This window comes from Rhynchophorus ferrugineus, unplaced genomic scaffold, assembly GCF_030347505.1.
Source record: "Rhynchophorus ferrugineus isolate W39M unplaced genomic scaffold, kcgeb_rfMv2 rfM11, whole genome shotgun sequence".
NCBI classification, from domain to species: Eukaryota; Metazoa; Arthropoda; class Insecta; order Coleoptera; family Curculionidae; genus Rhynchophorus; species Rhynchophorus ferrugineus.
In genome coordinates, this window is record NW_027472590.1 from 12,668,712 (window position 1) to 12,735,596 (window position 66,885).

At 30.6% G+C, this 66,885-nt stretch overlaps 3 protein-coding genes across 3 annotated transcripts in view; 2 read left to right on the forward strand and 1 right to left on the reverse strand.

The window, feature by feature from the left end:
* The window catches only part of LOC143204473 (uncharacterized), a 6,512-nt gene extending 3,212 nt beyond the window's left edge, over positions 1 to 3,300 (forward strand). The window contains exon 3 of the mRNA XM_076417020.1: positions 3,163 to 3,300. Within this exon, the coding sequence (XP_076273135.1) occupies positions 3,163 to 3,300 (138 nt within the window). The remainder of the gene's footprint in view (positions 1 to 3,162) is intronic.
* Positions 3,301 to 4,917: 1,617 nt separating this feature from the next.
* On the reverse strand, positions 4,918 to 7,135 carry Ase (asense). Its single transcript, XM_076417354.1, has 2 exons — positions 5,242 to 7,135; positions 4,918 to 5,178 (listed from the first exon to the last, which is right to left on the reverse strand). Exon 1 carries the CDS (start codon positions 6,346 to 6,348, stop codon positions 5,275 to 5,277), a length of 1,074 nt encoding a protein of 357 aa, XP_076273469.1. The 5' UTR covers positions 6,349 to 7,135; the 3' UTR covers positions 4,918 to 5,178; positions 5,242 to 5,274.
* Positions 7,136 to 42,046: 34,911 nt separating this feature from the next.
* Cyp4g7 (cytochrome P450 monooxygenase CYP4G7) lies at positions 42,047 to 60,229 on the forward strand. Its single transcript, XM_076417522.1, has 12 exons — positions 42,047 to 42,149; positions 49,048 to 49,234; positions 49,294 to 49,403; positions 52,551 to 52,641; positions 52,698 to 52,880; positions 53,910 to 53,979; positions 54,068 to 54,194; positions 54,256 to 54,424; positions 54,477 to 54,589; positions 56,453 to 56,693; positions 56,753 to 56,938; positions 59,974 to 60,229. Exons 1-12 carry the CDS (start codon positions 42,141 to 42,143, stop codon positions 60,138 to 60,140), a joined length of 1,653 nt encoding a protein of 550 aa, XP_076273637.1. The 5' UTR covers positions 42,047 to 42,140; the 3' UTR covers positions 60,141 to 60,229.
* Positions 60,230 to 66,885: the final 6,656 nt, after the last annotated feature.

The window sequence follows — 66,885 nt, forward strand, 5'->3', positions numbered from 1 at the left end:
ATCTGGAAACATATTCTCTAAACAACTCATTGACATTGGTAATGGCAAATTTCCTATAGACATGTTGACTGGCTGCATTAACTTTCCTCAAAGTTTTTGTCAGTTAACTCGATCAAAAGATGAACTTATTCAGAAGGTGTTTCCAGATGTTTCTCAAAATTACAGAAACCATGATTGGTTGAGCGAACGAGCTATACTGGCTGCAAAAAACATAGATGTAAATGAATTAAATTTCAAAATTCAAGAACAAATTACAGGCGAATTGAGGATATATAAATCAGTTGATTCGGCTACTAATCAAGATGATGTAGTCAACTATCCACCGGAATTTTTAAACTCGCTGGATTTGCCAGGATTGCCACCTCACAATCTTCAATTAAAGGTTGGATCGGTGGTTATAATGTTGCGAAATATCAACCAACCGCGTCTTTGCAACGGTACACGGTTAGCGATAAAAAAATTACTAAACAATGTGATAGAAGCAACTATACTCAAAGGAAAGTATAAAGGAGAAGATGTTCTCATACCGCGCATCCCAATGATTCCGACTGATGTGCCATTTGAGTTTAAACGACTACAGTTTCCAGTGCGGCTTGCTTTTGCTATGACTATAAACAAGTCCCAGGGGCAAACATTAAGTGTTTGTGGTATTAATCTAGAAAACCCATGTTTCTCACATGGTCAATTGTATGTTGCCTGTTCCCGTGTTGGAAAACCATCAGATTTGTTTATCTATGCGCCAGGTAATCAAACAAAGAACATCGTATACCACAAAGCACTACAATGATAATAATAATAATAATTATGATTCACATGATTAACAATAAAGCGATTACTTACTTTTCAATCCTTATATATGTTTTATTTAATTATTTTTTATTCACAACGCCCTATCACCAGGGTGATGGTTCTGTTCAGGAGAATTTTTTAAAATACGTAGGCACAAAAACTGCCACATTACAAATCTTTTTGACAGGACGAAGTCTGTCGGGTCAGCTAGTACATACATAAAGTTCGATATTTGTGAAATATTTGTACATAAAGAAAGTTTTACACTTAGTATTGGGCATTAACGCTGCTCATCGAACACTCAAAATTGTATACTCGACATTCTAACATTTTCCTGTTTGATTTGGAAGCTGAATATGTCGCTGAAGCATACTAATATTTTTCTAAACGTATGATGATGCTGCACCGCTACTTTCCAATTTTCGGTTTTGGCTTTTCAACTTTTAGTTCAGTTTCAATTTAACAGACTATGAATCAGCTATTGCGAGATGCTTATATGCGATGCGATATATCCAAAAGTGGGGAAAACATTTGCCACAGAATTTAACTAAATATGTCATTTCAAACCATTTTAAGATCGCGGTTTCATTCTCCAAGTGAAAATAGAAGGATTTTCTGTGGCGTATTGTTACTGGCGAACAAGGTAAAAGTCATAGGTTATCCCAGGGAAGCTATCCACATTGGTAGTGAAACAAAATATTCTCCAAAATTAGCAAATCTCCATAACATTTGCTGTATATATAGTGGAATTTAATAATGTGTAGTGTAACAGTACTTTAGATATATATATATATATATATATATATATATATATATATATATATATATATATATATACCCATGTCAATTAAAAAAATTAAATAGAGTATAGTTGAAAAAAGGCCAGTAATAGTACCCTCTTGCGTGGACATAGTACACTTTGAAAAAGTTCTGAAGCACATATATTGCTATTGCAGCTCGCATGGAAAGCCATACACCGTGTTTTTCATATAGAGTCTTGTTATTAGCACTTGTTCAGATATGATGAGGCATAGCTTGGTTGGTTTAGAAATGCTGAAAAATTGCGAGAATAAATCGATAATTGGATCTCAGCCAAACCAACATCTTCCTTTAGATATTGCGTCGCCATACTATCAGATATATAGAAACATGTTGCAGAAAATGATGGAAAATACTTTTTTGCTATGAAAATAATTAGTATGAAATGAGTATGAAAATAATAATATAATAAGAATAAAATAATAAGAATTTAGAATACCGAGATAAAAATTGATAATAAACTTAAATAACAATATAGATACTAATGTAGAGGTTTCCTTATTCTTCGAAATTAGCTTTTACTTCAATAAAGATAACAGTGGTCGGTAGTATGAACATTCGAGAGCTAAAATAAGGAGGTTTGAGAATATCAACTACAATAATATTTTAGACCTTAAGCAAATCGTATAGACATGTCTCATTCCAAATGAAATTAGGATTGAATTATATTAAACTCAAAAAACCTACTTCCTTGTTTCAAATATCATACTTTAAATAAAGTTGACCAAATAAATCGACTAAATCTGAAATAGTGAATCCGCTAAATAATCAGAAATTAATAAATATTGCTATATATGCAGTACTATACATACAAAACGATTCATATAGCTCAGATTCCAGTTTTCAGAAGTCTTGGATAACAACAATACTTGAATTTTTAAAAAATATCCTTAGAAACTCAAACCAATTTCTATATCAAATGAACATAAAATATACTTATAAAATAACGAAATACCAATTATTATTCTAATTTCTTGGTTAATATTGATACCAAAATATTGTTCATTGTTAAAATATACCTGGAATGACGTTTACCATAATGTATACTAATATTATAATTTTACGTAGATATCAGATGAAGGGTCACTAATACCAACAGCATCATCAAACTTAGATGATTTTTAACAATAAAATAATTTCTTTATCAGCTTAAGACATCTCACTCGGAAATAGAAACAATACTCGCTTTCATGATTATTTTAGCTCCATCTGTCCAAGGATCATCTAAAAAGTTGTCAATACTCTTAAACTATATGAACCAAGAAACAATCTAAATTGCGAAACACTCTAGCTATCTTACTAGGTGATGAAGGTTGTTGTTAAAAAATAAAGGTTCACGTAAGGTAAAATGTATTTTATGGAAGTTCTCACTTTAACAGGATCAAAATTATTCCTTCTGTCTATAAATTAGAAGGAAATTTATCTGAAAGAATATTTTTGCTGCATATACTACTGCTTGGGTTGGATATACTTGTATACTCGTGATTAGTTCTAGTTGTAAAAATCCTTAGATAAGAGCGTAAAATCCGGAAAGAAACAGCCACTCTATTGAAGCCGGTAACCAAGCTAGGTAAGACCGGATGTATCTTGGTCGTTGTAAGCCGACCACTAGACAGAATTAATGCCGAGGAACTTAGACTTTCAAGCCACTTTAAGCAATACGCGAAACCCGGTGAAATGTTAGTTGATTAAAAGGTGACTAATATTCACAAATTAATTATTCGATTATATAATTCCACGTTTTAATTCATTACGAATTCAAAACAAAATGCATATTGAATAAAAACTGCATTCTGATGCTAATGCCAGTATAATAAACACGAATGTATAACATGAACTTTATTATTGTGATATTTGATTTTCATATTAGCTGCATTTAAAAATAATAACATTCTTTTAATGATATCGTGTGTTGTTAAATTATTAGACGAACAAATGCAGTATAAATATTTGTATTTATGGTATTTTGGTATATATTTAATTTAACACTTCTTTTATAACATTTGTTTCAAATTTAGATAATACTTGCGCCATAAGATTGACTATAGAGTATGTTAATAAGAACTTCAACAGAAAGAGTTCAGAAGAAGTCAAGTTAAGATGAAGTCAACAGAACTTTATGTGAGTCAACGTGACAGTTATCACTCCAAAATAAATTGTTATTATATAAACAAATTATGAAGACATTGTGGACTTACGATGTGTAACTATGGGGTTACATAAGAAAAACCAATATCAATGTAATTAAAACTTGCCAAAACAAAGCTTTGTGGCATATTAGGAATGAAGACGTCCACAAAGATCTAAAGGTACCAACGGTCAGTCAAGAAGTTAAACGGTTGGCGAAAATAATATCAAAGACATTGAGTTGAACATAAAAATATCGAAGTATTATGACTGTTGGACAACAGTGGAACGGAGGTTGGAGAGACAAAAACCCTCTGAACTGACATAATTAATTTAGGTGAGAAAACTGTGCAGTGTTTTACAACTATTCTTACCAGTGGGAGTACATTCATCAATTAAGTTGATTATGAGCTTAATAAAAGAATAGAAACCCTAAATGCATAAAAAATCATAAATAAAGTCAAATAAAGTACGTTAATTATAACCAGAACAAAATATTCTTTGAAGTGTTACAAAACATAAAAGGAAATTCTATTATAGGTTGTTAAAATCATTGATCAAGTGAAAATAAGCGAAGAAACAACTATAATAGATAAAAAATAAAATATGTTGATTCGGTTAAAAACCAAATATTTTCATTTACTTGTACGAAATGCCATACTGAACATGATAATTAAAATTAATGAAGATATGAAATTCACAAAGTACTTAAGAATGTAATAAAATATATTAAAATTCTTTGATGAAATACACGAAAGTTGTTATAGCAAATGAAGACAAAAATGAAGAAATAACTAGAATAAAAATACATGAAGACGTATCTAATTTTAACTCACTACAGACCTCATTCCACTGAACTTGCTAAAAGTGCTTAAAAGAACATTGAAAAAGGGAACTTTCAACTTTCGAAAAAGTCTACTTACTTTTTGAATGGCTTTAAATAATTTTATCTATATGATCTGAAATGGGAGAAGGCAGATAAAAGACGAATTAATTCGATTTAGATAATAAACGAGAAAATTTTATTTACCAAAAAGAGGTGAATAATTAGAATTTAAATATGATAATTATAGTTAATGAGGATATAAATTAAACAATACATATATAGAGAAGTAGGAAAATATATATATTTAGTTATAAAATTCCATATAAAAACTTAACAATGCGTTTACAAATTTACTTAATCTATCACTAGCCTAAGCTTACTTACATCTAAAATAAATACGATTAAAATCAATATCATAACAATAATTTAACAAAATATCCTACTGGCATTAAATGTATACGTTTACGCAATATTTCTATAATACAATTAAATTGACATTCAGTCTTACGTACATCCGTACTGTTAAGTGTATAAAATTCGTTATGTTACACAGTCAGAAGACTAGAACATATTGTCTCAGTGCCTGAGTATTCTTCTCTTTGAGATCATGGTTATATCTGCAAATAAAATTATGTCTTCATAGAAATAGGTTGTTATTAGAAGGGTTGCTTAATACTTACAAATAATACAGAGAATTAGGTATCTAATCTATGCTAGCTATTCGCCTGCGTTGTCTGAGTTTGTTCCCACCAATTCATCACGTCTGCAAACTCGCCATGATGCTGACCCTGGTTGGTCTCTCCTCTAAGAGAAATCATCGGTATTTCATTGACTTCCGTCTTAATCTGCACATTGAAATTTTCACCCAATTTAGTACTGGCGAACACGGGTATGAAACAGTTTTGTTGGACACTTTCGTTGAGTTTCATCGACTCGTTGTTGGGACTTAAGGAACCCTCACTGTACATTCCGGGACTTAAAGACCCCGCGGTGGTTTGTAGCGGGTTGATTTGGAGGTAGGACATGTCCTGGTTGGAGAAATTGGCGTCAATCAACGTTGGATCGGTCAATAAATGATGATCGATGGACATTGGGTCGAGATTTTCCGAATTCTCGTACATGTTGGGAACTATTTCGTACGTGTTGTTGGCGGTGTTGATCCGGACGTATTGTTGTGGAGGGGGCGGTGTGGCTATTGATGATAGATCGTCGTCGTCATCAGATAGAGACATCGCTAACGAGTATGTCAGATCGGACTGTGAATCATTTTGAGATGTTACTGATGTGGGGGTGGCACAATTTCTTGACGAATCTGTTAAACTAGGCATGGGTTCACCATCCATCGCGAGAATTTCCTCCAGGCTTCTTATATACTCCACAGCCATCCGTAGAGTTTCCACTTTGCTGAGTTTCTTGTTACCCCGTCCGTTGGAACTCTCGAAAGCTTGAGCGATGAAATTCGGAATGTGCTGTCGTAAGTTCGCGAATCCGTTGTTGACCTGCTTCACTCGGTTTCTCTCTCTAGCGTTCCTTCGTGCCACCGCGATCGGTTGAGGATTCGTCTTCAGTTCTTTGGGAACCGTCTTCTTCGTGTTCTTTTTACCGGGATTGGTGATTAATATGTCGTTTGTCGATCGGTCGTTGGGTTGAGGTAGGATAGGCGACGGTTTTCGGAGAACTATAATTTGTCTATCGCCGGGTTTCGTGTGGTTTGCCGTCGAGTTCTGTTGCAGAACGTTCAGTTTCTGCGGCGAGGTACTGTAATGAACAACACTGACCTGTGACATCGTTAAACGTCCGATATAAGCGTCGGTTCGTGGAATAACGAATTAAAACAAATTTAGATCATCATCCGCGGCACTTGGATATTAGTCACTCGCGCGTTCACGGTCACCGAATACCAATAAATTATCTCACTGAGGCCGGATGTTTTCAATTTCGGTCAGAGACGGCTTACGAATTGGCTGGTACGCGTGCTGTTTGAATTCAAGAAGTAGAATGGACTGAAAATTCGATCTAATTTTAACATTTGGCATGTGGCACGAGCCCGCGCGGTCTGACTCCACCCATTTTCGCTCCCAAGGGGTGTTTCGGAATCAACAGCTGTTCGTTCACGTTAAAAAGCATGAGGGACCCACGATACATACGGTAAATACAAACGGCCAAACCGTACAGGTAAACTCACAGACCTTCGGGGTTCATCCACGTCGAATGTAGTGGCCGATTAAAAGCTGACAGGGAAACCGGCAGCCATCGGTCGAACGTTTGAACGTATATCAGATTTCTACGTTGGCGCCTTTTATTCTATTTCAAATTTTTCCTAAAACAATTTACTTCGGTATGTATTACATACATTTTGTATAAATGAAGAGTTTAATAATTTTATAAGGTGTAAATAATATTCGTAATAGATGAATATAGAAAGAGGCATGTTGACACTAACAAGGAATATACACAATAGGCAAGACAGAGATTTACTTATTTTATTAAAAATCTTAGTGGTTCTTGAATTCTTGAATCTACCCAGTGGGAAATAATAACTATTTTTACAAAAAAAGGAACAGAGAATGTTAAACCGTCAAATAAAATTACAGAAATATATATATACAAATATATAGAGACAATATCTAACGAGAGCACTATATGAAGATTTACCTCGAACACAAAAAAACATATAGGCTCAATGAAAACAAGGAATTAGTAAGCAAAGTATGTCCATCGTAAAGAAAATGAAATACTGCTTGATGCATTATAATATAAGTATATTACAAATTACCAAAAACATCTGAAACTGCTGCAAATGAAAGATAAATGAAGAAAATATTCAACTATTCAAGAAAATAACACATGAGGAGTAAAATTAACTACTGACCTCACGTCCATCAACTTGCTAAAATTACTCAAGGGAATAGAAACTAGAAAATCTGATTGTACTCGTTTTTTTGGGTGTTATTGATATTTCCATAAATACATTATGATACTATTTATTGAACTAGAAGAAAGAGGACTGATATGACTTAGTATATTTATCATCATCATCATCTCCGCATTATATAATTTTATTATGATTTTATTTGAAAGAGTTATCTCGTATTTCAGATTTATAAAGTTGGTCTTGAGTTACCAAAAATTGGACTTGTTACAGACAAATAATACAAACTTAACTACATTATTTTCATCAAATAATAACTATTATACCGCCCCAATATCGAAATATTAAAGCTTCTCGGTAAATGATGGCTACATTTACTAATTAATATTTTTTTTTATCTTTATGAAGTGGTCATGCATAATCTGTTAATACATAATTACAGTATTGCTATTTTTTTATTTCATCTTATATCTTGGGTACCATAGCATTGACATAATTTTATTAACGTTGGTATATAATAATTTAAAAACATTTGACATATTAAAACTCTTATAACAATGATAATGTAAAGGGTTATTCCATATAATCTGGCAATTAAATGTAATAGAATATTAAATAAAATGAAACAAAATTGCTAAGACAATTAAAATTGTATTAGGAGCTAACCTGAAAAATATTATGAAGACAATTTCAGATGGAAAATGATATAATAAGATACTTTATTGTACAAAAAAAAACGTTTAAATCATTTTCTTAAACTTTTGACGAATTCGTGGAAAGAAAAATTATTTCCAGTATTTTACCAAGAAACCTTTGAGTAAAAAACGTCCAAATTTTAATTTTTAAATTTGCTGTAAAAAGGTAAAGGTAAGGTAAAGGGTATTACCCTTTTAAATTTATAAGAACACGTGCATTTTCAATACTTCATTAAGTAATTTTGAAAAATCTGTGGTTAGGTTTGCTCTAACGTATTAAATTTTCATTTAACTAAATTAGAATTTTATTAATACATAGACTAAATTAGAAAAATAAGAACATTAAATATCATAAAGCTAGTAAAAATGATCTATACAGAAAGAAATTACCTACATGGAAGTTATATCTGCTTGTTCTCGCCTTGCAAGATTTGACTTCTATTGTCTAACTGAATATTTGTATTAGGTGTCGTCGCATCATTCATACACATTAGAATAACTAATTATAACATAAAATTAATGAAATATAATAAAACACGTTTTTTAAAATTAACTATCATGCATATTGTATTTGAAAAAATACAGTTAATATATAAAACACCCTTTATACCGCTAAGTGATGTAGTAAGTATCTTTCGTTTTTTAGTTAATTTAAAGTTTAAAGTAATTATGTTTTATGAATCATTGTACTAATTCTTATTCCACCTTTTTATTTACTGTGCACCCTACTCCAACCGATGCTCTCGTGCTATTTGTAACTTCACTACAAATAAAAACACATATTAATTACTCTTTTTTAAGTGACAGATTGCCTTGTCCCATTTCGATTATCACTTGATCAAATGTATAGTCCTCCCCCTCTACTTTTCTCACCTATTCTTTTTATTTTCTCCCTCTTTCATCCGTATAACGGTTTTCTTATTGAGTTTACCAATTATAGTTATCCATAATAGTCATGTACAAGTGTCAAATGGCTATAGATGTAATTTGTTCCTAAACTTTTAACCAAAATTTGAGTTTTCTTTCATTCATCAGTCACAAATTACTAAATTCTATAAAGCAAGAGTGTCGGAGAAGACGAAGTCAAAATATATCTTAAAAAATTATAATACAAGCTAATTTAAAAACAATAGCTTTTTTTCCTACATATAACATTTCACAATGATACTGTGAAACTGTTAAGTGACTACGTGATATAGTTTGTAATTCATAGTCTTTCAAATTAAATAATTTTTATAATTTAAAAACAGTGGAATCATTTCGCATTCTTTTATGCCGGATCTAAATAATATTTGATCAAAAATGAATTTAAATATAATCCAATTTTATTAATTATACATCACTAATAACATAACGATTAACCATAGATAATGTCATAAATGTAATACCCTGGCATTTCGATAGTTGCTATAAACGCATTATTTATGACAAAAATGTCATCATCCGTGGTAATTTCAATGACGATATAAAATTTCGATGTGCTTCTTGCATGCTTATATAAGGAGCATAAAATTATAAGGAGTACAAAAAGTGACAATTTTTACCAATAACTACTGAATGGAAGATATTTCAGAACATATAAAATAAAACATATTTTTCATAATTATTTTTCGTAAAGTTATCATTTATTGTAAAGATTATTTGGTAGCGTAGTTGTAATGCGATTGAATCTCTTATTGCTGCGACTGTATCTTAATAGTGCTATCAAATAAACTGGGTAATACCAGATATTTTCTGGGATAATTTACAAGTTAATTACTGGCTTCACTTGACGCGATAAATTAAATGTTTTAGTGTTGGATAATATCATACGTTAAAATAACTGTATACAAAAAAGGTATGCATTTTGGAACTTTGTTTTTCTTACTTTTAACTTTAAGCAAAAGAAGCTATCCCAACATCAAGCGAGAAATTAGAATATGAGATAAATTACCCCATTGAAATTACGGAAGTGATAAAAGAATGACGTAACTCTAGCTTTTCGTATTTCTATAACTAGAAATGCTATAGACAGAACAATATTTAGTAGAATTAGTAATCAGATAAATCAAAATATTAATGAATATAAAAAGAGTTGTTTTAAAAACAACGATTACTCGCTATTGAAAGCAACTAGGATATTTAAAATACCAATTAAAAGACTAAGTACCTCCAATTAAAGATGATCGACATGAACGGGTTCGATGCAACGAGGAAAAAGCTGAATTATTCGCAAAACATTTTGTTAAGGTTTTCCAACCGAATGATATAGAATGTACAATAGATACAAATCCTGTTTATCAGCCCGATGTAACTGTATACGTGATTTTTTCAATGAGAAATGTCACAGAAATTGACAATAACCTCAATCCTAAAAAGGCCTCGGGAATTGATGATATTTCACCTGGGCCATTAAAAGAGCTGCCACGAAAAGCAATCAACATGTGGATATCTGTTAGAATCAGCTAATACCTTCGCGTATATCATTCGCCATTACTTAGTCGCAAGATACTGTCAGTTTGATGTAAAATTAAAGATATTGGTTTATCAGTTAGTCATAAAATCAATTTGGATCTAGGGGGTGCAAATATGGCCTTGTCATAAAATATCAAAGAAGTGAAGGAAATGGTAGCTGAAAAATGAAAATTACAAGAAAATGGCAAAAAAAACTGAAAACACCTGAAAATAAAAATAGTTTAAACAATATAACCAAAAGATTGAAAAGGGAAATACTGGAAATTAAATACAAAACCATAAATAAATATCTGAGAAATTTAACAGATAATAAAGAATCTGATTACTCACTCTGGAAAGCCACAGAATATCTAAAGCCCTCATGTCTACACAGTCAACCTATAAGAGACCTATGTGGGAATTGGGCGCGTGACGATCACCAAAAAGCAGAAGCATTTGATGAATATCTAGAAAAAACTTTTAAACCAAACGAAACTAATATTGAACATAATTTGCCGGACATAGAAGCTGAAAATTCGATGATTGAATTAGTCACGCCGAAAGACTAACCAAAGTTACTAAAACTGACATTAACCCCAGAATAATAACAGGAGAATTACTGCAAAAACTACCAAGAAATGGAATTATAAAACTCACCAACTTGATCAATACAGCATTTAGATTTAAACATATATCAGGCATTAGCCGATGAGTCCTCCTAGTTATATACCTAGATTTAAGTTATCATAAAGACAAATTTTAGGTTAGACGGAAACAACTAGTAACAATGTAATAATTAAATAATAAAAAATATATCAAAATCAACTAATAATCCAACGCAGCCAAAACAATGTTCTACTATTAATTACCAATGCTTACCGCTGCGTAACCAACGAAGATCTGCACGGTGATCCCGAAATCAAATGGATTTACGAACTGGTCCAAGATGTCGCCTTAGAACATGAAATAAGTTTGCTAAACAGCAACGTGGAGGCAATACAGCTACCAGACAACACGAAAGAAATCAGAAGTTTGAAGCGAACCAAACTACATGAACTTCTACAGTATATAAGTGTATTCTTAACTTTGGCTTAAGCAGTTTTGTTTTATTTTAATTTGGGAAATATACACTGATGTATTAATTCCGCACTTGCCTTGCTTGTCTATTAATGCAAGTACAAAAGAACAGTAGTACTAAATTAATTTGTAAATTAAAATTGTATTAACTATATCTAATGTACGATGTAATTAATAAAAGAATAAATGAAAATTTGACAAATATAAATAGAGCTATTTAAAATATATCCACAGAAATAAATCTTGTAAAGGTAGATAAGTCAAAGTTCTCGAACACTTTCTCCCATTATAGGTTCCCAACGGGACCATATGGGTTCAGGCGTATAGTATGTCGGCGGTTTCGCTAAGGAAGTACATTTCTTGATGACTGAATATCGCTGGAAGCCAAATGGCGACCGGGATGTCGAACGGAACGTACTGTAGACTGCGCTATAAAAGTAGATATTTTCGTAAGTGCCACATGTGATGCTTATTATCATTCCGCAACATGTGGTTTACCCCTCGAATAGTTTCGATAGCGGTCTGGCTTTTATTATTATTTATTTGTCCTTGATATACAGGTACGTTTCGTATATACTGGGCGGAATTAAAGTTCCGATACTTATTGTTAAAATATTCAAAAAATATTAGTCGTGCCAAATAATTTTGAGGATTTTCACTTAATTAATTATCAGAACAGAGCATCATTTGGTACGTGTAGGAGTTCATCACGTTAACTTTCTTGTTAATTTCTGTGCCTGGTTAATAGAAAGATAAATCGATACAAAAACATCACTTGTAGAAAAAGAAAAGATAAAAGCAAAATTATATTTATTATTGCTTTGTTTAATATTTAGATATATCTTCTCATTTGCAAAATAACATTGAACACTGCAAAGCGCCGTAAGAATGATGATTTGTCTTGGATCATCTGCACCATGTCATTTTGATGGTGTATGTGTAAATCTTGACGTTTAAAAAGGCAGTCGGCCATAACAGTGACAACAGCATAAAAAATTGGATACTTTCTCTGGTTTAGTAATAATAACATAGTTGTCGTTTTGTGATCTAATGGGAAAGGTTAATTATGATTTTTCAAAAATGTTCTCAAAATTGCTAGAAGTTCCTTCTCGTTCTCCGTTTGCTTGATGTGGTTGTATAGACAGCGTGTGTTAACTTGTTGGTCTTTGTTACCCATACAATATACTTACAAAAAATTTATATCCGCATCAGGCATCAAAGAACCAATTTTTTGGTACACTTGGCCCAGAATCTTGAATATTAATCCAAAGTTAGAACCATTCTCATTCTGAAGGACCTTAGTTTCTCTAAATAATTTGGAAGTAAGAGTTGAATTTACGGATTTTACATAAAACCTTTAATAAATATTTTAAGATTTTAAATAAAAAAGATTTTCATTTGCACTTAAATTCATGGGAAAATGTGCATTTTCTCCAGTTTATCAGTGACTGTTAATGTATATTATCATATTATTATTATTCAATGCCGACTTATGCATGGGACGAATAATCTACTTCGTTCTTAGACTTTTAAGTGTACATTATCCGTCAAGTCAAGTATATAACAAAATTATATACATTTTTCCTCGTGACCATTTTCTAAATGGATTACTCTAGGGTGTCTTTCATGGATTGCAAATGAAAAGATACGGCAAATTACATCGTTGCTACTTATATAGCGACTCATCTGGTGCTGTACTTAGTTAACGTATTTACATATGTACTTTATCGACTTCACAGAGTTACTATATTCCACATTGATGTGAGTCTCAAAAACTTTGGATAATATTGGCGAGTATGACACGATCCAACGATTGTCTACATCAACATTTTGTCCTCTTACCTTCACAACTACCGATCGCGCATTGTTCGTAACTGATCGCCGACCATACAATGGGTTTCCATCATTTCCCGTTATGGTTTCAGTAATCAGGTCTCTTGGGTATCGCTTGGAACACTTGCCTTCAAACATACAGGGTGAATTGTTGTTGAAAACTCCGCAAGGTCCATGTATCATGTGTTTGGTAACTACTGCATGAAATTTTGAGTCAACTGGGGGAAAATGGGCATGAAATTGTCCTGTATAATATGTGTAGCGCCAAATGATGTCATCTGTAAACAGCTGTTATATTTCTGAATGTTGGCCAAGAAGTTCTTAGAATCATTTCCAATCCCAGAAACTAAAGAACGTAAAGGATCTGGTGGTGTGACCAATTGTGGTAATTTTACTTTACCTCCAGAACAACATTTATTTCTTTATTTCTGATTCCCCATTTTATTTTAACGCCTTGCGATATTTACATTATTGTCATTTTCCCAATTATTACCGATTTGTCGGCACAATAATCTATTGCTGCACATAGCGGAAGGCAGCTCTTTCCAGGATCACAGAAGCCCTGTGTCTCTGCTGAATCGCTCGATCATTATGTCGTGCTCGCTATTGTTGTGTTTGATGTGCACGAACTCGTTCCATTCTAAGCCTATCTACATCATTGTCACTCTCTAAAGAATGCAATCCTGACATAACAATACGACTATTTTCTTGATCTGTCTCTCTCTGGTCATCAGCACTTGAGGTAGCTCTTCGCACATTTGATTGACTGCGACGATCTAAGTCAGGTCGTCTTTTCCTCGGCATCGTAAATTGTAATTAATCAAAGTGAAAAAAGTTTTCGCGCACTTAACAGAGATCAAGACCTAAACAACGAAAAATTGAAACAAAACGAAACTACTGAGTCATTTTTCATGAGTGTTCACTATCATACCAAAATTCCCTGGGTTTAATTTTTTAACCTTTAAAAAAGATGCAATCATTATTGATGCAAAAAAATGGTAATTCTCACCCATGCGTTTTAAGCTATAATTAATTCAAAATAGCAGTTACACGAGTGTCAATATGTATCTGTCTAAAGTTGTAAATTCGTTTTACAGTCAGACAATATCATCCTTGTCATTTTGTTCTATTTAAAAAGAGATATAAAGGAATGAGCCTGCAAAAGTTGTCCGTTTGCCAAACGTCTGAAAATTATAATCAAAATATTATAATTACTGGTTATAAAAGCTGTTTTAACCCTTTGTTTTAATAAATTTGAAATCGCCGCGGTTTTCATTGAAAAATGTTTTTTTTGCGCTTTGTTGCTACACTCTATATTAGTACGGACACGGTCACTAAAATATCTCAATAAATAAAAAACAATATAACCTTAAATTGGCCAAAGAGAAACCGTGTTTATGCGAAACAGCTGACAAATCAAGATCAGCTTGGTGTTTCCGAGATCAAATATACGAAATGTATAAAACAGTAAGTAGTTTTTTCAATCGAAACATAATTTAATGCAATTATTTCAGAGAAAATTGTTAGTCTGAAAAGTATCCATGAAAACCCAAAAGATATACAACTATTTGAGAGATTGAGAACATCCGTTCATACATTGTTGAATAATATAGGATTTAAGTGGTGTAAAGATAACCCACGAAGGGGTTTAATGGAACTTCCAGTGATTGCTTTTAAAAGAATACAATTTTTAAAAACATATAACAAACTCACTAACTGTTTTGCAGATATGGTAAATGAATTAAGGAGGATGAAGTGATTAAATGCAATTTTATAAAGAAAGATGTATACAGATAGTAACAGGATAAACCAAAGAGAAATATAGTAATATCATAATGACTTTACAATGATACATTACATCGAAAGAAACAAGAACTAAGCATAAAACGTAAATATGCTCTCTAATGAAAGTAAAATATATTACTCATATATACAAATGTTAATTATGTGGATTAGGCCTTCGGGGGATACCACTACATAAAGTACGCGCCTAGAACCCTACCTATACTAGTGTGGAAAAAAGTTTAATGTATATATAATAAAACGATTCTAACCTATAAATTATTGTGGCTCTATAATTTATTGCAGTTTTAAGTTCTTCGATAATATATGTATTAGATGCATTAAAATTTGAAAATCTATCATATTTAATAGAATATTTGTTCAATTAATTTATTTATATTAAAATTTTGTTATATATTAAGAGCCAAAATGTACTAAATCTCAGATTAGCTGCGGTCATAGCGACGTTTCCCATGTCATTGCTATTTTGAATTGACTATATGTGAAAACTCTCACGGAAATGCATGAACAGGTTCCACTTCTTCCAGCTTTCAGTTGTTCTGATCAATGCTGTATAGTGTAAATGAGTTTTAACTTCCTTTTCTATGAAACTCCTCATTCATCAAGTACTGACTATAGAATATTTTGATATTGCAGTTTATCCCAAAATATAAATAAGCTTGAATATTTATCTTAATTCTCTTAATTTTTTAAGAGCCTTCTGGTGATTTGGAACTTAATTAAATTTTAATTTCAAATACTAACAATTTTTGAACAATTTTTATAAAGATTATTAGTGATATGAAAACCACATTGAAATGTATTTTGGGAAAAATTTTATTTTATAGACAAATACCTCAAAAATACTTGAGCTTTAAAAATTGTTAAACCTTGAGCTGTGACGTTAATATGACTCGAATGAAACTGTTGTTATAAATATATATAATCCATTAGCATATTTGGTTTTGGCAGTTGATTAACAGTATAATCGAAAAGGAATAAATAAACAAAATTAAACAACCTTATGTGTGCATGTTGAATATCTTTAATAAATTCTCACTATTTGAGGAATGATATTTCCCCATCCTTTCTGACAAAAATAATTTTGAACTATAACAGTATAAAAATTTTTCTTTAAAGGTTCTTTAAAATTCATCCGTTATACTTTTCATTGTCAGTCTATAGCACATGCTCCAGGAAAATGGATGATTTGTAACTTACGCCAACATTACAAATGCGCCTCTCATAGCTTAAATGCTTATAAATGTCAGGCTGTGACAGTGTCCAAGCATCGAAGCCATAAAATAAAGGTATTAAATGTTAAATTAAATAGGTTTAATCACAGCCTTTTTCTCACTGTGCATTTTAGTCATCAGAGAGCTAAAGGTATAAAAGCTAACTGACATATAAATTTTGCTCCCACATTTTGATTGAGAATTTTATAGGAAATATGTTCTTATACCTCATTTTTAAATCATTAAAGGAAAACATTATTTGTTTCAAACTAAAAACATAATAAACGTGTTGTTTTCAAGAATGCGTCATTGTCTTTAAAGGTGAATAATGGTAAACTTAAGGAAATCATTATCTTATTGTTAAATAGTGGAAAGTTTGTTATTTGCATTTCAGACAGCTATTGACCATAGATCCTCATGCGGCAGATCACTGCTTAACCAAAATATAATTCCTAAATGTTATATAAGTAGTAAATACTTCATTATTTTTTATATACACCATTGACTTCAAACAGATAATATGGGCTTATTTGCAGAACTCTGTAAAGATAAATATGATCCTAAGTTCAATATTGAAATGAACAGAAATTGTACAGTCTACATTAAAGTCCGCAAAATAATTTAGTATTAAGTACAGATATCATGTTTACAAAGAAAGCAAAATTGGAGGTTCTTGAAACTAAAAATTACAAAATATGCTTTATTCACAAATTATTTTGAAACAGAACAGAACAGAACCCTTCATGCCTTAGCCAATCAGGCAGTGCTATACCAAAGAGAACAAACTATATTGTACACCTTATTTAACTAAAATTCTCAATCAAACCTTATTTTGCCAGTACTTATTATAATAGTTAATAATCAAGCAAATATTTAATTGTCTATATCCTGAAGAGAACATTCCAATAAGAAAAATAATAACTAAGTGTCGTGTGTTTTGGTGGATAGGAAAGTGGAATAATAAATGTTCAACTATTTTATATTCAGCAAGACATTAAAAGGTTAGCTGGAAGACACGAAGCCAGGCGCGTCTCAGCCAAGTATGGACAACCCTCCGTTCGTAGACTGAAGGAAACTAAACCTTGGGAACTCATGTAATAGTGCGTGATTGAAGGGCTATAAGGTCTGAGAACGAAGTTATAGATTCTTGTAGTTTTAATAATAAATGAAAAAAAGTTATACCCGAAGCTATAAAGGAAATCTTTAAAAATAAAACTTGAGGATGAGATGAGTCAGATTTTAGTCTCAAATGTAATATATCCTCTCCTTTCCATGCGCCATCTTATACAAGTGAAAGCTCCTATTGCTGGACCAATTTGGGTTATTATTTAAAATGTTCATACTGATCGCAAATGCCCGAACTCCTGCACTTACTTTAACTTGAAACATAATTAATATATAATTTAATTGGGTAAATGTTGCCCGATATTAGCTACAAACTTTCAATCTCATCAAACCATGATTCACAATAAACTATACTTCATAAGTCTCATCTTCATAAAGAGAGTAGTGATGCTTAGACGTCAATGTGACATTGAACGAGACGATGATTGAAGGGTGTCCTCATAGTTGGTAACATGTAGCCGAATTTTGTCGTGTCCCAAAATCACTTTATTCACAAAACTCATTCAAACAGCTTATTCACGGTCAAATAAAGATAAAGATTCTACTTAGGAGCTCATCATATCTGGAACTATGGCCGTTTTTGACAGTCCGAAACGCAAATAAATATTAAGTAAATTAATACAGACAGTCGTATTATTTATTAATCTATTCAGGTCGAAAATAGTTCGCAGGAGAAACAAGCAGAAAACACTATTAGCGATACTATAAACTTGTATATATTAAGATTGAACCGGCGCATTGAATTTAAATTAGGGTCAGATCATTTGTAACGACGATTTTCGTTTTGTTTAAGCTGGGACATTGCTTACGAAATGAAGCAGCATATACGTAATATTTTTAATTATTCCTAGCATTTTTCAATCAATGTTATACTGCTTCTAAAAACAGCGGTGATTTATTGTTCTATCATCTGTTTTCTTGGGAATTTTTCAAAATGTCGCAAAGGTGTTATCATTATCATCATCATCAATCCATATCTGTGTCTATTCAGTGTCTATTTTTCACTCAGTCAAACTACAGTTTTCTGCCAGTTAGTATTCTACTCAGAAGGTTGATATTTCCACACAAGTTTGTGAAGATTCTATTCACTTTACATTCGATACATATGTCAATTGTAACTGTGTCCAGATAACTGACAAACTGGCAGAACAAGTGGGATCTTAAAGGTCTATTTCGCTGCTCCCTATGATATCAAAAATATTTGCGAAACTGCTGTTTAAACGTATTAAACTATTTTTAGGAATACCAGATATTCAGTTTGGATATCGGACCAAGTGCACACAGTAACAGTCGTTGTAGAGAATGTGTTCGAAGAAAATACATACTCCCCTGCAATATTCCTGGACGTCTCACAAGCTTTTGACCGGGAATCACATTTGGGATTAATATACAACATGAGTAAACTGCTACCGTGGAACCACTGTCTACTGTTGGAATCATATCTTTTCGAAAGAAAATTCAAAATATTGCATGAAGGGTCATTCTCAACACAAACCGATTTCGGCTACCGAAGACTGCAGAAAAAGTAGAAGCAGCGATCAACAAGATCTACAAATAGCAAAATTCTACAATTACCAAAGGCAGAACAGATTAGACTCAAAGTCAAGCAACTGTACTGGTTAATTGGAAGATACTCTCAACTTGGCTTAAAATCGAAGACAGTGGTTCATCAGTCAATCATAAAGCCAATTTGGATCTATGGGGTACTAATATGGGTGGTTGGTTGGCTAATTGGCTAATTGGTTTCACCAAGGCATTAAGCAAACTAGTAATCAAATATATATATATGAAGTGATCCAAGATTTTGCCTTAAAGCATGAAATAAAATTGTTAAATCACAACAACGTGGAAGCGATACAGCTACTGGACAACATGCAGGATATCAGAAGATTGAAGCGAACGAAACTACACGAATTTGTTTAGTATATGATTGTATTCTTTACTGCAGTTTAAGTAGATTAGTTTTATTTTGATTTTGGAAATACATACAGATATATTAAACACATACTCACCTTGCTTGAGTACTAATGCAAGTATAACAGAACAGTGGTATTAAATTAAATTGTAAATTAAGACTGTACTAGGCATGTCTAGTGTAAAATGTAATTAATAAAAAAATATTGTGCACAGATTGTATTTAAGTACCTTGATATTAGCTCTAGGATGTCAAAAAGTAACAGTTTCCAAGTCCCAGAGCCACACAAAAATATTGGCAATATAAACGTTTTAAAGTTGCTGATTTTAGTCATGATTTACATCGATTAGCATATACATCGATAAGATTAGCTTTAAGTCTTCATGTCGTTCTAATTGTTACTCTGCAACTCACAATAGCTTTATCAAGGAAGGGAAGTTTACTGGTAAAGCCGAACAGGGGCTTCATAACCTGTATGAAGATTCTGCATCATTAACGCATTATTACAGCAAATATTACATCAATAAAATGAAAACGGGGATCATCTATACTGTACTGTTATAAGTAAATAGTAGAAAACTTTATTAAATATAATTAACGGCGCTTCAAATTGCTTCTTTCTCCGCTTATCAAGCTTACTTCAATCTACCTATTCAAAGTCAAGATAAAAAATTGGCTTCCCCTGTGTCATGTAACTTTTGCAGATATGTTCTAGTAAGTAAGTTTATATTCTTTTTATATTTTTTATCGCATGGAAACATGCATTCAACAAGTTTGCAGTGCCCAGAATTTGGAGGGAATCACCCACATATTTTTATGTTTGCCTTTTAAATCCACTTAAAGGTAAAATTTTTAAGAAAACTTGTCTAATCCTGATCTACCATCGACATCCGCTCCAATACTCCATACAGAAAAAAATGCTGTACCTTTACCTCTTATATTAGAAAATCAACTATTCTCTTAGACATCTCATCACACCTCGTCAACTCTGATGGTCTCATTGACTATAAGAGACCAAATAATCTTTCAAAAAAGTAAAGAAAAGATATTGGCATAGCGGTTAAAATAAGGGAATTTACCTGATTATGATTTTCGAATAATCAGTACACTGAAGGCATGATGGGGGATTATATTTTGGGGTCGATAAGAGAAACTTCTGTTGAACATGACAGGAAAACTAAAACTGTCAATTTTTAAACATTTGGACTCTATTTTAAGGCAAATAAATCATAGATGGGAGTTCGTTATATTCCAATAAATAATTCTTATGCAGTCCAATAAATAAAATGCAGAATTATTTCTTGTCCCTGTTCTTATTTCTAGGTATAAGAGCAACAGTAACTTTGCATTCCATGCGCAAAAATGCTGTACTAAATAATAACGTTAAAGTAAATGTAACACAAAATCGTGCAAGATTAATGAATATACTTAAAGAAGACGAGACCACTTTTTAGACTCCCAGAATATTGAAATTTAATATGGGCATTTAAAAGTTAAATTTTTTAAAGGCTAAATTCCTAATTACGCATTAATTAATTTGCCAAAAATTGAAATGTATGTCTATTCATTCACATTTCGAATGCGACTGCTATATGACCTACATTATTATCGCGATTTTTTATCATGGGTTTTTAAGGTCAATTCGCAATGCAAAGCACTCACGATGAACTGAACATACTATAGAGAACATGAAGTAGTTCAGTAACATTTCTCAAAATACAAATTGAATATTAACCAATATTACGTCCAAGCAAACAAGATAGTTAGTCTAACACATTATGAGGAGGCCATCATTGTCACTTTTAGAGCTTTCGATATCCTTTGTCATAGATCAGTTCCTATCCAGTTCATCCGGATCTCTTTCATCATTCAGTCCAGTTTTATAATTTTCAGTGATTCTTTTACTTGTTTTGTCTTCTCTTGTTTGTTATTTTTTCCCTGTCACTAGATGCCAAATTCTCTCTTATATTCTCTAATTTATTATCATATTTCATGCACTCTGCCTCTATTAAATAAGATATTAGATTTATTAACCTATTTAGACTCTTTTTATATATAATGGTAATTTTTTATTTGACTTCCTTATAAATTCTCCTTTTTTTTAATTATTACTATTCATTTACCTGTTTCAGTTAGTTGTAATACAATTGGTTTATTAATTTCTCCCCTGGTATCAACCACACGTTTAATTATTTAATTATCCCACTCTACTTAGCTCTACTTTGATTTGTTTTACAAATTCCATGATATATTTTCGATATTTTGTTTTCCCTATTATTCACTACAAATATTATCAACTTTCTTCTTCTTGTTTTTTTTGATATTCTTGCTTCCTTTCTACCTATTTTTCTCTATCATTTCGGTTTTTAATTTTTATTTAGTAGTTTATAGAGCACTGGTGAATTTTTATATTAAGGTGATTTAAAATTTCTCTTTCACAAATACGGCGAGAGAAAAATAACTAGGTAATACCGTACCAAATATAAAATTGGACTTAGTGATTCTGTTTGGTACACAGCTAAGAACGCAAAGGTATTTAAAAAGCTCATATAGTCAGAGATGATGTTGAAGAAGTGTTAAGAATAGCATAAAATTGTAATTGAAAGAACTTTATTAGGCAGAGCAACACTGAAGCATTGTTTGCAATAGTAGAAGTTGCTGGAATATTTATAATTTTTGTCAGAATGTATTCGGTTCATGTATATTTACAATTTGTTTACATAATCTGCAAAATAAAAATGAAATACGTACGTATGTTTGTTAAACATTACTTTGAGATAGGAAAAATATGTTTTATATGCCAATATTGACATTATAAACAGCTTATTGGAAAGGTTTCTCTAAGAAGTACAAATAAATAGGAATGAACTATGGAACTATGGAACAAATTGTCAGTACATGATTCCATCTATATCTGTGAACTACATACATCAATACAGTTACATAAAATTTCAAATTGTTGCAATAATATTACATTCTCCTATTATTAATTCAGATAATAATATTCAACAATTATATTATTTAATAACTTATTATTTTTTTTATTAACTCTAATTTATTTAAAAGTCATTATGTTTGAAACAAAATGCAGCGCTTTGGCAACGAAGGAAAAACATATACAACTAATGGGGCTATATTTTCTAACATAAAAAGTACAATAACCTGATTTTTTTTCATTTAATAATTTTATATATTTTCACATTACCATGTAACATTTTGTTTCCAATTATAATTTTATCACGTTGAAAACGTAACGCTAAATCAAATCAAAGAATCGAACAATTATAAAACCTCTGGTTTAATTCGTCTGAAAAATATTTTTATGTGATCATCATTAAACCGATTCAAATATTTTGTTTTTGGTCCTAATTGAATTTTATAGGCACTACGGCACATTTGTAATTAGTATACGGTTTTTTTTATTTGAACGCATTATTTAAAATCGTTTACCTTGTTAACCATTAAATAAAATAATTAAGCAAAGCTAATTTTACGATATTTTAAACGGTTACCAGGCAAAAAGTAAGTTACCGTATTGCCTAAGGTCTGGTCTACACTATCAAAGTAGCTGGGGTATTGTAAAATATTTGCATTTTTTGTAATGGAGATGTAGTAGACGTAGCTTTATTAGGACATTTACATATTATAATATTTTACATATTATTATAATTATTTATATTTTAATCTAAAATTGTTTTGATTCATTCATAAAATAGGGAAAAAAATTGAAATATCTGGAGAGGTCTTGTAGTTGATTAAATAAATGGAAGGAGAATGAATGGTGTTAATATGGATGGAAACTAATACCAAGAGAATATGGAATGATAATCAATAAAAGCAACACGACAGAAACAAGATTGGAAAGTGTAAAATTAACAAAAGCAAATACATTTAAATATCTAGGTATAGGGTTCGAAAGTTGTTGAAGAAGAAGATGGAATATTGTGCTATAAAAAGTAAATTCATTAATGAAAAATAAATATCAAGCAAAACTAGAATAGGAACAAAACAATATTTATTAACATTGGGTTTACAGACGTGGGTTTTATAAAAGAGAAATAGAAGAAAGATATAATCAGAGTCAGAGAGGACAAAGACCGACAGAATAGAATTAAAGAAATAAGAAAAGGCTTCAATATTGAGTCAGTGGAAGAGTACATAGAAAATATACTCTAGGACACAAGACAGGTAAAGAGAATATGGGAAGCAAGGACTGAGAGGAGAAATATCTGAGGGCTACCTATATGAATATGGGATGAATTCCTGGATGAAAAATTAGAGAAATACATCAGAATAGAGGAAGAATAGTTATATACATACAATTAATTTTGGTTTTTTTCTTGTTCTAGAATGATAAGCTAGAACCAAATGGTATTTTGCTGATGTCGCTTCGGGTTCGGGATAGCGAAGTGTTTTGCTGGCGATAGAGACTCTGAGTTACGACTGGGATTGTCGTAGTTGGTTATCTAGCGAAGATTTGTGGATGGGTAGTAATTTTATCAAGGTGTTGTCGTGTTCTAAGGTGCCTAGGGAGAATCTTACACTGAGCATGTTCGTGAAACTCTTCACGAACGGGAGGCCTGATTCGAGGTGAGTATTGACGTTCCTCATTAACCATGGGGCATCAAGTAACGCGTGAACTTTATTGGATTTGAATACCTGAAGTAATGCAAGTTGTCTCTCAGACACGTACCTGTACCACACCTGTGCTACGAAGAGGCGGACTGGACGGACTAGCACTTTATACAGAATCGCTTTCTGGAGGATTGGAAGATTACTTTTTCTGCAGAGGAGTAGGAAGAGTAGACTATACACGCTATTGCCTTTGCAGATAGCGTGCTGGATTTGGGCTGACCATTGGAACTCGCGGTCGCACTGAAAACCAAGGTATGATACCTTCTGGAGCCAGGGGATAGGGATTTTTTCGATTTGGAGGCGATAGGTGCGATACTCCTTCTTGCGATGGAACAGAATGGTCTGAGGTTCTTCATCTTCCATCTGCCTAAAATGCTCTGTGAGAATGTTTATAGAGTGGAAAATCAGCCATCTAAAAGTTGAACAGGGCAGGAGCTAGTGGAGCTCCTTGCGGGACTCCTACGGTAATTTGTTAAGTATTAATCTATCAGGGAGATTAGCTCATATTAATTTTGGTAAAATATAGAATTCATTTAATTATATCAAAAAAATTTATTACTTATTGATCATACGCTGTAAATTGTATCCCATATAGAGTACAATGTCCAGCTAATATTAATAGATAATTTAAATATATGTAAGTTGAATGTTTGTAGCTTCACTTCAAATATGCCGAGTACTTTATTAAATAATGTTATGCTTATGATAAATATGAATACAATATAAGACACTTATAATTCATAGCCAATATATATCGAATTTGAATTCAAGTTAAAGCTTTATTATGATATAATTTTGGTTTAGGCATAATGAACGTATTCTTATATTTATTGAAGATTTAAATATTTATTTTGTCCGGATTAATCGAGTTTATTGCTGTATTTGAAAATAAAGATTAGAAAAATTAGTTAATAGGAAATGAAATCACGCTTTACTACGCATTCTCGTTATTTAAAAGTGTATTTCCCATTGTTACTTGTGTCGATTTAGTGTTCCAGTTATCTCTCAAAATAGCTATGACTTTTCTGGAATAAAATTGTAATACTTCCAGAAAAAATAACGGTTATCAGTGGGACAATTTTAGTTTTCAGTTCAACATGCTTTTTAATATATATTTTCTAAACCAATATAATCTATTGGGAGCGTATTATAATTAAAAAGGAATTTCTTGAGAAAAAATTGTTTTGCATTATTTTCTATCACTTTTTCTCTACTTCCTGGTAACATAGGAATATCGTGTTGAAATAAAAACGTTGGCTTGGCAACAATCCCATTAATATTCACACTTAGAAATATCATCTCATTCAAGCTGTGCATTATTCATAATTCTTGCAATGTATGGCTGATCATTATCATAAAAAAGGTTGACTTTGGATTTCTAACTCGTTGTTGTTGGTGTTTTATTAAACAATACGCCGTATTGTTTATCCAATTGACACCGGTTCATATCTACACTAACAATAACATTAGCTTTCGGCAATTTGTAATATGCCTTGCATCCTGCCTTGGTCTCATTGAAATGCATTATTCTCCCGGACTAATCTATAGTTTTTGATTAAAATTGTCCCAGTGAATCGATTTACAATATGCCCCAGGAAATTACTAATTTTTGATCGACAAGCAATGAAATCATGATATTGAAACAGTTCTAAATACAGTTTTTTGTTAATTCGTGTGTTAACCTTTTTCCCTCATTTTCACTCTTTCCCTTCACATGTATAGGTCTCTAGAACTGTTTAATGATTAGCGTCCGTATAAAGTAAATCAATAATTCTAAACCGAAAAGTATTTTTTTTATGTAGGCATTTCAAAATCGAAATGTCACAATGGAATTAGAACTGTTAGATTAATTAATAACATGGGAGGCAAAAGTTACGCTATTAATTTGTTTGCGCACCATCTTGGTTATGTGACGTTTAGTTCAGACTCGATTTAACCATTGCGTTGTCACAAAAGCAATCAGAAATAGTGGCAATATTTATTGAAAATAGTTTTTCATTATTGCCAGTCAGTGAAAATTGCGTCAAAAATATCCGTCCATTGCCTCACAAAATAACAATTTATAGATTATATCGGAAAACCGATTTGGAAATGTTCCTGTACAAAATTCTATTAGACAAAATAGCTACCGCGAAATCCTAATCAACGAGTTAAGTACAGAAATGCAATCCCAAGGCTGTCTCGTAAAATTGATATGTCTTTGTCTGAATTGATAATGAGGGATGAAGCCTATTTCCTTCTCAGTGGCCACGTTAATAAACAGAACAGTCGGTTTTGGGGAACACACAATCCTCAATTAATTCATTAAATATCATTGCATCCACTAATAATAACTATACAGTGTAGAATTTATGCTGGAAACATCATCGGTTCCTATTTTTGTTTAATAACCAAGGCGTTATAGTTATTGTTACTGCTGAACGGTACCAAGCCATTATTCGAAATTTTCTTGTGCCTGATATGAAAGAGCAAGGACTAGATGACATGAGAGTTGAGCAAGATGGGACCACAGCACACACAGCTCGTTCAACAATTCAATTATTGAATAACGTTTTTCCATGAAAACTAACTTCGTAAAGTGGTGATTTAACATAGCCAGCCAGATCTCCGAATTTAACAGCACCAGACTTTTCTTATGGGATTTTTTGAAATAAAAAGTTTATGTGAATAAACTTCAAACGATTCAACATCTTAAAGACAATATTCGTCATTAAAAAGAGCCGAATGTTGCATAGCGAATTGCGGTCGCCATTTATCCCATATAATTTTTCAATGATAACAAAAGAAAATTCTATTGACCAAATTAACTTTTTATGAAAACCACACTTACTTATGTTTCCTTTGAGCAAAGTTAGAGGCAATCAAGATGGTAGCGGGACTTTAGGCCATCTTTATTTTACTGTTGCTTACATTAATACTCTTAGAAATTTTCTCAAATCACTGATTCTTAGTGAAAACAAGAGGTAATTGAGGGATGGTGTCATTCCAGCTTTTGAATTTCAGGTTTAAACTATTTAAATGTTTACACATTAATTACATTTAAATGTTAGTACAAATTATGATGATTAAAACATGAAAAATTCTTATTTACATAAAGTTTTGTGAGAATCAAAAATAATATTCTTCATGGATTACCTTTAAACTGACATTAAAGGTTAGAGCATGTTATAAAGCAGTAGCTCACACAGTTTAGAACTTCTTCAACAAACTAAGCTCCCACTGATTTCTGACAAATTATGATACCGAAAGCGATTTTTATTGTAACAGGTATTGTAGTCCGTCCAGGAAACTACTAGAGGGAAAATATTGACTGATATTTTTGCTTTAGAGTCTCCTCCACGCTAGCATTTTTGGCGACTAATAATACAGGTGAAGAAATATTAACAAGATCTGAGAGGTTAGAGGAAATAAAATAATTTGGATAGATTTTGAGGCAAAAATACATCGGTTCTTCAACGACTTCTTCTGGCAGTTAGTCAGTTTCTACATTTCATTAAAGTATGGGAGACTGACAGTGATTCCTGATAATTGGTCTTGATAATAGAGCTCTCTCAGTCCAATCCAGTGGGAAGAATTGGATTATTTGGCAGTGATCAATCAGCATTTTGTTTAATTTTATTTTGAAAATCTCAATTTTAAAAAAATATAGTAGTTGAAATAAGTCCATCTTAATGGGCTAAATTTTGATTTCCTCTTGACGTGGGTCTCCGTAAGCTTCACCAGGCTATCTATCTAATTATCTATATTTAGATATAGCTCTAGAAATGTTGCCCTTCGTTTCTTTTGCCACAACTCAAAAACGGGTCTACCGATCTGTCTACTATTTTAAGACCAGAGAAGGTTTATATGGTAAGAAAATGTGGAATAGTTTCGAGGAAATACATAAAAGGTCAATATTTTTGTTGGTTGTCAAATACTTTATAATTATAATTAATAGAAATGTTAAAGAGTTCCGCCAATCTCAAAAGTATTTTTGGTCCTCTAGCGGATGGACTGATAGATATTTTTAGCTAGCTAAACCTTGTATTGTCCATAACACCTGTGAAGCTGATAAAAATCAACAAGTAAAGAAATGTTCAATAAGTGGTGAACCAGAACTCAAAATCCAGCCAAATTCAAGCTACAAAATTTAAAGTATACTATGGGGTTTTGTTACTTAATATAAAAGCGTTATTCAAGAATATAATTCAAGAATTTCCACTACTAATTGATGTTAGGAAGGTACATTTACAGCGATATTTTTCTTTATTATTCTCTTAGCATTACACAATCTACGCACTGAGCAATGCGTTTTTGATCAGGTTTGTGTTATTATATAACACAAACATGCAGAAAATTGCTTCGATAAATGATCTCTTACACAGCTATAACAAATTGATTTTAGATCTATAAATGAATATACCCTTTTCCTTGTAATTTCCCCTAACTTATCGGTATACGAAAACTGCTCAAAATTTTATATGAGGATTTATTCCAGAACGGGCTTAAGAATATTCTAATAAATTCTCATTTAATGCCCTGGGAATATTTTAATTATTTCTCAAGCAGCTTCACGCAGATTTTCGTTTCGCTAACCGTGGCCCTTATTTAATCGTAGTTAAAAACAGCGAAATGACCTTTCGAGTTTCTCTTTCGGTTTTATGTCTGCGTTATAAAATCCCACCGCTCATTCTGAGGCTCATGGCCGATTTCAACTCGACGTTATTTACGGTACGTTCGAAGCTTTATTTCGCCAAATCAATTAGCCGATGGTACCTTTAAAAAATCGATTTTACATGAAACGGGGCGAAATTAGTACCGAAAAAACGAACGTTTTTATGGATTTTCGGACGGATTCGCCGTCCGCCGCCTTTTTATTTTATTTCGGAGGCTGTGAGGAGGCTTAATGGATTTTCTGAGTTTAACATTGAAGAAAAAGCTTGGCGGAAAGCCAATAAGAGGTGTTGTAGAACTTGGGTTGGTGTATTTTATCCATACAAACGTGGGAATTTCGTTACCGATGATATAGATAAGCTCCCAAAGAAATTTTAAGGTCTGTTGCATTGATGACAAGTTTAAATCGAACTAATAGCATAACCATGTTCTGAAAGAACACTGAAAGAATAGAATATGTTATATTCCATATATTTCTCTATATAAAATAACATTTTACTAATTTATATTACCATTATTAAATCTGTTTATAATGTTTATTACGTGTCTATTGTACATATTTTATATAAATCACGATTACTATTAACTACGATTGTATTTATTTATGATAGGGCCGAAAGTTTTGATCTGTTATATTTCTGTGGGTTATACCACCTATTACTAAATAAGAAACTGAATGTTGATTGGACTTTAAAACAAATAGTTTTAATTGAGACACAATGGGCTTTGTTAATTAAATACTCCGACTTTTCCAAAATTCACAGAAACTATAATTCTTTGTCCGTCACTGATATTCAGAACTTCGAGTTTTAATATTGCTAAAAAATAAAAAAAAAAGTCAATGTTAAATTTCATATATACATATATATATATATATATATATATATATATATATATATATATATATATATATATATATTTATATATATATATATAGATGTTAATTAATTAATTACATATATATATATATGTATATATATATATATATATATATATATATATATATATATATATATATGTATATATATATATATATATATATATATATATATATTTATATATATATATATATATATATATATATATATATATATATATATATTTATATATATATATATATATATATATATATATATAGATGATAATTAATAAATTACATATATATATATATATATATGTATATATATATATGTATATATATATATGTATATATATATATATATACATATATATATATATATATATATATATATATATATATATATATAGATGTTAATTTTGGAATTCGTTCTTACTTTCTTATTTTTGTTATTGGATGAGAAAAGTCTGCTCCCATCTCAAAACACCATACACTTCTCGCAAAGTATGATGATGCTTCTCCATCATATCCCATAGGTTGGTATAATTTAACGATATAAAAGTGGTAATTTTGAAATCAATGATAAAAAACGGGCCTAACGAAAGTATTATAGAATCTCGAAAACAATGATTCTCAAAACTCTCAACAAAGTTTCACACAATTTATCAATCGATGGATCAGGTTATGTAAATATTAAAAGAAGAGGAAAAGCAGATATGAGTGACTTGCAAAAAAGTCGCGAAAAGGGGTGTATTAGTTCAGAGGCATATTGACAATATACGGAGCGAAATATTCATGACCACGAAATCTTATTGTGCATATGATAAAATTGCTAAGCTTTTTTTAAGCTAATTTTTGCAAAAAAAGACCATAAATAACAAGTAAGCAAGAAGTCCTGAAGAAGTCCAAATATAGATGGATGAATAGTTCGTTGCCAAACCAACAGCCTACTTTCAACATGGTAGCGTTATGTCGTCAGATAGATGGAAAAATGTTGTTGAAATTGATGGAGAACTTTCTTAGTACTATACAATACCTAAATTTTTCTCAATAAAAGCATTTTTAAAGAGAAAACATGATCAGAATACAGCACCTAACATATAGAGTCGCACGTATACAAGTTACCGACTATATAGTTATAAAAATATTTTTAACAAAAAAATTGAACCGACTTCAAAAAATAAATAAGTAACTAACTGAAGATTAAAAAGTATTCAAACTTAGATTTTTAACCCAAAAAAAAACAAACATTTCTGTATATGTCACAAAATTTTATTATTATTTTTGTATTGTTTGGGCTCGGCATTATTTTTTAATTTTTATTTAGTTCCTTATTTATTTTTTGAGATCGATTAAATTTTTTTGTTAAATATATTTTATTTTTCTCATTTCAGCGTATATATATATATATATTTTTATGACATCTTTAGTAGATACGCTTAGTACAATCTTAATTTACAATTAATTTATTACTACTTTTCCTATCTACTTGGATTAATTAACGAGCAAGACGAGTGCGAGAAAATACATCAGTATGTATTCCTCAATTATAAAATTATAATTATTTTTTTAATTATTAACTTATAGCTACAGTTTACACTAAATGTATACACTTTATATAAGTTCGTATGGTTTTGTTCGCTTCAATCTTCTGACATCCGGCGCGCAGTTGTATTGATTCCACGTTAGTATGATTTAGTAATCTCCTTTCGTGTTTCAAGGCGAAATCTTGGATAACTTCGCAAATCCATTTGATTTCCAGGTCATCGTGCAGTTCTTCATTGGTTACATAGCGATAGGCATTGGTAATCAATCGAAGAACCTTGTTTTGACAGCTTTGTATGACTAGTTGATTTAAATTTTTAGTGCAACCCCATATTTGCACCCCATAGGTCCAAATTGGCTTTATAATTGTAATATATTTATAATTGTATAAGTGTATTATTAGATCAACCTCTTTGATTTTGGATCAAGTTGAGAGTATCTTCCGACTAACCAGTATAGTTGTTTTATTTTGGTTCTAATGTGTTTTGCTTCTTGTCTAACGTGATGCATATACATATACTCAATAAATTACGCAAGTTATTTTATTTAATATAGTAATGGATAAGTCAAGTAAAGCAGCTCGTATAAAGAAAAATAGGAGTAAATTAACAATGATTGAAAATAAGGAGAGCTTCAGGCCCGGGGTACCCTACCTATCCTAGATGGTTTGACAAATGTTCTAACTAGGGAGCTAAACTCTTTAACCATCACACCATAGAAGCAGTTGTCCAGAATATTTCTACGAGGTCTTATATGTTTTAGTCAGTAGTTAAAAAGCAAAATGAATGGCTTTTACACTGAACGACTTCCTATTTTCCGTCGAATCAGCTCAGCAATAACATTTGACCCAAATATTTGTTTATTTTAGATAAAAAAGATGTGAAAACTTTGTACGTGCCTTTCAAATTTAAGCGTTTCCCTCAATTTCCCCCTTCCCCCGACAGATACCGATTTGGTTCCAATGGGACCTCCTCGGAAGTGCACTCTTACATACATACATTAAAAATTAATTTTTTTTGAAATCGGTTAAAAATAGTGTTACTGTGGTACAGCTGTATCTCTACATATACTAAATATGACAGTAATAAATCTATAAAATTAGATGAAATATCAATCAAAAAGTAGTAAAATTCTGTAGTATGTTTCACGTTTTGAAGCTTTAATGTGGCTTGATTTTGAGTACTGGTTCATTACTTATTGAATATTTATTTGTTTGTTAATTTTGCTTCTCTTCAGCTTCACTTCTATGCACTATCCAGGTAATCCATCCGCTAGAGGACCAAATAAACTTTTGAGGTTGAGATTCGAAAATCCTCGTAACCATAACATATATGCAGGATTTTGATGCATTATGATTATATTGTAGGAACTCTGTTGCAATATAATTAAAAAGAAATTTTTAATATTACTAATTATTATTATTACCTTCTTTTGAAGTGAACTATTTTAAATCACCAATGTTGATTTCTACTTTCTTTAGAAAATATAATCAGCTAATAGTGTGAATTTTTGCTGATGTTGCCATTAGGGAAGTATATTGGTTTATAGGTATAAATGAAATATATACGTGTGCTTCCAATACTCCTAGTGTGTTGGTAGTGTCACAATATCTATTACTTATATATCGTACATATTTTACATAGGTCACAATTACTATTAATTACCATTCTATTTATTTATGAGGGTACCGAATGTTTTGATCTATTATATTTCTGTTGGTCATACCAGCTATTACCAAATAAAAGACTAAATGAACGTTTATTGAACTTTAAAATAAGTAGATTAAAATAATATACAATAGACTTTGTTAATTAAATATACAGGCATTCCGAAAATTCAGTAAAGATATTCCAAAATTCGCCCAAACCACAATACTGAGTCTGATGTTTAGAATTAGAATTACTATTTATTAAAATTACTATCTACATATATATCAAAATATATATTTATTTGTAATCTACTTCGGATTATAGGGAATTAGATATTTTAAATAAGTTTTATTTTCTCTTTTATATTCAGAAAATCTATTCAATTTTCTTTTGCTTCGTTAACCTGGTGACTTATTGATTGAATTGTTATTAAGTAAATTATTTATATTGCATTGATAAGGAATAATTAACGGGGGGTACATTTTCATTGTAATGACTAGAATTTGAGAAGCAAATTCACATTCAAATTTGATTTTTTTTATTTCAATTCAATACTACTTACTTTAGGGTTATTTATAAATGACATGACTCTAATTATATCACTGGAGTGGTACCCGATTGCTTAAGAAGAATCAGCAAAATATCTCGGCACCCATCTCGATGATAGATTAAATTAAAAGTATCACGTTAGAAAAAACAACCAAAGATATCAGATTGAAAATTACAAAACTGTTCTGGTTAGTCAAGAGATATACCATAATCAGTCAATTATACAATATTGTACTGTTTGCTTATCTTGAATTTGCCTCCTAGTTTAGTGTTATGAAAAAGTTGCGGCACTTCGGTGTTAATATAGGAATTATAAAATAGGATAAAAAGAATTTCGCGTGTTGATAAAATATTGGTTTTGTTACCGACCGTAAATTGAAATCGACTGAAATAGCAGACACTCTAAAAATACCAACTGAACGTGTGCATAATATTATTTACGAATATTTGGGTATGAGAAAGCTCTGTGCAAAGTATAGAGCTCACTTTTTACCCAAAAATAACGACGAGTTAATGATTTGGAGCAGTGTTTGAAGTGTAATAAACCCGAGTTCTTGCGTCGATATGTGACAACGGCTGAAACATGGCTCCATCATTTAATTCCGAAGTCCAATCGACAGTCATCCGAGTGGACTGCACACCACGAACCCGATCCAAAGCGTGGGAAGACGCAACATTCAGTTGTCAAGTTATGGCGTCTGTATTTTGGAATGCGTATGGAATAATTTTCATTGACCACATTGAAAAAGTAAGGGCCATCAACAGCGACTATTTCATAGCGTTATTGGACCATTTGAAGGACGAAATCGGCGAAAAACGGGCGCATTTGAAGAGAAAGAAAGCGTTGCTTCACCAATACAATGCACCGTGTCACAAGTCAGTGAAGACGATGGCAAAAATCTATGAATTGGGCTTTGAATTGCTTCCTCATCCACCTTGTTCTCTAGATCTGGCCCTCAGCGACGATTTCCTGTTCTCAGATCTCAAAAGAATGCTCACTGGGAAGAAATTTTCGCCGAATGAAGGGTGCCGAAACTGGCACTACACTACAAAATGGCATTGAAAAGTTGGAGGGTCGCTATAATCAGTGTATCACCCTTGTAGGGAATTATGTTGCATAAAAGAAACTAATTTTGCAAAAAGAATGTGTTTTACTATGGTAGACTGGGGACTTTTCAATTGACCTGTTACATCGAATGTACTTTTCAGTTCCTTATTCTTTTCATTTCAAGTCGTTTTGTTTTGTCTTCGTTTTGATATGCTTTTTCTAACGAAGTTTATAAAATATTGTTGTTATCGACTGTTTAGTAACTGACTACTTTTCACTATCGACTTTTTCTGTCGCTATTTTTGGTTCGACTGATTTTACTACTTTTTACCAGTGACTGTTTCATTCGATTGTTTTCAGTCACTATTTTTGGTCCGACTGATTTTGTTACTATTTACTATCGATTGTTTCAATCGTGTACTTTTAATTACTATTTTTGGTTCTACTAGTTTCATTCGACAGATTTTTAAGGTTCTGGCTCTGTCGTCCTTAGCCGACCTTTGCAAAATTTTACCCAATAGATAGATTTATATGTAATATGTATAGTTTTATAATTCTTTTGGTAGTATGCTTATAAATAACAATATATTGTATATCAGTACAGCATTTTGGAACGATTTTTCAAGATTGTGAATGTAATACTTGTGTGAGATGATTACTCTGTGGGTTAATAATTCTACTTCGTTTAAAATGAAATTATTTATTGCATGTTAATAGTGTCAATTATTTATTTCCTTTTCTTTTTTTAGAATTAGTACTTGAAGGAATGTATACATCTACGTCTCGCTTATACTACCGTTGGAAAATATGAGTGTATATAAAATTAACTGCTCCAAGCTATTATCTCCGTCCTTTCTTCTGTCACAATTTATACAGGAAAGAAACAGGAAAAAATAGTCGAACCATGCATTTGACTGAAAATAGTAATTACTATTTTCAGTCGCTAGTTTTTTGACTATCGACTGTTTCGACTGTTTTGCGACTATTGACTGTTTCGACTGTTTTCAGTCGATAGTTCCCAACGCTAGTAATGCTCAAAGAATAGTAATAAAAATAAACGTTTTTATTATTACTTCTTCCTTGAATTGTGATTTTGAAAGATACTGTGTACCATACAACGTATAATAGCCGGCTAAAATCGACAATACGGATCTGTAACAGTATTTTTCTTCATCCCTGGCAGTTATCCCGAGAATAAAAGAAAAATCCCGTCATTATTGTTGTGCAAATTTCATCCACTGCACCGGCACGTGGCCAGGAGCGTGTCAACTAGAAAGACCCCAGGTAGTTGCTTCCGTCTTTTTTCCACTCGCGGAACGAAAGGGACGATCGCTGGAACGATCATCGAGTCTCGAGTCGAAATAACGTCGCCCAAACATCTGGTTCGCAGCTCCCGAATGCAACTTTTGATAGGGCGGATGTTTTGTTAGATTTTTATATAAAAATATAATGTGAAGTTACCAAATGATAAAAATAAAATTGTTAAAGACGTATTTTATTAAAATGAAAACATATACAGTATTTGGGGAAAGTAAATTAATTTCCAAATAGCAAGTTTTTTAATTACACTCGTAATCAATAAAAAAAATATATATAATCTATCCAAAGAGCAGTGAATTCATTTTATGACGTCAAAATGTCGTAATATTGCCGCATTTAACTTTAATATTTTATGCATTTTAGTTTATTTCACCATCGATATATAACAACATTCTAATATAAATAAATTAACGGGGCAAAAATGTTATAAAACATAATTTATTTTAACATTATAGTACATCTAATGCATATATTATCGAGGAACTTAATCTATAGTTAACAGGTGAATTGAATTTTTATTCAACATAATTTCCTTCAAGGGTGATACACTGATTATAGCGACCCTCCAACTTACTTATACCATTTTTGTAGTACGATTTTGTCCTTTTCTTCAATATAGGCCTCAATTTCGGCGATCCCCTCTTCATTCGACGAAAATTTCTTGCCAGCGAGCATTCTTTTGAAATCTGAGAACAGAAAATAGACGCTGGGGGCCAGATCTGGAGAATACGGTGGATAGGGAAGCAATTCGAAGCCCAATTCACGGATTTTTGCCATCGTTTTCACTGACTTGTGGCACGGTGCAAGTAGCACTTTCCTTTTTTTCAAATGCGGCCGTTTATCGGCGATTTTGTTCTTCAAACGGCCCAATAACGCTATATAATAGTCGCTGTTGATGGTCCTTCCTGTTTTAAGGTAGTCAATACAAATTATTCCATGCGCATTCCAAAATACAGACGCCATAAACTTACCAACCGGCTGTTGCGTTTTTCCACGCTTTGGAGCGGATTCATAGTGTGCAGTCCACTCGGATAACTATCGATTGGACGTTGGAGTGAAATGATGGAGCCATGTTTCATCTATTATCACACATCGATGCAAAAACGCGGGTTTATAATGCTTGATCATCTTCAAACACTGCTCCGAATCATCAACTCGTCGTCGTTTTCGGTCAAAAGTGAGCTCGCACAGCACCCATTTTTGCAAGTGTCTGCTATTTCATTCAATTTCAATTTACAGTCATTCGAAACCATTTTGTTGATTTTTTTTTGTTTTCGTCATTAACAACCTCTTTTGGGCGTCCACTGCGTTCACCGTTTTCGGTGTTCATTTCACCACGTCTAAACTTAGCATACCAATCCTTGATGATTGATTTTCCTGGGGCAGTGTCCGGAAACTCGGCACAAAGTTTTTGCTTCAACTGTATTTTTTCCCTTCAAAAAGCAATATTTTATCGACACGCAAAATTCCTTTTCATCCATTTTTTTTCACAATAACAAAAGTTGCTTCACTCAAAATGCTATAACTCACAAACTAATAATCCGACAGCTGTTTGTTAATTAAGTAGCCACAATAGTTTGTAGGTTAGAATTATTTTATTTACATTAAACTCTATCCTAAAGGATCTATAGGTATCTTCCTAATTAATAATTGTACATCGAAGTAATGTATTTTGTTGCCATTAGAGAGCATATTTACCTCTTAAAGTATAGTTCTTAAAAGAAATAATTCACCGAGAGTCATTGTTTGCTGGTAAATATTTACGGTCAGAGTTGGCAACTTGTGGAGAATTCCCCAATCTGTTTTGAAATTTATTTTGTGAGCTAAAGTAGTACATATCATTAAACAGTGTTTTCTGATCCATCAAAGACTACCGAAAAAATGCGGATTACATTGAACAAATACTTTCCTTCGGCACATTTGGATTTAAGGTCTTATACACCTTGACTACTAATGGATTTCAATAAACTGTTCCCAATGGAAACGTTCGTTCCTTAAAAATTGGGGTACAAAGTAGAAGTAGAATATCTTTTAAATACATAGTCTGCTAATTTATTAAACTCAAGTACTTTATCTAACTCAATTACCAGTCTTACATTATAAGTTAGTTAATATTTTAAACGCTGACTTCAGAAATTCAACACCTTTTCTAGGTTTAGACAAAACATACATTGAATTAAATAAAAGTTGGAGAAGGTGTGGCAAATTTGAAAAAAGATGAAAACGAATGCCACATTATATTGACAATTTGATTTCAGCGATCTTTTATTTTCTTTTATATCCGCTGTAAATCCATCAAAAGCTCAACAACTTCAAATGAAATCACTGGTACCAGTGCAGAAGCGAAAAACATTACAATAGAAACAGTGGCGAGCTCATGCTCTGCTGTATTTTAATCAAAGTGAGAGTAGCATTAATGGTGAATACTACTGGCGTAAAGCATATCGCCCAAAACATAAAAAATTGATGTCTTTACTACTGATATTAAGAATACGTTACTTCACAACATCTCTGGATTTGGCGCATGCGCACTCTTCTGTATAGAATAAATCGTAGAAAAGTATAAACTATACTGTCTTCCTTTTCTAATAGCAGTATATTCTTTTCGAGTGGATCGGTACACTTGATCAAGTCAAACCAACAATAAAATCTTGAATATGTAGATTTTGCGTTATACTAATAATTCTATAGTATTAATAATTTAATTGCTGTATTATTCTTTGTGGTTTAGCATACATTGGTTTTAAAATATGAAAGAATAGGGGTAAGTGCTGAATGTAAGGTTAAATATTTAAGAGTTACAAAATCCAAACAGCATCAATTTTATTTATAGTGGGAGTGTTAGCTACGAAATTTATAATAGGACATCATTTTCAACGACATCGAATAGGAATCAACATATGTCAAAATTTAATGATAACAAGAACAGAGAAAAATATGATTCTTGTTGTGTTCGAAGTAATCAAGTCATTAATGACGTTTGTCCATCAAGAATAGTAGCAAAAATTGTAGTAACTGGTAATAATTCGATATTAACTTTAAACATAATATATATTAGTAATGATTTAAATTTTATTTTATAAGTAAGATGTAGTTTGAAATTGTTGAGAGTGAAAGTCGAAGAATGTGAAATTCATAGAAGAAGAAATTAGACAGCATTTTGCCAGGATGTATGAACAGTCTACAGAGATACTATGAAATAATTAAATTTGCTAACAAAAGTAGACCTGGTTCAAATAAACAAAATATAAAAATATCAACGACACCAATGATCTAACGACAAGAAAAATACAATTCATTATTTTATAAGAGTATAGGTAAATAAATTGTTGTTTTGTAAAAATAATGATGAGTTGTCTGATATTTCCTTCAGCTTAAAAGTACAATAATCCATTCATTTTAGGCTTGTAAATAAAAATACATTAATCCAAAACTCGAGGTTGTCAATTCATTAATGGGATTTTTGGATTAGGAATACAAGAGATCACATTTTGAAATTTTTAGGAGAATTTCACTGCTTTCATATATAGTGGTGGCTTTTTCATTTGGTTTTAACTATATTGGTTGGGTTTGATCTAAACGATTTTAGTCTTTTTTATGTTAATGTTTATTTATATGGTTCTTAGATATCTTGTTAATTGTTCGAATATGTAAATTAATTTAAGTATCGTGTTTTCATAAAAATAGAAAAACAAATAGAAATTGTTTTTATTATTGTATATTATTCAATAATATTTTGAATAAAATAAGTTATTTAAAACAAATTGAGTAAACACTCAATTTTTTCCTCCTTATATATAGTTTCAACATTAAATCAATTATTTACCAAATTTTTGTATATTTGTTTATAAGAATAATGATGTGTAATATATATATATATATATATATATATATATATATATATATAAATATAAATATATATATATATATATATATATTTATATATATATATATATATATTTATATATATATATATATATATATATATATATATATATATATATATATATATAAATATATAAAGGAAAATGCCTGCAAGCAATCATGGAAAAAAGGATATTGTTGTAATTCATAAAACTACAGTTTATTCCATATTATCAAAAGGTAAAGAAATAAATATTATATAAACGGTTGAGACTTGTCTCTTAAAATCATTTTGAAGAGAATTTGTTGGGAGTCATCAAATTGTTCTCCCCAATTTGGAGAATTTGACACGGATTACTGGGGAATTTTATAATTTGGCACTGGCAACACTACTTACGGCGAACTAAAGTTTTGTTCAACACTACACCAACACTTTTAAGTTTATGATGCCAAGGAACTTAATGGGTTAGTTCTCAGTATTCACATACACATGATGGAGACTATTTTTCCTGGTATAAGAAGATGTACTGTGTTTTACTATTATTCACGCCTTATATATGAATGCCACAAATTCGTATTCACCTGAAAATGTCTAGCAACAGTTTAATCGTTTATACAACTATATCTTACCATATATAGTTAAAACCAAATTTGAACTAGCTAGCTTTTTTTCTGGCTTCTATTTTTCTTTAATGAGGTAAAAAAACATAAAAATTAAAACATGAATATATTCATTTTTAAAATTTATTCATCCTTGAATATTTTTGACCTATATGATTTAAATAGCAGTCATGTAGGTCATAATTTTCCAAATATTTCCAATGTGAATTCATTATTTCAGTTAATTATGGTGTTGTTACCAAACAAACCAATTAAAGATTGATATTATTGGTTTAAAGTCTACTAAAAACTTTAGCATTTTTTAAAAACTATAACCACCAAGAATTATTAACAACCGTGGTTAAATACCCCCCGATAATTGAGCGTTAGAAACAATAAGCTAATTAACAGTTACAATGTTACCAAACCTACATAACAAACATCGAGACAAATCAAATATCTTTAAAAAAAAATTGTACAGATAAAAGTTAACAATAAAAGTTAAGTAAAATAAGGCTATGTACAGATTAAAATTTGACTGTAAAATACAGACCGATTTTTTTAAGGAAATACACAAATTTGGGCAGAATTGGAGGCAAGAACACATCCTTCAATGATCTAGGTAAGTCAGGAATTCTTCTAACAGTTAATAAATTAACACTTCACCAAAACATGGGATACTGATATTGGTTTCTCACAATTCGGACAAAGAGGTCTCTCTGTTCGATTCTTTAGGAACGATTGGGTGAATTGGCAGTGACCAGTGAGTAGCCTGTTTAATTTTATTTACTAATTTCTACTCATTAAAGAGGTAGCAGGGGAAAAGAACTTCTTTTTAATGGGCCAAAGCTTGTTTTCCTTTTCCAGCAGGTCCCACTGAAGTTGCATTGGATTCTTATAAAATAAATTTATTAAACTATTTAAAGAAAGTGTGCTCAATCAAAGTTTAACTCTAAGAGTGTTGGAATCTCGTTCTATAAGTTATGTGTTTGGCAGATTAGGATGCATTATCATTACAGAAATTGTTGTGGAATATCTGTTTTTAGTAACGTTATACTCTTTAGTATTGTGATAACATATATGTAAATGTTGAAAACTCAATTATTGGGTTTATTCAATATTTTGTGGTATTATGATTTTTTTACAACAATTTAAAAACAACCAAAGGAAGTCGAAAACAATGAATTTATTGGACGAAAACTTCAAACTCTGAAAGGATTTATCAATTGATGAATCAACTGATTCCATTTTTTAACAGTTCCCAGCCACCTGTTGCAAGAGCTGTGAAAAAAATACACTGTTGCAGCTCAAATGGAAAATTCTGCGGCACTCAACGTGCTTATCAGACGAAGTGAGAAAATTAGTATTGAATGAAGCTAGCAACTTCAAGGAGAGGAAAATACAGAAAATGACTGAAAATATTTTTATTAATATATATTGTCACAACTTTTATGAGAAAATGCTCTATTAAAGTGAAAAAATGATCAGAATAAATACAAACACCTAATATTATGTATTATTTATTATATATAGACCGATTAAAAAATTAGAAAATATTATTAATGTATACAAATAACATATATAACAACATATGACCACAAAACATTCTAATAAATTTAGGCAATTTTTATTCTTACGAGTATATCGTAATTTTAGTTTCAACTCAGAAATCCTTTTGTATTTTGGAAACATCGACCAAAACAATACTTTGAATTCGAAAATAGATACGTCAATACATTATAGTCACGATATAAAAATGTATGAGAAGCAAATATAGAAAATTGTTTCTATTTGAATAATAATCAATTGTTTTAAGCAGTATATAAGCGACCGCCGATATAGTTCACTCGAACATAGACAGCATAGCCCACGTTTTTAAAGAGAATAACTATGATTGGGGTAAGTCGAACGTTGAGTTTAGTGCTTGTTTGTGTGTTTATGTTGTCAGTTAATTAATGATGTATACTTTTAATATTATGATCTAATTCGCCAAATCTTCAAGAATTTGTAGCAGGCATATTCATGTCATATTGGCGAAGGAACTTTTAAAAAAGGTTTATTCATTATTTTAACTTTATTATTATAATATTACTAGTCTACGAATTAATTTGAACTTTACCATGTAGTTCGTTGTCATTACTATGGATCCTCATGCTACAAGAAAATATTTTTTTTTAGTATCAGAACTGAAATTTGACATTATTTTAATTTATTTTACATTTAAATAGAAACATTATTTTTTAGACAATCATTCTATAACATACACTAAATCATTACTTATTGATAAGAGACCACAAATTAAATTCAGTTTTTAATACGATTTGTTATCTTAAGATATAATAATATACTGGTTAGTGATGCTATGGCGGAGGCACCAAAATAGTTACATATTATAATTAGTAACTCAATTTAAGATCTCAGGAGGACTTTATTATATCTCTTTGTGGAGATGTGCTTTATGAAATATTTTTATAATGTTTAAAATTATTTAAAAAATATTACAGCAATTTTTAATAAACAATATTTTTTATTATTCTTTACTCTATTGTATTCTGAATATGTCTATAATTGGACGTGTTCCGATATAATATAAATGTGATTTGTATATTCTATATTATATAAAATAACTATTACACAAATATATTTGAAACGTTTAAAGGGAACCTTCGCCAAATGGACAAGATTTTCAACAACTTAAAAAAGCATTTTAACAAGAGTAATAATTAAATAGACAAAATACGCTTGTAAAAATATGTATAAGTATTTATGAAAAACAGACAAAAGGGTTTTACTATAATATTATCACTATTTTGAAACATTGACAATAAAATATTAATATTGGTTAACCAATATATTAATCATAAAGGATTCCTGATAGATGGCGCCATGTTAGGTAATTATTAAGTATAAAAACCTAATGATTCGTAATAGAAATAATACTTTTTTCCCATGTTAATTAACATGTTTTTTCTTTAAAATAAACCTAATTACACAATATCGCAAATTAAAATTATTTGATTCGCTTGAGTACTACACCAATACTTTGAAATACTAGTGTTATATTAAACATATATATTATTTATATTTGATTTTCAAGTACTCTGAGTCATATTCCAATACTCTTGAGTTTTTCTGAAACACTTGTGTCATATTTAATGAATATGTTTAGTTTGTACATTTGACTTGCTCATTTTAACAGTGTAGTTTGTTAGTATAGTAATTAACATATGTACAACTCATTGTATATAAATAACAAATAATCTAACAGAAAGAAGCATAGAGATAAATGACTGGTAATATCATTTGTACCACATAGTGATGTAGATGTGTTATGATTGTTGTATATACTCTTTCACTCCATTTAATTTCTGTCTCTGCTGAGTCTTCTTGCTTTGACCAAGGTTTATCCACTATTCTCAAGTATTTTTCTTATTAATTCATCCTAAGTCGCTTAGATGGCTCACTTTCTGGTTCTTCCCCTACATTGCATCCCATTTTATTTTAAACTTTTCGGATATTGCATTATATTGCTTGTATCTTATTTTTATCTCTTTTTAACAATATCCACGGTTCGTAAACGAATGTTAGGACTGGACTGTAAATTATTAGTATACTTTCGTTTTAGTTTTGCTTAATATTTCCTTTCTATTAATGAGTTTACTATTTATACCAAGGTATAAATTCATGGTTTTCCAATTACTTTCGGTATCTATGCCCACAGACCTTTACTTGTTCTATTTTTACATCCTCTGTTTCGATATTTAATTCTTCTGGCTCCACCATCACCATGGGTTTTGGTTAGCTTTTATTTATTATCATTCCGTATTATTTTTTGTCTCTATTTTTTCCATATTTTTATATCCTATACTTACAGTAATCCAGCTTTACCTATTTGATATATCTTTATTATTAATTAATTATTATTCATTAATATTACAAATAGGGTTGGGCTCAAACTTCCGTCTTGTCTTAGTCCTTCTGGAATTTTGAAGGATAATGAATTCATGCTGCCTGCCATGATGCCTTTCGTATTTGTCTTGTATATTTCTTGAATTATTCTTGTAAATTTATTACTTACGCCTCATTGTTCTAATATAACCAATAGTATTTCCTTCTGCTTTTTTCCCAACTCATGAATGTTAGGTATTATAGTATAACTGTTTTCTATTGAACTTTTTCCACTTCTTTCAATTCTGTTAACGTATTATCAGCTGATTTTATGATTATTTTCAATTATTTACAATTATTATCTTAATGGCTATGCACAACAGAGTAATACCCTATAATTATCTTATAGTCTCTTTTATTTCTCTTTTTATGTATGCGAACATTAAGTGTTATTTGCCAATGCTGCGATACTTATTCCGATTCCCATACACCTAATGATTCAGTACTATCTTATCTTGACTCAATGCCTTTTATAATTTCCAAGTGAAACTTGTAATTTATTGCATCAAATATATATATATATATATATATATGTATATATATATGTATATATATATATATATATATATATATATATATATGTATATATGTATGTATATATGTATATATATATATATATATATATATATATATATATATATATATATATATGTACTCACTTGCCTGCTAGAATTCTGGAAAGTAGACAACTTTATTTGAATTAAAGTGAAATTAATTTTGGACTTACTAACTGTTAAAGCAAACATTTAATTTAGATTATTTATTAAAGACTAAAATGGAAAATCATTGAAAAATAACGTGGCAATTATTATACAACAGTTTGTAATATTTTATTTTTTCTTAACACCTTTGTTCAGCTTTTTTTGTTTTTCCTGTAAGTTGTCAATTCAAACACAATCATCATATTATATGCCCATAGAGATAAAACTCAATGCGAAACGAGAGTACAACTTGGAATAAAGATAATAAAGAAAAATGCCCATTGTATATTTCTCCTTTGATCAAACACGAAAATCTTTTTAAAGGAAGAAATATAACAGGCGTTACATTGCTTTGCAATTGAGTTTCAAAATATTATTTCTTTTCTGCGGGTTGGATATATATATATATATATATATATATATATAATATACGTGTCCCATTTATTAATATTACCCCGTTATGTTGTGAAAGAAAATAATGTGGCGAAATAATTTTGCGGTATGTTTACGTATTGTCTTATTTTCGAGAAAAAACCTAGCTGAAAATAATTATCTTTTTGGAGGAAACCTCAACGGGCTTTTTATACGACAAAAACTATAAAACCTCGATTCATTTCAATTTATTTTGTGGGAGAGAATTAATTTTATTTGTCTCTCATTTCATTCCATTCGGCTTTTTATATATTTAACCAGATATTAAATCCTTGAATAAATAAATAATATATCTTAAAATCGAAATTTTATTATTAAATTAAAGTTTTTTTTAATTACTTTAAACATATTTTTTTGTTTAATTTATGCATTAATTTCAATACAACCCATTTAGAATGAACGTTAAAACGAACGAAGGAAGAAAAAATTAAACGCACTAGTGTCTGATACACAAAAATCTTAATTAACGTTGACAGATTGCTTAATAATTGCTTGTGTTCTTGATGCACCACAATCCTTTAGAATCTAGATGACTCTGAACTAGATCTTGGAGTTAGGGCGATTGAATGTTTTGAAAGAGGACGTCGACCATGTAACGACCATAAAAAGTACAGTTGAAGCAAAAACTTGGCTTCATTCCGAGTTTCCGAATACTGCCTCAGGAAAATCAACCATCAAGGATTGGTATGCTAAGTTTAGAAGTGTTGGAATGACGGTGAACGCAGTGGATGCTCAAAAGAGGTTGTTACCGACGAAAAATCCACAAAATGATTTTGAATAACCACAAATTGAAATTCAATGAAATAGCAGACACTCTAAATATATCAACTGAACGTGTACATCATATCATTCACTAATATTAGGGTATGAGGAAGCTCTGTACAAAGTGGGTGCCGTGTGAGCTCACTTTTGGCCAAAAACAATGACGAGTTGATGATTCGGAGGAGTGTTTGAAGATGATCAAACGTAATAAACCCTAATAAGCCAGTTTTTGCGTCGATATATGACAATGGATGAAACATGGCTTCACCATTTCACTCCGAATACGTGTCCCATTTATTAATATTACCCCGTTATGTTGTGAAAGAAAATAATGTGGCGAAATAATTTGCGGTATGTTTACGTATTATCTTATTTTCGAGAAAAAACCTGGCTGAAAATAATTATCTTTTTGGAGGAAACCTCAACGGGCGGCAAAAACTATAAAACCACGATTCGTTTCAATTTATTTTGTAGGGGAGAATTAATTTTGTTTGTCTCTCATTTCACACCATTCGCCTTTTTATGTATTTAACAAAATATAGAATACTTGAATAAATAAATAATATATTTTAAAATCGAAATTTTATTATTAAAGTTTTTTTAAATTGTAACAGATTTTGATGTCCAATTTATGTTTCAATGGAACCCATTTAGAATGAACGTTATCATGTATTGTGTTTTAACAATGTTATTTAGTATTTATTCGATGTCACACAATTACCTTTCTACGACATGCACACCCGAAGTATGCATCACTGTTTTGGATATAAATCATGATTGATCGACATTATTTTTCAATTTTTAACCACAAGGGTATTTTGATATTGAAAACAACAAGACCATTTTGTTTTTGTATATCTATGCTATTTTAAAATACAAGAGTTTTATGATAAGTGTGTGGCCTCGTTATAAAATACAATGAAAATATATATATTTTGTGCAGGCCTATGTTACGTTATATCCACTTTTTAGATAATACTAGTATTTACGTATTATCTTGATGAAATAATGTTTTTATATCATAAATTAAAATAATGGTTTTTGTTTCATACTATTTAGTGTAAATTTTTATACCTATATTTATAAAATAATATAGACTTAATTTACTAGTGAGTAACTCCGTACTAAATTATCCTATAAATATTGCTGCTATTCCTCCATAATAGAAAATTTTTAAAAACACTGGCAATAATAATAATAATTTAGTAAAAATAATAAATTAGGCTTTATAATTTAATTAATTTTTGAAAATATTTTAAAGAATCATTTAATATCGCCAGATACAGGAAAATTTTTTAGAAGAATATATCTTGAAATTGTTTCCAATATTTAGTAGTTACTTTTCAATATTGTTGGAGTCAAACGAGATCTTAAATATACCTAAGTCACTGTTACTTTCTTGTTTCTGTTTATAGCTTTCGTTGCATGAACTATGTATTTGCTTGAGATATCAACGATAATCAACAATCAACCATGCACATGGTATATTTATTACATATTTTCAACAAACATGATTATTTTTTATTGATATATAAATAAAATAGAATATAGATTAATGATATAATTCGTATTACGTTAATAATTTTTAAGGAATTATTAAGAAAGAAAGACACAATTAAGAAAGGAAAATAAGTCATATATATGGCAAAACATGCTTATATCCTCACCATTACAGTTTAAAGACATTAACATCTTTGAAATTATATTCTAACAGTCATCGCATAGAATTACAAGATATCTAGAAGCAATAATCGTTTTTGTAATATTTTGAGGACTTATTTGATCAACTATACTAATTAATAATATCAACTACACTACATGCAACTCTTTTAAGTAGCTAGGACTCACCGAGGGACGAAAAATTTTAAAAGATCCACAAAATGATTTTGAATGACCATAAATTGAAACTGAATGAAATAGCAGACACTCTAAAGATATCAACTGAACGTGTACATCATCATCCACGAATATTAGGATATGAGAAAGCTCTTTGCAAAGTGGATGCCGTGCGAGCTCACTTTTGGCCAAAAACAATGACGAGTTGATGATTCGGGGCAGTGTTTGAAGATGATCAAGCGTAATAAACCGTAATAAGCGAGGTTTTGCGTCGATATATGATAATGGATGAAACATGGCTCCATCATTTGAGTCCGAAGTCCAATCGAGAGTCATCCGAATGGACTGCACACGAAGAACCCGCTCCAAAGCGCGGGAAAACGCAACAGTAGGCTGAAAAGGTTACGGCGTCTATATTTTGGGATGCGCATAGAATAATTTTCATTGACTACCTTGAAAATTTTGAAGCAAAGGACAATTCGTACTACAAAAATGGTATCGAAAAGTTGTAGGGTCGCTATTATCAGTGTATCACCCTTGAAGGGTATTATGTTGAATAAAAAACTAATTTTGCCAAAATAAATGTATTTTACTACGGTAGATATGCGGACTTTTCAATTGATCTGTTAAATATAAAGCAATACGGTGGCAAACGCACTGCTGGTTTTGAAACAGTCCAAATTCAAATATACCGGTTTATTAAAATTTGAGATGTCACGTTAACTGTGTCGAAAAAAGCAGTTTGAGAAAAAAACGTATAAAGTTTCGTGTTTAGATGCCGCGTCAGTAAAACAGCTCTATTTCCTAAAATTATTTAAATTTTGAAAAATTCACTTAAGAGCATATTTCTAATGGATTAAGCTTTAAGAATATGAAATTTTTTGTTATAAACTGGCCCCAATAATCCCATTCCCTTATGAGTTTTAAAAAATAACGTGGTTCTAAAGTTGATTTTCTTCTGTGTCTTGAGTTACTAAACAGAAATCGTAACAAAAACAGTATTTAACATTCAAATAATATTAAATAACAAAAAGTTTATCTAAACATGTTAGAATAAGGCATATTAATAAATCTCCGATAACCCTTTCCAAACCTCTAAACCAAAGTTTATTTATTAGGCGCTTGAGGCTGTCTCGACTTCACCAATTGTTCTTCCGAACTTTTACATCACTATCCTGCTAGGAGTGACGTTGGTCGTTGCTTCGCTTTATTTATGGGCTCAATCGCTGCGACAGGCCAAATTGACGAGCAATGTTCCCGAACTTCCAGGCCGGACGCTGTTATCCACAGCGTTAAATCCAAGCGGTGAGTAATCCATCGTTAATATAAATAGTAAAAATTCACTGTTTTTATGACTCGTTTAGATTTCCTGAAGAAAATGCTTGAGGCTATACATGATTTGAAATGTGATGTGGGAAAATTCGGGATGGGTCCCTATTTCTTCATGGGACTGAAAGATCCTGTGGATGTAGAGGTAGGTAGTTAAGTCCTATTTGGACTTACATCTTCACCAACTTAATAAGGTAATAACACAAAGTTGCTGGCAGTATTCTATAATTGACTGTGTTTGATGTGTAGTCAAACATGTTGCCTGTGATCTTGATGAGAATACTACTTTTCTTTTAATTTGTTTTGCTCTATCTAATGAGGCAACAAATGTATATTCACTGAGTCGCTGGCTCTGATTTGTCAGCAATTACATCATTTCAAGAAGGATCATTGTACTCGTTGGTCGACGATTAGCTAGAGAATATTCAAGGTTTATAATATTGATTAAAATAAAGAATTCTAATTTTTTTAAGATAACATAATTTATTCTTTTTATTTATACTTAGACCAATTAAGTAGCAGGACATCAAAATTAGAATTATGTATTTACTATCTTGAAATTAAATAACATTAAGTTCTAACATTTCAATATATACAAGTTTACATAATTTGGCTCGTTCTAATTATCTGCACATCGTACAGTAACCAAATTGGATAAGTTCGTGGGTTTATTTGATTTTGAGATCATCTCCAAATAATAAGCAACTATTTGTTTATTGCATTATTCTTTTATCAGAGAACACCAACAGTGGGCGAAGCTCCTATCCATTTCTGGCAATCTCTAGCTGAGATTAAGGATATTTTCAGCTCCGCGTGCTGTTGTCAGTGCCAGCTGGTTTGTCGGGTGGTTAAGCCACCTCTGATTTCTGTTCAGATCCTCATTGTTTCATATTGAGATCTAAATACATGTACTCGTACATACATGGTCGTGTTTTGAGAAATAATGAGTATATTCTTTAATGCTTTGCTCTGATATTTTTCAAAGATTTCAATATTACTGTTATTTCCCCAGAGTTGAATGTCATATTGCCAGATTGACTTAATGATTGATTTTTATACCATCTCTTTACACTCATTGACCAAATGAGAGTGACGACCACCTAAGTCCTGTATATCTAAATAAGTGGTAATAGATAAATAGAATATATTCCTATTAACCAACATTATATTGCCAATTTAGTCTACTAATTAAAATGCTTAAAATATATTTAAAGCAATGTAAACACCAATAAAACTTGCAATTATAATTTATCATGTTCGAGTATGTATATGTTCTTCGTCAGCTTCTAATTAATATAATTTGTTATCTATTTTATACAGGCATATTAGAATAACTGAAACTTACGTTACTTGAAGTTCAATTGAACTGCACTCAGCACGAAACACGAAAAGGCTTTTAAAAGAGTACGTCTAAAGTTAAAACGTTTCGTTTAAACGGTTTTTAGGTGTTTTGAGTATCTAGGTAATTGGTGGTCATTGTTTACTATCCATTGTCGGATTTACTCTATAACGGGCTTAGTTTCTATTAACAAAATTGTTTTAATGTATAGATAGCTGGAACTTTTATTATTTTAAGTTCTAAACATGTGGTATTCTGTTTAATAGAAATAACAATTAATTTAGGTAATATTATAATATATTACTTTAACTCTGTAACTATCTAAATTCAGCAGGTCTTCTCTGTGATACAGTCTGTTATTTATTGTTAAAAGGACGAATAAGAATCTTCTAAAAAATATTTGTATACTTATAATTAAGAAATTACATCCAATTAAGTTATTGTGAAAGTACAAAAAATTAATTTAATATAGCATTTCACGTAGAATTAACTTCGTTTTTCAAAACCTGATAGTAAATAGTAATAAAGTAAATAGCATAAAAATAAGAAAATAGTAATGTAAATCTAATCGTCTTGTCAATCAATCAATATCTTACATCTTAGATCAAATTATGCGTATATTCCTACTAACCAGAACAGTTCTTTTATTTTGAGCCGGATCTGTTTAGAGTTTTCTCTAGTGAGATGTTCCCAATATAAGCTATAATCCAAATTGATGTTGATGGTATTTCGTTGATTATATTTGAGAAAGTGGTCACCCAACGAGTTATGTAATTTGGTTTAAGTGATTTCATCGCAATTCAAAATCGACATAGACAGATTTCCAGCAATTTAGTAGTATTTTTTAGTCTCAGTCCATTTAAAGATTTTTCTAGATATATATGTATATATATTTTATCATAATGACTGTATCATTATAAAATATAGCAAATACTGTTTCTTTTATTATAGAGTAGAAACAAGAGGTCCTAAGCCCATCTGGTTTTGTTGGTTTATCAGGTTTATTAAACATTATTATTTGTGAAACTTTAAAACATATCGGAACATACTCCACAAGGAACTCTTTCGTCAATTCCAGAGATACTTTGTAGGATAGAGATTGTTGTCAATTTCCGAAGCGACTTTCACTGGAAATGTTGAATATATAAGCTTTTTTGTAGCAATTTTGATTCATTAAATTGTTTTTATATAAACCTTGCAAAATACTATAATTATTCAAATTTTAAGTAAATCTATCGTATACTTTTCCAATTTTGTTGACACTATCAACTCTATAATAATAAGTGTTTTCATAAATTCATAACTTTCTATAATTACAATGTAAATATTGCAAAATATAACTGAAATTGAATCCCATAGGATTAAATCTTTTTGAAAAACTCTTCTTATATTATGATACGTAATATCATATATGATACATATGATAGATAAGTATAAAGAGTATAAAATGTATAAGGAGCAAGAAATTCATGTTCGAGAATTATCATTATGAAAATAAAAAAATTGATTCAATCCGAAATCGTATTACTAATTCATATGGTTAAATGACGTATGCAATTCAATATTCCTCGGTAACAGTTTGGCTCGGTTGACACTTGACATCCCAACGCGACAATGTTTACGTCTTATCCTTTTTAGATCGTAACAATAAGTCTATAAATATCGGTAGTGTAATAAACAAGTGATATTTTTAACACCGAAAGTCCGGAAGAACATATCCGAATCAATATTTTCATTATATCACATCGATGACAATGAAAAACCCTTCGTCAGATAAAATGACTGATAGACATTTCAGCAAAAATCAATCAAATATTCGACTCTATTGTTCGGATATTACGTTACGGAAAGGAAATAGGTTTTCATTAAATTTACATGTTTTGCATATGCGAACTGTCCTCTTTAGACTTTGTATCCCGATATTTTTTATAGAAACTATGCCTCTTTGTTTAGCTTATTCTGGGTAGCCAGGAGCACTTGGAAAAATCGAGGGAGTACGGCTTGTTCGAACCATGGCTAGGAGATGGTCTCTTAATCAGCAAAGGTGCACATAAAGGAAGTGAAAATTTTCGGAAATTTTAATAAAGGAAGAGTTTTTAGGCGAAAAATGGAGGACCCACAGAAAGATGATCGCCCCAACTTTCCACTCATCCATATTGAAGTCCTTCTTCCCTGTTTTCAACAAGAATGCCAACAGGTTGCTGGAGAAATTGGAGAAAGAGAAAAACAAAATTTTTGACGTGCATGATTACATGAGTGGTGCTACCGTGGATACCCTTCTAGGTAAAGAAAACATCTGTCTTTAAATTTATTACATTTATAGTTGAGCAAATCTCGAAATTCCTTCATTTGCAAATAAAAATGTTTCTTTGGATGCATACTTTACTGATCAACTCTTCAGTAAGTTTTCAGTCATTATAAGAAGTTATACATTTAGTATGTATATTCATTACATGCTCAAAGTAGCAAGAACTCCTCAATGGTGTTAAATGTATTTAGTTTTGTGCAGTAAATATAACATTTTCAAGGTTTGCTTTGTTACATTGTTTTGTTTAAACAAATTATCAACTCAGGTACAAGAAATGCTTGCTGAAAATAACAAGCAAAAACATTTTAGATGATGATTTAGATGATTAGATAGATATATCTCCAGGAAAACTTATGTTAGATAGTATTTGAAATTACGAAATTATTTGAAGTTGATTATAACCGTTTAAACGTTTGAAATCTTCAGGCTTCAGCCTAACTTAATCAGCTTAATTGATCTTGAAGAATAGGAAACCATAGATGTAATAAATGTCTTTGGAAAATGAGGAATTAAATGCTCTAGTGGATAAAGACTCAATATAACCTCAAATAACTCTCAATCAAGCTATTATATGCTAGTGTCAAATGAAAACTTTAAAAACTTGGAAAGAATACAACTTGGATGCAATTCCCAATTTACAGGGCCACAAGAAAGAATATTTTCATTCATATATATATAAAACTAAGAAAAATTCCTATAATATATCTGTGTAACTAGTGGGCCAGTGTATCAGCTCCAGAATTAGTGGAATGCTACAACCAACAAGTCAACACATTTTGTAAGAAAAGTCCATTAACTGGGCCAAACCATACTGGTTTGTTTCCCAGATTTACACTTATTTAATTACCATTTGGTCTGGTTAATGCAGCACATCTTACCGATAAAATTTTACATATGAAAAAAATGTGTGAATTTATCCTTCCGAACTGAAATTCAGGTGTTAAGATAAGAAAAGTTAAATGATTGTAAGCATAGACTTTGAATTTGATAACCGTATTTTTCAGAGACTGCCATGGGCGTTGAAAAGACAAACAAGGACAATACTGGGTTTGAGTATGCCAAAGCTGTTATGGAGTAAGTTCTACATATCCATGAATATATATATATATATATATATATATATATATATATATATATATTCAAAACAATATATTTTTTTCAGTATGTGTAATATCTTGCATCAAAGACATTACAAAATCTGGCTGAGGCCCGATTTTCTCTTTAAATGGACGAAAATGGCTGCCGAACAATCAAAACTATTAGACCTTATTCACAGCTTAACTAGAGAAGTATGTAGTTATAATCGAGTCGTAACGGGTATATAATGTATTTACCGTTATCCTGTTAAAGGTAATTAAACGTAAGAAGGTCGACTATTTCGAAAGGGAATCTAAGGGGGAGAAGAGCTTGTACAAGGAGGCTGTGCGCGCTGAAAATAAGGCCTCGAAGAAAAACGCCAAGACTGAAAATATTTCTTATATCCATGACGATTTGGAAGATATTGAAGAAAATGATATAGGTATAAAAATGTCTGTTTTATATTCATATAATAATATTTTATTTGTTAATAGGAGAAAAGAAGAGGTTGGCATTCCTCGACTTTATGATTGAAGCTAGTAAGACGGCCGGTAACAACCTCACCGATGAGGAAATCAAGGAGGAAGTTGACACAATTATGTTTGAGGTAATTCGGATGGATATATTTAAATGAATCTATAACGAATGCAAAGTTATTTATATATTTTCTGTGATTGTTCTTATTATCCTCATTTCGTTAAAGCGTCCCATCTATCCTAGCTGGCTTATTAATTTGGCTTCCCATTTTCTCTAGAGATCTCCATATGGTTGTTCGCATGTAGCTGTATTTGGATACATGTTCTATTAATATGTTGTTTAGTTCCAGTTTGCATGAACGCGGTTCTCTGGAAATAACCATGATTTTTGTTTTAGGGGTTAATATTTCCAGTTTTTCCGAAAGGCTTGTTGATCCTTGTTCATTGTAATGTTGCTGTTGTTGTAATGTATCCAACAAGGATATTCTTCGGTAGTTTTTTTAATTTAAACAACGGCATGGTGATGCTGTTTTTCCATCTCTTTGGTGTTACCCTTTCTCTCAGTATCTGGTTGTATAGGACAGCAAGTTGTCCGGTTAGCTTGACTCCACCATACTTCAGAAATTCATTGACGATGTTATCTGATCCTGGAGATTTTTTAATTTGTTTCATTTCAGATATTATCACTATCAGTAAATCAAACCTTTCCATTGTTCGTAAATAGCCGCAACCTACATACATTTACAAAGCATTGAAATCTGCGTTTCTGGATTTTATCATCAAATGTTCACTGATACGCACCATAATCGGTGATAAAAATGTTGAGAATAACTCTTTACGATGTAGTTAATCAATGAAGAAAAATATTTATAAACCTGCTATTGTAAATTTCGGAAAAATCTAAACCAAATCCAGGAGTTTAAGTACTTCATATCAGTAATATAGAAAGAGATAGTGGTATCTATAAGTGAAGTAACTGGTAATTAAATATGCCAAGTTGTAGAAGCTTTCGCTTCTCTAAGATGGTTCATGTGGAGGACACAAATCAAATGCTATTACTGCAAAGCAAAGAATTCCAGAATTATTGTACTGATCAATCGCATTTTGATTGATTGATTTAGCAGCAGCATCAAATCTAACGACTCCAATGCTAAAAAATGGATAAAACCATTGCATATTTGCATGATGATTATACTTGGTGACTATGGTATTACTCACCACTACAACTACCCGCACTTGGTGAATTAACATAGAAACGTCCTTGAATCAAAATATCAGCAGCTGTCTTTGATATAGGTTTTAGGACGAACCTCCTTTCTGTTCATTTACTCTCATTTTGAGTAAATGTAAATTAATTTTAATTGCTTCGCTATTCCAAATTTGAATCCAGACAACTTTTTATTATAAAGTTGCCAAAATGAACACATTTGAATTTTTATAAATATGTAATGAGTCAGTTTCCATTAAATGAAAAACGTGTGAAATAAAGATCAAATCAATTGGTAGTCAACATGTCGCATTTGAATGGTTAAAAGTCCTATATTCAGTATCAAGTTGTTCTGTATTTCCTAATATTAATGTACCTCGTATTATAAATTAAAAAACCACAGAAAAAATAAGTATTACATATAATTTGATAAAACTGTATCTAAATTGAAAATGGAAACCGAATTACTATTTATTATCTCAATAATATACTCGAAAATAAGGCTTAATGAGGTAATGCCACAAAATTGTATGCCTTGATGAAAATTGCCGAATTTTCCCTTATTCAAAAAACTGGATACAATTTGAAAGCTAAATGAATAAACATCTTATACATATTTTTTTGTAACATTTAAATTGTTCACTAAAAAAGGTTAACTAAATGAAATATACAGTAAATGCTAAAAAAGAAGAAAGACGAATATATTTTTTTTGCATTAGCATATTTGTAGCCTAAAAGAACAAAATAATTTCACTCTATAATAGAAATATACATAAATATATTCCAGGGACATGATACTACGGCAGCTGCATCTAGTTTCGTGCTTTGTCTGTTGGGAATACATAAAGACATACAACAAACCTGTATAAATGAGTTAAAAGAAATTTTCCACGATAGTTGGGAGAGGCCAATCACTTTTAACGACACATTGCAAATGAAATATCTTGAACGAGTAATCATGGAAACTCTGAGAATGTACCCTCCAGTGCCACTAATTTCAAGAAAAGTAAACCGGGATGTTAAGTTAGGTAATTGAGAAATTCCCGAAGATTAATTAACAGAATTGACAAAATTCACACTGTTGCAGCCTCAAACAACTACATCATACCAAGCGGTACAACCGTAGTTGTATCACAATTCATGACCCACAGACACCCCAGATATTGGAAAAATCCCGATGTCTTTAATCCAGATAACTTCCTACCAGAAAACTGCCAAAACAGACACTACTATGCCTATTTTCCATTCAGTGCTGGACCTAGAAGTTGTGTGGGTAAGTTATTAGGTGGTTATTGAATATATTCTAATTATTTATTAAGAAAAATTCGAACAATATATATTTTCCATAATTTTTTACAATTTTTTTCGTATCAATGGAAGGAAACATGATGATACCATGATGACTTTGCATCTGGAATTCACTACTGTTGGTCTTTGTTGCAACGATTCGTCATTAAATTTGAACAAGTGACGTTGGTTGACATCTGTAGTAAAAGTTTCACTCGATTTTAATAGCTTGTAATACACTAAACTTAGCTGATCGTACCATATACACAGCAAAACTTTATGGCCTCGACTATTCCGCTAAGGTGTCCATAGGGATGGATTTTCTCGACTAACCCATCACGTTTTACATCTAGGATTGTTGCAGTAAATCCACTTTTCATCTCCAATCAGAATTCTTTACAGCAAACTCTTTTTTGCCCGGATAGCAATGACAAAATGTATATTAAATAAATTATTGTGGTAATAGTTACCATGTTTTAAATATTTCTAAGTTTGGAAACAGTTAATTCGTTAACTTCTAAGTACTCTAAAAGTTCTTGTATCTTTGAACTTTTTGATTCTTCAGATCATTCTTTGTCATTGAGGTCACTGTATCGCTGATGAGAATACCTGCAAGTCCTCTATATCAAAATTTTAAATAATGTTTAAAAATAAATTTGGAGCAAATCCATTTGTAAAGATTTCACGCCATCCAATAAATAGGATACAGAAAAGGTTTCACGTCTGGAAGAGGGACGAAGATAATTTATATTTAGCACACTTTAAGCCTAAACTTAACGATGCAATTAAAAAAGACCTTTGCAATTACTTATCTCAGCTGGGATAAATGCCCTTCCTTTAATAAAAGATATTTTCTCGCCAGTCTTTTTATATTATTCAGAAAGAATATTGTATTTTATTCGCAGGAAAATATGGATCTGATCGTGGAGATCTGACGTAGATTTTTAAACATTTTTTCAATACAATATTTCATAAATAAAAATACATACCTACGAAATATCGATTTACTATCTTCCACAAACAGACGTATCTGTAGCTGCTGTAATGGTATCACGCAGATGGGGGAGATTCTCCCATCGATTTTCATACGGCAAAAGGTAAAATTACGTATGGTGAAATATATTTTTATGTCTATATTAGGATAGGTTATTTGAGCTCTTTCAATATAATAACTTGAGTCAAAGAACGGCAAATAGAACAATAATAGTACTGATCATTCAAGTGTAAAACGTGACCTTTAACGCGAAAGATAATATCCATTTATTAAAAGTTATAGCATATATATAATAGGACGAACTAGTTGTAAAAGTTGTTTTATATGAGCAAGTATCATCACAATATCAATAACTATGTGGACTACATAAACTAGTCTGGTTTTTGTAAAAATATTGAATCATATATAGAGGGATAGATAAAGTAACAAGAAAACTTGACCAATATACAATATTTATTTGATAATAAGGTGTTGAGCCACCATCTTCTTTTAAAACAGCTCCAAGTCTTGTTGGAATGGTTTCCAATGGATCATTATTCCATTCTTGTACCAAAACCTTCCATAAATGATTCAGTAATATTAGAGATGCTTATTCCTTACTATTTGATCTAAAGCTTCAAATCATAGTATTTTTTAAAATTTTTAATATACCAGTTTGTTGAAATTTATGAGCTATACAAATGATAAGGTCTTCAGTAGGACATAATTAATTTCTATCACTTTTCTGTCTATTAAGTTTAGTTTTATAATAATTGAACAATTAAAAAAACCACGAGTTGTGTTTTATGTCTTTATAAATATCATACGTTTGTTTCGTTAATATAGGGCCAGTCCTAAGCAAATTTGCACCATATGTTATTCATCCAAGAGTTAAAATAATACCCAATTTAGACGACCTTTTACTACAGTAAATGGTAACAAGAAAACCTCATTATACTTTACATATTTTCTTCAATTAGATTTCTTAGATTTTAATAATATTTTACTGATAGAAACTTTAATAATCACCTAAAATATTTTAAAACAATTTTCTATTTTTAGTTTCCATTAAAACTACCCTAGACCCTTTCCAAACAAATTTCTGACAAACCGAATTCCATATTGAACTAACTCATCCCTTGCCAATCAAACTCGGGAACAACCCGGAAAGCACAGTTTTCTAAAAATAAGACCCAGTCCTGGATTCCCGATTAGTATTCAGCCTGTTGTTTTACTTCATTGTCACATTGACGCATGTTTTATTCTCTCCTAATGACTTTTTGTTATACTGCAAATATTTTTAATAGGCATTTGATACCTTAAATTTGGTTTAGAAAGAAATTGCTTTATGGTGCATTAAAGTTCCTTCATAAAAAGTTATATTTTCGCATATAATCTCAAAAACTCTAGTTTTAACATATTGTTTTTAATTATTTCTAATTATAATAAACTATTACATCTAAATCAGTAACTAGTCAGTTAGAAAGTGTTGAGATTTTTTTGAAAAATATACCGGTTTTTCATTTAGTATTATAGACTATTTCGCTGTGTACACATGCTAATCATTTAACTCTCAAATTTGTATTCTCTGCACTCATTTCTATTGATGTATAAAGTTAAGGAATGCTATTTTGCTGAAAGCCAAGCTGAAATACCGAAAAGTCTACAAAACTTAGGGTATTGTTATTCTATCATATCCGGATTATCATTAAGAGACCATCGCAGAAGACATCCGGTCTTACCCAGCTTGGTTACCGCCGTGACTGGGACGGTTATTCCTTGTCTGATTTTTAACTGTTGTCTATAAAACTATGTACAGTTACAATCACAAACATAAAGTACATATGTGCTCCAACAGAAGGAGATTTCTTTGAAAGAATTTGAGGCCGAAGAAGAATATTTGATCGATACTTCGTCAAATGATATAAAATTAAATGTAAAATCTAAAGATCTATATTATCAAAAGATTTGCTTTTTTAATATTCCACTAAAAATATCGGAAATATTTCATCTGATAGTAATATATATAACACAATTATATATTTCAGGACGTAAATATGCCATGCTGAAACTGAAGGTGATAATTGCCAGTGTCCTGAGGAAGTATCAGATAACGTCCCCTAAGGCAGAATCCGAGTTCAGTCTGCAAGCTGATATCATTCTGAAGCGTACAGATGGATTTAACATTAAAATTGAAGATCGAGTTTTCGCTTAACAAATAGAAAGTACATAGTGTATTATAAATAGTCTATGTTTAGGAACATTTTATTGTAAAAAGTGGAATAAATGTTATGTTGTAAGCAATCGAAGTTTAGTTTTATTTTAATTCATTCTAATCTTTCATTATAACAGTATTGGTCATTCGAGTGTAAAACATGGCCTTTAATGCAAAGATAATATCCATTTATCCTACTATATATATATATATATATATATATATATATATATATATATATATATATATATATATATATATATATATATAGTAGGACGAACTAGATGTAAAAGTTGTTTTATATGATTTAATTTCGTTATTAATTTCACTGTCATCACAGTATGACAGTAACTTGATGCACTACCCAAACTGACCTGGATTTTACAATAACATTGGATGTGAGGCAGGGTTTGGTCAACATAACATTTGGCCAATATATAATATTTATTCGTTAGCGAGATGTTGAGCCAACATTGTCCCCATTGGGTACCAAAACATCCGATAAATGCTTGAGATAATCGTTATACTTATAAATTGCTTTTTAATTTAATCAACCAGTTTGTTGGAATTTATGAGCAATCCAATTGATAATGCCTTTAGAAGGATAATTATTAATTTCATTTTCATCATTAATTAATCATTAATCATTTTTCTGTCTATTAGGTTCAGTTTCATAATAATTCAACAATTAAAAAAAAGAGTTATGTTTTACTTCTTACATTTGTAATATAATAATTATAAATATCATACATTTGTTCTGCTAAAAGAGAGCTAGACCTAGGCAAATAATACTCTATTTGGAAGGCCTTTTACTACAATAAGTGGTAACAAGGCAACATTATACTTTACATATTTTCTTCAATTAGATTCGTTAGATTATAACAATATTCTACTGACCGAAAATGAACTTAAATTATTAATAATCACCTAAAATATTTTAAAACAAATTTTTTATTTCCATTAAAACTACCCTAGACACTTTCCAAACAAATTTCTAACAAACCGAATTCCATATTGAACTAACTCATCTCTTATATATATATATATATATATATATATATATATATATATATATATATATATATATATATATATATATATATATATATATATATATATATATATATATATATATATATATATTTAATTTACCCGACTTCTCAGGAAATAATTTAATACACGAAATTATTTAATACATCCAACAATATAAAGATAACGTCACTAAAACTACAGAGCTCTTCTATTTTTACTAACGTTCAAAATTGCAATTAAAAGTTTTTTAATTACATACCTTCCAACCCTGTATAACAACTAAATTAAATTTGTAGATAATTAATGGTGTGTACATGATAGTGTTATATTTAAAATCCAACTTGAAGCCATAGAAAAATAGATACCACACGAATTAACGAAATTAAATCAAAAACATTAATTAGTTACTTCAGAGAATACTGTTTTTACATTTGTTCTTGTTTGGGGATGAAGCATTTTCACATACAATACATAACAACAATTAATCGCCTTAAATCTACTTCGGCAAAAATAAAAGCTCATTGAATACATTCTTTATTCTATTTTTACAAATACGCCTGAAAATTACCCAAAATCAGTATTGGCTAATATGGAATTAAATTTGGAAACCTAATAAAATATCGATTGGATGAAAAAAAAACCAGTACTAATATTTTATACACTTTTTCTGCAAGTATCAAAAATATTCCATGAAAAATTATTAATTAGTCATTGACTCGGTAATTTACACCAGATCGTTTCCTTTTTCCATTAATATAATAAATTGGTCTTATTATGTTCCACATAATATCCATTATCCGTATTGCTATAGCCCAGTCTTTCGGAAGCATGCTCAATGTATTCGATTTATTGTTAATAGTACCATGTTATCCGACCAGACCAGCTAATTCAATTAACTTAATTAACCGCTCAGTTATTTAGTTGAGGCAGCAAAATTGTTCGGCATAAAATAAGTGCAAATTAATTTATTGTTTTGAGGGGACTGAAACAATACCTATAGACATAAAAGGATTTGATAAGATTATTATTTAATTGTAAATTAAAATATACGGTGGTTAGGTGAGATTCAAAGACTAAACAGTGTATTTGAAAGATTTTATTGTATTATTTATTGTTTCAAACAATATAGTAAATGGAAGACACATAATTAACAAATAATTTGTGAAATGTTTCTCTTTTGTTGAAAATTCAACTATTGTGATCTCACCTTTCCTGACCTGCCAAACCAAATTCTCTCAGTATGGCCATGATAAATCGTGACCAGTTCTGAACCAAAAATAAAAAAATGTAATAAAATAAGAAGTTGGAAGAGATACAAAGCTCGTACTTCATCGTACTAAAAAAAGGTCTAATTAGGATTATTGGTCGAATTTTGAAAAAAAGTCCAATTTATCAAATTTTCACCACATAACGTCTCATACAGTAGGTGGCTTTAAAAATAATCCTACACTCAAGCATTATATATAGTTATTTTGAAGAAGTTTGCAAAATTTGAACAAGATCGTTGAAGAATGCTATGTAATTAAAATTTATGTATAAAAATATAATGTAGTAAAATATATGATATAATGTGTAAAGTTTTAGAAAAATGTAAGGTGTGTTTCAATATATATAATTTAAAGAATTTTTTGAACCAGACGGCGGAGGAGCCTCAGCGATAAAAGACGATACATCCGTAAAGTTTGGATTGTGAATCGGAATTAAGAACAGAAAGAAGCAGCTAAGATACGATTAAATCAAGAACAGAAATCGAACAGCCAGGTATCAAGAAACATCATAGTCAAACACTCAGAATAAAGCAAAAGAACTGTGTGGAGAAATAAGAACAAAAGAAACAGCCAAAGCAAGGAATAATCAAGATCATAAATAGAATAGTGAAATGTCATGAGACATTCCAGTCAGAATCAAAAATCGGCCAATAACAAATCAAAAAGATGGGCGACTTTTGGTGAAACCATCTCGTAAAAGCAGAATCTTCGTTAAAAAAAACATTCACAGAACAAGCTTACACCAAACAGAATTCAGTACAATTCTCTTCAACATATGTTTCGATTTTTATACATATTTATTATAATATTAACCAGTCATATTCCAGTGGTCGAAATTCCACCACCATTTATTAAGTTAATTATGTTTCTATCATAATAGATTAAAGAGAATCATTAAAATATAACATGTTTTGTTACCAAAACTTTTTTAGACAACATTTTCAATATAAGATAAAAAATATATAAAAACATGTTATATATTCAACAATGTGTTGATTACTTTAGATTAATACACCACTGAGCATTATAACAAACGTTATTATACATATATATATATATATATATATATATGTATAATATAGAGAAATGTTAAAATCATCTAATTTAACGGTTAAATTAGGTCGTTTAGTAGTTATGTACACTGATTTTAAACATTTTGACTAATAGACACAGGTAATCAAAAAACCTATAAGTACTTAATATATAAAATGTATCATAATAATTACTTGCTGCTGAGTAGATTGTTGAACCTCTGAGAAGGACAATAGAAGAAAAAAACTATCCTGTTTTTTTTGTGTTTATTTTATAGGAAATATAAGGATTAATATTTTGATGTTTCGTAATCTTTTAATAGAAATTGTTAAATTAGAGATGCAAATTTTTACTGAATATAAAAATCTCACACATTTTAAAAGTTATATTATTAGAAAAATAATATTCTTAAAATTTCTCCAACCACTTTATGCACTTACATACTTTGCTATGAACAATTAAATGTTTGGAAACCAATAAGTGATCCCTTCCACCTCAATTGTACACCTACTTCCTTCGCAGTTGACGAAGTTGTTTAACAATGAAGATTCTCCCAAAGTATTCCTTATTAACGTAATACTTACGATAAATGCTAAATTACAAACCGTCAAATTTAAGACACCTTATGTAAAAGAACCTTCGGTAACTTTAAATCAATTAGCTAAGTCATCAGTTAAATTCGCATTTACTTTTTCCTTCCATGAAAAAAGGGATATACTGCGAGATACTAGGTCAACTGATTTTCATACATATAGAATATAGATGTTTTAACCATGTGACGGACACAAGAAAACTAGGTCAAACTATGTATGCATTATTTTCACCCACAAAATTCATTCAACAAAACCCTAGCACATGTTGAAATTATTATTCAGAAATTTGGACCGTGAAATTTCCAGTACTATGTATAATTAAATCATTTTACATTGTTTTATTGAATATAGTTTAGTTGGTGTAACTTTCGCCTTAGAAATGTTGCGTAACACTCTATATTGTATTGTTTATTTAAAGCCTAGAACATTTATTGTTTATTCACATTCATTTATTGTCCCCTTCTTGTACCAAAACATCCGATAAATGCTTGAGATAATCGCTATACCTACAAATTGCTTTTTATTTTTAATCAACCAGTTTGTTGGAATTTATGAGATATATATATATATATATATATATATATATATATATATATATATATATATATGTATGTATATATATATATATATATGTATTTATATAGTGTAGTTAAAAGGAAACATCTGTATTAACATGCTTAGAATAATTCGATTTGGAACAAATATGCGCCAAATATTCCAGGCCCGGGTAATAAGCTGGACAAATAAGAATCCATAAATTAAAGACTGAAGCTTCAGGTGAACCACTATTCATGTGTGTTCTTCATGTTTATCAGAGAACTATCAGAACTATAAACACTATTCAAATTTTATATTTTCTGACACTCGCAAAATATATATAGAATGGCAACTTTTGATTCTGGAAATTTGCTCTTCATGTATTGTTACATTTATTTATTTCCGCTAGAGGTTATAATTTTTTACAAAATATTGTAGTATTTATCAAATGTAGTTACTTAAGGTTGATTCTGTAGTTATGGTCCATAAATTACTGCTTATTAGAACTAATTATTTTTGTAGAAGGTTTGATTTGGGATAAACATTTTTTTATCATGACATTCTTACGGAAGTCAACTAGTAAACTAGTTGAAAAGTTTATAAATGTCAAATAAGTTTTTGTTGCGAATTGTCAGTTTACTACAAAAGTTATGAAATTTGAAAGATTTTAAACTAGCAGTTTTAATTCACTTGAATGCCTATTTTATTTTAACAAAAAAAAATAGCGACTTGTTTTAGCGATTATAAGTTTTACTACCGTCTTCCTGAATAGGAAGATTCAACCGGAGTACATTGTTTTCAGAAAAATTTTGCTCTAAATCAGAAATAGTATTCAAACAACAATAAACTTAAGGGGGGTTTTCCTTTATTTTATTTAGAACTCCAGACGAACAACTTAAGATAAAAGTAATATGTATTGAGAGTTAATAAAGATGTATCTTAAATTTAATTTAACTGAAATAGTAGGCATGCCATTATGGCCTCTTTACATAAGCGGATTGAAATATAAGTGTTTATTCACCGATATGTTAGCATACCTGTCAATGGGAAGAATATGCGCTCAAACAAGCAACAAATTTAATGTTGAAATCACTAAAAGCTGTTTTCGCTACATTAGAATTTATAAAATGAAATACAAGTACAAATATTATATTGTTTTGAAGGAAAGTAAATTGATAGGTTTTATTCTTAAAAATATAATATGTTACTTCATAGATTATAATAAAATAGAAGAATATGTGCCCTTAACCTCCTTGCCCTCTACCCGCAGGTAGGAAACAGATGTATCACCAAAAACAGTAATCTATCTGGTAATATTGCAATCAAGAATTGTCCTTCGAGCAAGAAAATATATTTTATATATAACTCTTAATCTAACTTTAATTTATTTACATATCTCGTTATTATTATTCCTTTATAGAATCCTGATTTATAACATCCCGGTATAAATATTCCTGCTTGGTTTGCAATCAGGTAACTTTCGCAAAACTTGTTTACTACTTCACTACATAGTATAAAACAAAGTCGCCTTTTCTGTCCCTATATCCCTATGTGCGCTTAAATCTTTATAACTACGCAACGGATTTTGATGCGGTTTTTTTCAGTAGATAGAGTGATTCAAGAGGAAGGTTTATATGTATAATACATGCATAATATACTAAGGCAACATTGCTAATTTTAGAGGATTCTAACGTGATGTCGTAAATTAACCTATTTTTTTAGGCTTATTTAGCAATTAGCAAAAACGCTGCCTAACCCTACGAGTTAGATCAAATTAATGTAATGCAGTATTGTACACCATAAAAAGGTCTACAAAAAAGTCCGCGATGGTATATGTTTATCTTTTAGGGATAACCCACATTAACCATTTTTATTGTTTACTTTTTACTTGAGAAAATGGCTTATTTACGAAGCTATTTTAAGCAATACGGCATTAATCCTTATCGAATTAAGTACCTTAAATACAGTGTGCAATTAATATAGATCAATATGGTTCCTTACAGCATGTAAATTAAACAAATATTTTCGGAGATATTACAAATTTAAAATTTGCGTTTAAAAATGTGTAATGTAATAAAAATTGTATGAATTTAGATATTCCAAAGATAGCAGGAAATCTTCATAGTAAGTATAGGGGAAGAGGAATTGTTTTACTCCAAATTTAATGTGTGCAGGCCAAGGGCAGTAATGAATGAACCAAAAATACTGGATCGATTTTAATCATGTTTTCATTGAGTGACATAGGCATATATATTTTATGCCCGTGCAAAGTCGGAGCGGGCC

Excerpts from the sequence above, each read along its gene's own strand:
- Ase (XM_076417354.1), bottom strand. The coding sequence starts at position 6,348 with ATGTCACAGGTCAGTGTTGTTCATTACAGTACCTCGCCGCAGAAACTG.
- Cyp4g7 (XM_076417522.1), top strand. Across the intron at positions 52,642-52,697 it reads TGGTCTCTTAATCAGCAAAG|GCGAAAAATGGAGGACCCAC; the intron begins GTGCACATAAAG and ends AAGAGTTTTTAG. Across the intron at positions 54,195-54,255 it reads TTCACAGCTTAACTAGAGAA|GTAATTAAACGTAAGAAGGT; the intron begins GTATGTAGTTAT and ends ATCCTGTTAAAG.